Source organism: Sturnus vulgaris, chromosome Z, assembly GCF_052056855.1.
Source record: "Sturnus vulgaris isolate bStuVul1 chromosome Z, bStuVul1.hap1, whole genome shotgun sequence".
Classification (NCBI taxonomy): domain Eukaryota; kingdom Metazoa; phylum Chordata; class Aves; order Passeriformes; family Sturnidae; genus Sturnus; species Sturnus vulgaris.
The window spans coordinates 70,523,467-70,576,492 of NC_142283.1; the positions used below are offsets into that span (position 1 = coordinate 70,523,467).

A 53,026-nucleotide genomic window follows, 5' to 3' on the forward strand; every position below is an offset into this window, starting at 1 on the left:
ATGGAGACAAGTAAATTGCCAATTGTAACATTTTTTTGCTAGCAGCTTCCTTAGTCAAGCAAATCAAGTACCATTCTATCAGCACTAAAATCAGACAGCTCGAGACTCTGCTACCATTTTAAAACTTTCCCTTAGCAAAGACACTGTAGTGGAAAATCCCCAGCACAGAGGTGGGGATAGAGAAAATGTAATCATTTACTTGTCACTATGTGTGCCTGTAACCAAGACCAGCTTTCCAGGTATTCCAACCCCCAATTACAGGGCTCAAGTGTGGAGAAGGATCAGAAATACATTAAATAGATTAGAAATGAGACTGTTTTTCATAAAAGCACAGAGCCACAGCACATCTACACTGTAAGCCAGAACAAACAAGGTTTCTTAAGTTTTGTTCAAGCAGGGGAATGATGATGTTATTGCAGGTTCACCTTTCATTCCCCTCTCTGATGGAGAATTTGGGCTCTCTGAAATAGCTGAGACAGAAATGAAAGACTTTTGGACAAACATCACAGAGTAAGGTCAGGGCATGGCTGATCTCTGTGACAATGTAGCCTAAATACTTGAATAACCAATAAACCAGTATGTCATATAGCTACCTGTCCTCTGTTCCCAAGTATGAACTTTCCACTTGCTGATGGTCTGTTAGTCTCTATGTTCTACTAAAATAATGATAACAGCAAACAAAAGGGGATCCTGGAGAGAAATCTTTTCATATCATGGTCTCCATTCTTCCCAGAAATAAATCCCAGTATGTTTTCTCTTGAGTGACATTTTGCCTCACTCAGTTTATTTTTATAGCAGAGTTCATTTGACTCATAATGTGAGTGTTTTTCCTGCTTTAAATCTATTCCCTTAGAAGCCCCAGCTCTTCTTTCAGCTCAGGCTGGCTGTTTACTCAGGAGAGAGCTCGTCTATGGCTCAAACCAGCACAATCCACCAGCAGCTAACACAGCTTTTGTGACAAAAAGCTACTCCTTCAATTTAACACTGCTAGGCCTTCATCAGTAAAGACACCAGAGATCTTCTATGGCTCTCTAGGCAGAATTGTGGTGGGTGATTTTTTAACTATTGACAAAATTGACAACAACTTGGGGGTTAGTTTCTAGGAGGATAAGTCCCCTATAGCATGGTAGTACCAGCACAGACAGAGTAACTCAAGGTTTTTCTGACAACGGTCACAGCCAAACCTCAAATCTGGCAACTCAAGTGATTGGAATTTTATTGCTCTGCTGGACCACCAGAAGTCACCTTTTCAGTAGCAGGAATTTTATTTGTTGCTGAATGAAAGTGTTTTATTTGTTCCTTATCTGAGCCAGTCCATGAGCCACTGCATTAAAACCAACTATCACTGACTCAGCTCCACATTAATATGAGATTTCTAGGCTGTAGTTGCCATATTCAAATACCAGTTGGTGGCTTCCTGCACAAGAACTGGATTGCTAGAAGGGGATGTTAAGCTGGAAAATCCCTCTGCAGCTGTCTGCAGCACACCTGAAGTAAACCCATGACTGATTTTAATTTGTTGTAGAGCACTGTACTGACATCAAGTCAGGCTGCTCCTGAAAGAGCTGTTCTGTGAACAGCTCAGCCAGCACTGTATGAGGAATGGGCCAAACTGAAGATGGAGATAAACACTGTCAGCTGTCTTTTTTCCATTGATTTGGGACCCAAGGTAGATGAGTTAAAATGAGAAGATTATCTCATTCTTTTAATCCCCTTCAATAAGACAGACATAGTAATTTTGTCTGTGATTGACTTTTCCTTTTAGCTGCACAAATTTGTGGACCTGATTGCAATGCTGGAGATGATGCAAGAGCTAAAAAACTGCTGGATTTCCCCTGGTGGCATTTCAATTTTTGCATACGTATGAATACAGTTAGCATAAAGCCATTGGAAAATCAAAGTCATTAAGTTGGTATTGAGCTTTCCAGCTGAACCCATCCCTATTACATGTTACACAGGTGCATTATGGAGAAAAAGAAGTAAGAAAAGAGAACCATCAGTAAGCCTGAGTTGTTCCTGATAAGATTTACAAAAACCATTTGTAAGTATTTCCTCAGCTTCCCAGAATCTCATTCAACACAGGCTTATAGATGGTTAGGATCATTTAATTAGTTAATGAAATAGTGTAATCAGGTGACCACAAGAGAAGTTTCTCACCTTTTGTTCTCTTTTCTTCTGCTACATATTATGCAGTAGGTCTATAATCTATCAGATAAGCCTGCCATTTTTTATCCAGCAAAAGTTTCCCAAGTTTCTCAGGCACAACCCACAGAGTGATCCTATCTAGGGGAAAAAAAACCCCCAAAACATATGGAAGTCATATAGAAAAAAGAGAAGCTTTAGAAATGTTTTCTCAGTTCAGCAGTACACAGTAGAATGACATGCAGTTGAACTATGCATGTCCCCTGGAAGCTCGGTTATTCACTAATAAAGACTGTTGGTATGGAAAGCATGTCTAAGGCAGGTTGAACTACAAAAGAACCATTGCACATAAGAAGCATGAAGACATAATAAAATTGTTAAGGAATTAATCATAGATTTTTAAAATTTCTTTTAGTCCAAACTGGGCACATTTCTATGCCTCTTATGTAGTTTAAGTAGATGTTTAAATTTTGGTTCAGAATTTGCAGGTGCCAGAATAATTTTTATGGCCATTATACAGCATGGCTGCTATATTATTACAATCATACTGTAAGCATTTTGATTCCAGGAAGCTAACAAAGACTTTCTGCCCTTTCTTAAAATGGCAGTTTGACTATGAAATTATGTAAAGGAGGTACATCAGCAAAGATGGTACTTTAAGCTACATACTGCTATTTCACAAACGTATGTTGTGATTTATGCTGCGTTTGCATCATACATACCCTCTCAGTTAATTTCCCCTTTGCAGAAAATTCCATGGAAGCATTGTTTCTAACTGCAAATAGCATTACAAAACTCTATTTTCCCTTAGTGCTGTCTCTTAGTCTGCAGACAGATTAAGACTTCAATGAAAGAAGTGCTGGAGAAGATCTAATTTTTCTAAAGAAACCAAATGACAAGAAGTCCACAAAAAGCAATATCCCATGGGACTGCCAAACCTACACAATCTACCATGATGTGTTCAGCATGGCATGCAGGTGACACAACCATAATTATAAAACAAAGGCATGAAATAGGTCAGGTCAGATAAAATAGGTGAAGTTAGTGAAACTTTAATAATTGATTTAGGAGTAATATTACCTAGATCAAATTCCTGATTTGCAATTGCAAATTCATTAGGTTGCTGTAGTAATATGTGCCAGCTATTAGGTACATATATGTGGATATATATGTATATATGCTGACTTCACCAACAAGCTTGAATAAGGTAATACTTGGATCTTTCTGGTCTCCATAGTCCGGAAAACAGGCAATCCACTCATTCACATATGTAAATTGCTTATTGCTTCTTTGATCTTCTTAGCAATTCTCAGTCAGGTATTCCTGTACACTTCTGAGTAGAGACTGCCTGTAAGACAATCACATGATCTATTACCAATATTTATTTGTGAGCTTTTTGTTAACAGATTAGATTTGTGAACGTTTTTGAACAAGGGCAGCTGTCAAAGGACTTTTACTTTGAATGAGTCGATACTGAATGTAATTTATGTGATGCCTTCTTATTTTTAATCACAAAAATCTGTATTTTTCAGTATCTGAGGCAGCACAAGTATCCATTTTTCCTAGTAATGTATATTCTGTCACAATATAGGTGTATCAAGAGTTGTCATGTTTCTTTCCTTTTTTGAGAACATGATTTATTAAAGGAAAACCTGGTGTTACAGATACCCAGGACTTTGGGCAGGACGCACACATTTGCAAGGACACAAATCAATACATTAAACCAGTAGAAGCTAAAAAGAGATCTTAGGCGCCCAAGCCCCAATTATTTGCAATAGAACAGTAGTAAAAAAACATTATCAAAATAGATGTTTTTTGACTTAAAAATATGGGGAGATCATGTATCTAAAGTTATGCAATAATATTATTGTGAAACAGTGGATCATCCTGAATTCAAACAAGACTTGCAAGAAGAAGAAGAAAGCAAATCTGGCATCAGTTTCTCTGTCACTCAAGCATTTATGTTTTAAAAATGAGCAGGACCCCAGAATAAAACATGAAAACATTGGAGAACTTGGCCTTCTTTATGACTGACATTTGCTGGAGATACAAAGAGATTGGAACCACTGATATGATTAAGATATATGTATTTAATATTCACATTTATTAAACACTCCAGAGCTGAAATCTGTTTAATTAGAAACATGCAATATTCTTGATAAATTTATGATTGAGAATGATAATTTATATTCAGCCTTTTAGTTAAACTTGAGCAATACTGACAGGTAACCTTGACTCCCCTTAGAAAGGAAGCATGAGAGAGAATGAGAATGTCTCCAAAGGTGATTGGGTATGTCTGTGACAGGTGATACTGAAGAACCTGAATGCACAGGTAACATTTATAACGTGAGTGTGTGAGCTGGCACTCAGGACTCAGAACAACCACAAAACCACAGGTGAAATGCAAAGAGTACATTTAATTTTGCTACCTCACCAGCCAGGGTATCCCTGATGCAGCTTTCAGGCAGAGGCACACAAGAGGAGACAGAGGAACCACAGGGCTTGATCCATGCAAAGGCTCAACTAAACTGCTATTTTCACCTGTACTTCAGGGATTCATGCAGGTGTAGTTTGCTACTCTGCTTGGGTCTTTCCCATAGCAGAATAGAAGGAGAGAAAGAAAGAAAGAGGGAGAAAGAGACATCACCACTCCTGATTCCAGCATCAGGTGAGCCACTGGGATGTCCAGGATCCTGGGGAATGCACTCTGGCTTTATGGAGATACCTTTGTATAGAAAGGTTTCCCTGCCCTGGAGATGAGTTTCTCTCTTTCTATGCAAATCAATTCTCTGTGCAGTTTATTCTTTCAGAGCTTTCTGGAAATGGGTCAGAGGCTCTGGGGGTCTTGGGTGGTCTTGATCCCCCATAGAGTCCATGCTCACTTCTGGCCTCATCCCTGCTGTGCTGTGTTGTGTTGTGCTTATTCCCAGGAGCCAGGACAAGCACATTTATCCCTAAATGTGCTGCTCTTGCTGTGTGTGTTCCCTTCTGCAGCCACATCCTGTTCTTTCTCACAGCACTTTCTTACCCGCAATTCTTTGTTTTTACCAACAGTCCTTGTCTGTTACCACATAACTCTGCTTGGCTCACAGCCATCTGGCTGTGGGTGTTTGAGACACACACAATATCCCATCCTGGGATTCTACAGCAATAATGCACTATTCTGGGTAGAGTAGGTTTGAGGTAGCACTTGGTTGAGGAGCAGAAGATGTTAACTTCACGCAAGCAAAACAGCATGAATGACTCAAAGTATGATTCTGTAGTTTTTTATTGTCTGGCAAGAAATCAACCAGCAAGCATTAAAGCTGTTCTGCTGTATTGTAAAATGATTGGGGTGTCTTTGGCTATGTTGAAACTAATGTATTAGATCACTTCCAAGGACTGTCCCAGAGGCATAAGGCTCTGCCGAGTACTTAAGTCTCATCCACTCAACACAGTGGCCTTGAATGCCCTTGGGTGATAAATTTTATTCAAGAGTAATTTCATTATCTCATCAAGGCCCTTAAATAACCATCTTGATCCAACTTCATACGTACATTTGAAAGGTGATCTATTTCATCATATATAAAGGATACTGTTTCGCTCCATTCATCTACCAGAGTGATTGCAGCAAGAAGCAGAATGACTGGCTTCTCTGAGAAATCAGATTTCTACATTCTGCCCCATCTCAATACCGTCTGTCATGACAGTAAGGTAGGGCACAACCTCATGAGAAAAAATCTCTATTGTGTAAGACCATACTCTTTATTGATGAGCTTAACGTTACAAAGGACAAAGGATCATTGCTTTCCTTCTAACAGTGCCTAAACTGGGAGCAGAACAGACTCCCAAAACATGTAAAACAGGGATCAAAGACGAGCATTCCCAATGCTCTTGCTTGAAGCTGGGCTCCAGAGAAGATAAAAGGCTGTCTGAAAGCAGTCCAGTTTGGGGAAAACAGTAAACAGTATCTAGGAGAAAAATTACAAAGTTAAAACGAAATCCTACTGGATGGGGGATTTCACTAGGCTTTCTCCCTTACCCAGAACTCATGGTCCATGAGACTGTCAAACTGGGTCTACAGAGAAGTTTTCAATCATTCATTTCAGTCATTCCCAAGTTTTCATATTTCAATTGACTTGGTTAGGAGAGACACAGCACCTAAATTCCTCATGGGAACACCACGATCTCCCAGCATAGATCATTCTGAATTCTTTTGTGTTGTGCTTTGGGAAGATACAGGACAGTAAGGCACAGGCAAGTGTCTCAGCCAAGACAGAGTAAGTAACAGAGTCCATGAATGTGTGGGCTGAAGTCACTGTTTAGGAACAGAAGAAAAGAGATAAGAAAGCCTCGCCATGGAGGTTTGCTCCATCTTGTAACCACCTGTGGAGAGAGGCATCTGCCATGAGTCCACAGACTGGGAAACCAGGGATGGCAAGGTGAAGTGTTACCTCTGAAAGCCCCCAGAGAGGAGCAGTGACCTGGCCTGCAGTACTCACAGGACCATCAAAGGGCTCTCACAGAGCATCTCCTGCCACAATTTATTATCCTTCCTCTGGCTCCACTGTCACAATGGACATGGCTATTCCCAGGCCAGCCTGGAGCCTGAGGGATGCTTTCACCTAAAGGTGTTTGAATAAACATGGGAGAGACTTAACATTCCTGCTCACAGTCTGCTTCTTAACTCATCCCTTTATTACTTTTATTCCCTTTATGTTTTCTTCTTTTACTTCTTCTTTATTTGTTTAAGCTGCTCTTCCTAATAATATTCCTTCATTCTATCTAATGTAGGTATAAACAGGCTTGGTCTATCAAATACAAATAATTGTCATTTATTATAATGCAAATTGATACATTTCATTAATAGAGATCCTGCTTTACTGTGAATGTGTATAGTTTTTCATATTTCAGGCTTCTTTATGGATACAGATAAATATTTCATGTTTATATAAATAATCAGAAAATCATCTGGACAGATTCTAATATCTGGATCAATCCTTGGAAGTGATCTAATACAAATCCAGTAGAGATATAAAACACATTCAGCTCAGTATCTTTGAGACTTTTTAAAAGTGTATTTCTACATAGTTAGCCTCACACTTGTTTTCTTGGGTTTTTGTTTTGTTCTGTTTTGTTTTGTTCTGTTTTTTAACTGTGTCCACAGTCTGTTGTGTAGGGAAACAAATTCTTTGCAAATCGATGAAGTTTCTGTTTTAATTTACCTTTTTTCTTCTCTGAGGTAAACTCACAAAACAAATCTGCTGGACTTTCACAGAAAATCATATGCTTTGATCAGATAATGAATTTTGATTTAACACTAAAGCTTCAGGAAATATATTTTCTAGATTTTATTTAACGAGATTTTATTTACATTTAAATGAACACAAGAAATACACACTATGAATTGCTTAAAAGACTTGAGAGGAAAGATGTCTTGTACTTGTATATCCTTCACTGCCACAAGCATAATCTCATTTCCAAATCCTAAAAGCGAAATACAAGCCAAGTTATTATGAATCAAGTAAGTGTATTTGCATTTAACACTAGGGAATACCTGACAAGAATAAAACTCATTAAGCTTAGGGGTTTAATGACCAATAAATACCTTTTCATCTTGAGTTTCCTTCAGCTTTTTGTATCAGCTCACCGTAAATTCCAAGGCTGGGCACTAGATGGTTAATTATTTCTGCAAAGAGAAGTTCCAGTCAGCCTTTCAGAATGTAAGGCTAGGATTTCAAAGGAGCCTAACCAAGTTAAGTACTCATCACCTAATGGATGTCAAAGGGGTTTAAATCCCTTAAAGATTCCTACAGGGAAAGGACAAACAGTAGGTCTTTTTGATACAATAGAAATAAGAAAAGTCTTATTCCAGGCAGATTTACAAGTGCAAAATATTTATTAGTCACCAGTGTTAAGTTTTGTAGCTGAAACTGCAATAATACTGAATTCTGATTCTTTTACTGTTTTTCTGAGGAACTCAGAAGTCCCTTGTAGACAAAAAGGAGCTCTCCTGGATACCATTAAAAACATCCATGTGAATAAAGTTTGAAATTTTTAATTCAATAAACAAATAAAGCAAAATGCACAATACTACACAAAATGAAAATAGGTCTTTCTTGACCTTTCAGAGACAAGGACAGATGCCTGCTGGAAGGCTACAATACACTCTCATCACATCATCAATCAAGACCTTTCCACTCTTTCCGTTTTGATCTACACAGGTCTGCAAATTTCTTTAAAACTGAAACCAGAAAAAACTGAGAGAGGAAGGATCCTGAACACAGTTTTAAAACCCTGAGTATTGAAGAGTCCCTTTTGTTCTTGGCAGTGAGATTTGACAATTTGAATTCACTGCCTCACATGACTCAGAAAAAAGAAACAGGCTATCCTACTTTTACTGTTTGTCTGTGAAGTTGCCATTTCCTTTTACATTTTCTTGTGTTCTTGACTGTTCAGTTATTTGTGTCAGGATGAAAACAGTGTAATTTCTATTTATAGGCAATTCATTTTCAATGGAAAGAAGACAGTGGTTAATGAAATCACAGCACAAAAGGAGGCAATTTTGAATGAAAATGCATTTGAAATGAAATGCTTCTCTAGCTATGGAAAGGTTTTTTAGTATTAACAGTGGTGAGAAAGAAACATAGCTAGAGATATAGGTTCCATCTGAATGAACTGACAGTATAGATACACAACAAATTCTGAGAGCACATCTGTGTAGTAAAAACACTTCAGCTATATCATAGATCTTTGCTGGTTTTGCCATCTCCCTGAAATATGCTGGCAATGTACTCCAACATTCCATGTAGACACTCTCACAGAAACTTCACAAAGCCAAGACGTTGAATTTTGCACTGACTGTCAGAAGGTAATGAAGATTCCTGAAACAGTAACAGCAGTTGCCTTTTCTTTTTTTTTTTTCCTCTATTCCAGAAATCCTAAACACAAATTCTGGTGTTAAAAATGTAGTCAATAATGGTGCGTAAAGAACAGTGAAAAAGATACTTCTGGAATACAGTTAACTGGAATGTAAATAGAATTAGGGTCTTTAATACCCTAAAGAAGGTGGCTGGAAGGATTCCATGCCTGTAAGTACTATAAGCCATTGTACTTTCCCTCATAGAGCTGGCCCTGCTTCAATACCTGTGACTTTGCACAAGTTGTCTTTGGTCAGCATTCCCTTCAGGGGTTGGCCAGCTTTTGACTAATACTATGACAGACTGGAAGATACCAAATCACTGTTTTTCTTAGAATTCATTACACTGACGACTTTAGTCTGCTGCAGATGAATATTTTCATGAGCTCACTCTTGCACCCCTGACTGCTGCAGAGTGTATGTGGCATTGGATCTGAACAGTCTTCCAGACTGAGAGCTGTGGCTTTTCCATAGTGTATCTGTGAACAGATATTTAGAACAGGTGCAATAGTACAGAACAAGTTCTTTACATAACTTGAGTTTACAATCTAGTGTCCAGATGTGACAGTGATAGTCAAGATAACTTTCTTTGAAGCAGTAAGCTTTTGAGTTCTGAGTACAGGTCTACTTCTGCCTCAGAGAAGAGGTAAAAAATTCAGAGGACACAGGCAAGAAGAAGTTCATATTCTAACCCCAGTGAGGAACCAGAGTTGCAGCCTCAAAAGAAGAAGAAGATGCACATCTAAAGAGAAATATTAAAAGGGTATGGTATATTTGAACTGGGGAGGTGAAGAAAGCTCTTGCCTGTGTCCTTATTAGGATTTTCTGTTTTTCAAAGGGCTAGATTACCAGATAAACTTTTGGAAATCATAAAGCTCCATTTATTTCTATGGAAGCCTTGCCAGTTGACAGAGTACTGATTCATGATTTTACATCATGGAGCACTGTTCTACAATGTAGCAAAGTGGAAGTGGTCCCTAGAAGCTGGATTTCTATCCCTGCCCTTGACCTGGATACTTTGCCTTGTAAGCCTCTAATTTTCATTAACTTGTTAGGTCTAAAATTGTTGGTTTTCTTCTTTCTCCAAATCCTTCATTTATTTCAGCACCTTCTTTTCCCATACTCTTATGTGTGAATCAATTTGAGGGGAATATTTGTGCAGATAATTTCCTCAATTGTTTGGCTTCCTCCTTCTCTTCCCAACCTACCTTGTTATTTATTATTTTACCTACCTATAATCAGAGTATGTTCAGTCTTTAGCAAAAGTCACCTGATAGATGAAGTCACAAAATATGTATTAACAAAATCACAGAATCAGAAAACTTGGGTTTTGATAGGAAGCAGAAACAGTTTCTTTGAGGAATAACACTGTGTGACTAATATATTACAATTCTTAACATGTAGGGAAGTGACACAGCTTTCCAAATCAAAAGAAGTCCAATGATTCACAAAAGATTTCACACAAATCTAAATGAAAGACTTAAAAAAAGTCAGATCCTGCATTAAGACTGATAGTTTTAGACACATATGAGACAAATGGTCTGTTATTCTGTCCATGAAAGTAGCTTGAGTGAACTTCACAGGAATGCAATTCCATCATACCTCAGTTGGGTATTTTTAATTCCCACCTCCTGCAAATATATTGGTGGTTTATGCACTGGGTCATAAGAATTCATTCCTTACTCATTTATGACTGTATATAATTGCTATTCCTATGTATAGTATTTGTACACATTTACTGCTGTCTTGTTGAAACTTTGTCTGGTGGCAGTGTTCCAAGTTCTCTTTGTCTATTGTGTTAATAATATTTTTCTCAGTTTTAGGGGTTTTATTGGGCAGTTTCAGGATAAGCAGCTGTTATCTGAGCTGGGACTCGGTGCAGAAGCACTCAGCTATTATAGACAGGTGTAGTTATTCTCAGGACATACGTTGAACAGCAAAATGGTCTGTTGAATTGCTTAACAGAGTTGTGCTATAACATATAACACTATCTAGCTCTAATTTCTCCTAGTTTTGCACACATAAAGTATTTCAAACTTCATTTTCAATGAAGTTAAGTACAGTTATGGAGAAACAAATAAGTAGTTCTTTATATTTTAAGACCATGGAAACATTTTATTTTATAGGAATGACACAAAGAGAGATATCTGTCATCATATTTTCTTGGGAAAAACCCACAATAATGTATTTTACAATACTGCCTTTTAACTTTTATTATTTAATCTCAGTAGCTGTGGGTTTTATAATTTTCTTTTCCCTGGCAATTTATGTCCACTCATACTGAGGAAGTCTGTGAACACTATTAAAGAATGAAAGCTTTCTGGATTATAGTGAAATCTGTCATTATCCACTATTCTTGTTATGATAATCTCCATGTAATTAAAGAGGAAACTGACAAAGCATCTGTGATTAGGAGAGACAAAACTACTTGAGTTTACCTCCTGATTTGCTCCAGTTTTCTCTTAAAAGAATGTAAGTACTTCTCTTTCTCCTTGATTTTCTTTTCACTTCCTGATCTCTTACACAAAAGCCAAGTCTCTCAATCCCAACATTTGCTATAGTCTCAGTCACTCAAATCAGGCTTTTGACTCTAACATTGAGCAGCAGCTTTTGATTGCAGCCCTAGCTTTGTGTATTAGCCTGCTTGGTGCTCTGTTTTTATTGGAATAAACGATAATAAAAATACAGCTTGAGTAGCTTTGTTCCTGTTTGTGTTTGTCTAATGACGAAAAATTCATTTGATAGTAAGGTAATAGTTTCCACAGTAGTAACATTAATTACAGTAATTTTAGTGTACTGTATCACAGCTATCACATAAAAACCTATTCTTTCGGAAATGCTTCCTTCAGTTCTTGTTTACTGTAAAATACCATGAGCTGGCAGCTGTGAGTAGTTAGTTACTTGATCCATAATGTACATGCACAAAAAAAGGTAAAGTAATATAAAGATATTGACACTGAAAGCAAAACCAAAGCAAATCATTCACTTATAGAGAGATTATATAAGCACAGTGGCTTTCATGAGGCTTGAAGAAGTTTCTCTGCCCAGTAAGTTGGTTTACTAAGAGGAAATTCAGGGCAGCCAAATGCCATGTCTGTATCAGCAATGCCCAACAGCCACTTTAGGATGTTGGAGTGACCTTCTTTCTATGTTTTGTGCCAAACACGAGAAAATCATTCACAAACAGGCAGAGGAGCTGCACCTAAAGAGTGGCAGTCCTGCAGTGCCCTGGCAGCTGCACGGCAGGGTCTGCCAAGGGAAGAAGCTTCGGGCACCACAGTGTGGTATGGCAGTGCCTGAAATTCCCTTTCCTTCCATTGGGACCTGCCCATTTGGTCACGGCACAAACTACACTACCAAACTGTCAAAACTGAGCCCAAACATGAGGCAAACCAGGGAGATTTCACCGTTTATCAGAGATGTGCAAAATATGATGCTTGCATTCTTTTTTCATATTTTTTATAATTTCACTTAGTGTAGGCTTAAACAACCCAAGGTTTGCTTTGAGTGTCAGCTCCAAGTGAACTCGAAAGGGTTTGGAATCCAAAAAAAATAAAATATGAATTATAGATGAGAAAATCTAGTCCACAGGATAAGCCGAGGTAATTTAATGACACAGGAAGTAATACAAAAAAACAATGACTGAATTGTGTATGTGTGTTTTATACAAAAAGGACTAGCCAGTCTCTATTTAAGCAAGGTGAAAGAGTGACACAAATAATACTTCATGTTTCATATCACAAATCTGTCTGGTTGCCTGCTTCAAGGAATTAGAGCTTAGTAAGTTTAATAGGATTTATTAAGGGTTTGAACAGTCTCTTGTTGAAATCAAAAGTATTTTCCAGACTTTAATAAAGTTTATATGATTCTAGCCTTTAGATGCCTCAGGTTCTAGTAAAAAATATCATGAAACATGTTGACCGCAGCTAGCTAACTGATTTCATGTGCTGTGCTACTGACAGACAATTCTTGTGCTTTAAAAAATTACAAATTAATCACCTTTGAAGCAGGGAGATGTTTTGCCAACACTCTTAGAGAAATACTGTTTCATTTAGTTGGCCATTTTGTTGCATTGTAGAATGAAGGCTTTGCTTTTTACCCAGGCTTTGTAACATAACATCAGATTTGGCAAAGGGCACTATCTGTTTTTTGGTTTGATCATATCCTAGTTTGACTTAATCACAGCAGTAGAAAGGGACTGTATGGTTTTATTCCTCTCCCAAATGAGAATTGAGTTGAAGAATGTGACTTCCTTCCCCACCAGGGGAAAAAAACCACTACTTTTAGCAATTTGAATAGTTATAGTGATACAACTTTTGCACTCAAAAAATGATTAAGGAATTTCCTCTGCATGTCTCTAGAAGCAAAAGAAGTGAGAAAGGATTGTTCTGCATGTGCTAAAACACTAATGAGTCCTAACAGCTGAAGCAGCTTTTGCTATTCATTGATTTACAGATTAATAGAGATTATTGTTAAAAGGAGTAATTCTGAACATTTCATGACCTCCTGCATAGTGCAGCAAAGAATTTCAGTTATTCTTGCCCTGTGTTCCACTTTGTACTTGCAAAGAACCAAAGGAAAATACATAAAAATGTAGTACTATGGGACCACAAGGAACTGAATTGATTCTTACAATTCAGTCATCTAATTTGTAAATGTTTGAAAGATAACCCAATGGATAATAAAACCTAATTTTGCCTGAAGTCTGAAGTAGTCATCAAAAGTGTCTGTTCTACTGCACAATAATCTGCTGAAGGTTTTTGGTAACTGAGCTGCCAAATGGAAACCCTTCCAGGAGCACAAAGGACTCCAGCCTTTTTTATTTTCAACAAATATGAACAGTGTAATTGTCTTCCATCTGATGGGTGGGAATCCTTTGGGAAATTGCTCCTCTGACATAATGAAATAGTGAAATAGAAAACAATTTTTCTATCGCCTTCATCCATTTGCTCTTGTCCTGACAGATAACAGAAGTGATCCTTTTCTGTACATTCTTGTCCTTAAAATGTATGCACTTTCAAGGTATAATTGTATTAATAGCATAACTTTATCCATTATTTAGCGGCATCATTTTTTGTGATGCTAAACAACTCTTCTTGCCATTTAGCATTTACTCAAAAGCTACTGTACCCTAGGACAGCTACACACAGCTTGATGTCTTCAGAAAACTTGCAGAGGGTGCCCTCAACACCACTGTTCATGCTGCTAACAAAGATATTAAACAGTGCTGGTAGATGAAGGCAAAACACAAAACACTGCTAAAGAAGATGCAAACCTACTGCAAAGAGTGTAGTGGTTTCAATTTAAGACACATTCTTCACCATATGCATCATTAAACATAAGTGGCCTGTTAATCAGTGAATTTTCTGCTACTCGAATGCAGCTTTGCACTACAATCAAAGCTTTACAGATATTTGAAATATTATACATATATAAATCACAGCATACAAAAGAGATTTATAGGTAAAGCTTGTAGCTCATTGTGCTTCTGTATTTGATGGTAATGAGTCCATTTCCTATCCCAGGAGGAATCCCAGTTCAATGTCAACAGAGAAGAGAATGGAAACTCAGTGAAAAAGGGGTGTACTAAAACTCAGACACCAAAAGAGAATACTGTACTTGTCAACAGCAAGGCAAAACCCCCAATTATTCCTGAGTAAAAGCAGGTTTTCATTATAACTTTCAAGGCATGTGTGCACCACTAGACCTAGTGGCATACTCATTTAGCTGTTGTTTTAATCAGTGTTACCTTGCTTTCCTAGATGTCTCTTCTTCATTCGTTTTCATCATTTCAGTTCCATCTCTGGACCAGCTCCTAGAGAAATCTTTGAGGTGTCTGTTAACATGACTTGAGGTCAGCTGGTAGAGCAGACAGAGAACCTTTTCCAGTCCTCTCCTCGAGAAGAGCAAACAAGACAGTTCATGCTCTGATCCTGTCCTGCTGAGCACAGCAGGAGTTTCATGCCCTAGTTCTCCTTCAGTTGTCTTTCAATAATTACTGGAGGTAGGTTAATTAAAACCAAGCCTTTTGTACATTGTATTAAGTAATGCCAATGTTGTCCTGGCATATCTATTACAGAATCACTGGAAAGTTGCCAGGATGTTGAACGTAGCTAATTTAATGTGTCACTTACAGCAGAACATGCAGTATTGTCATAGCAACAATGCAGCACAGAATCAGACTTTGCATTTTGCAATGCCATGCTGCTAATAACACCCTGTGAAATACATCTGATGGATGATAAAGATAGACAAAGAATAACAACGAAATATTCTTTATACCCTTATATTTGAACACAAAGATATTCCAAATAACTATCATTTAAAAAAAAAAAAAAGCCTAAGAAGAAGGCCTGTCTATTGTGTTTTATAGTAAGTGGCAGTAAGCATTCTAATGCATACAAAAAGTAGATATGATTCTAAAAATACTTCAAGCTTTTGGCTTTTAAAGTATTTATTTTTATGCACAAGCTATCATAAATTATTCCACAGGGTTCAGAGTTCAGTTGCCTCAGTGTGGACTATACAGGAAATTATTCATCTCTCTCACCTGGCAGTTGTCTGAAGGGAATCCTTGTGAGTCCATGCTCCTTCCACAGTCAGTAAAGGGACAGTGTCTGTCCAGAGGCAGCTCAGATCAGTGGAATAAATCACTATAGCAAAACAGTTGCACCTTCCAGGTGAGTTTTACCTTAAATAAGCTGGTTTTGAACTAAAAGACAAGCTGCTGTTAAGCAATAGGTTCTGCAGAGGCAGGGTAGAGGTTTTTTCTCTGCTGGTCTCTTTCCCACACCACAATCCATCACTTTGACAAAGCACAACTCTGGAAGATTACTCAACAGATACACAGACAGTCACACTGTCACCCTCTCCTCTCGATGCCACCACACTTCCAGAATCTTCCAGAAATCAGACTGTCCATGGACAGAACTCCTGGTGAAGGTTCTGGGGCATTTATGGGGAAAACCAGGATTATAAAACTCCAATTCGGGTCCTCACCCACAGTAGACCAGGGCTCCATATCACAACCACAGACCACAATCACCCACATGTGGCTGGAGCCATGGGTGGTGATACCTTTCTATCTCTTATCTTCTCTCTCTTTCCCCATTTTTATCTTTCCAATTTTCCTCTCTTAGGGTAATCACATCCTCCAGACCAGTTGTATACTCCTTTACATTTTTTTTTCAATGCAGTTGTTCATTTGTTCATAAAGCACCATTTTGCTTTAATCCACCCCAAAGGATGTGTTAACAAGGAACCTGGTTGTCCTGCCTCCGAGGCAGATCTCAGCAACCGCCCTCTCTGAGGTACAGAGTAGAAGAAGAGCAATGGGCTCTTAATTTAGATGCCTTACTTGAGTGCCTAAAATTAGACAGGTGCAATTGAAGAAAACAGGAATTTGATTACAGAAAACAGGAATGTGTTTTCCTGGGCACCTTAACATATCTTACAGTACTTGTTGACAATTCCTTCCTTGATTTCCCTCTGAAATCCAGAAATGTCAGAAGTATTTTACTAGATTTTTACTGTGTTGAATGACTTGCTTAATACTCACTCATTATGTACTCCAAAGTGTTGGATCAAATTAAATATAATTGTCTTGCAAAATAAATACCATGAGTGATTTAAAAGAATGGTCCAAATATTTCAAATTTAATCATAAAATTAGGCTCTGGAGTAAAAGTTATTTTGTACATGTGTGTTTGGATTATTTTCAGATAAAGTTTTGCAAGTCTTTTGATTTAGTACTGCATCATGTCCTGATGAAAAATTCATATACTCTACAATATGGAGCTCATATAGAATGACTCAAAAATTGGCTGGTGTCACTAAAAAAGTAGCTGTCTTTGGGGAAATCACCCGTGAATATGTGTGGGTTTTCTAGACATTGGAAGCCTGCAGCTGTTCTACGTTTACATCAACAGTGTATGGATGGCACAACGATTTTGGAGTGGGTTGTCTAGCTGGATTGGTGACTTCATATTTTTGTGACTTTATTTAAAGAATAAACGCTTTAATAAGGAAAAATTCAACATTAAAAATCTAGCAGTGGGAGTGTGTGCTTCTGCTGAGAGTGGAGAAATGCATTGGGAACAGCCCTGGCCCTGGGAGGACTGCACAAGTGTGCACTTGTGTGCAGTGTTACAGCAGCCCTGCTCCCCTGCCCTGCACATTCAGAGGATATGCTGGGGAGAAATACAGCTTGTGTCTACTTAGATGTTTGTGCCAGGAAAAAAGAACCTACAAGGGGTGAAGAAAGGCGTTTAAAGAACAATATAACCATCAGGCACAGGAAACATGAGTTCACAGAGGGAAATTTATGTTCATCTAATCGGGTATCTTTCTACAAGAAGCTCACCTGTGAAGTGGGTGAAGGGAAGGCAGTGGATGTGGTTTTCCTGGGTTTTAGTGAGTACTTTTGATACTTCTGTCCTTCATAGCATCCTCCTGGGCACGTTGTCCAGCAGTGGGATGAGCAGGCTCACAGTGTGCTGGGTGAAGAAGGGGTTGGATGGCAGGGCTCAAATGGGACTAGGCTGACTGGTGACCATTTAGCACTGGTGTTCCTCGGAGCTCAAGTCTGGGTCAGCCCTGCTCGATGTATTAACAATGTTCTGGATGCAGGAGGTGAATGCACTGGTTTCACCTGGGATACAGCTAATTTTCTTCAAAGTGGCTGTGTTTTGGGTTTGTGCTGAACACAGGGTTGATACTACAGAGATGTCTTTGTTATTGCTGAGCAGAGCTTACAGAGACCCAAAGCCTTTTCTGCTTTTGAACTGCGATGCTGGCAGGGAAGCTGGGAGTGCCTGGGAGGAGACACAGTCAGGACAGGTGACTGAAACTGACCAAAGGGATATTCCAAACCATGTGACATCAAGCTCAGCATCTAGATTAGAGGGAAGAAAGGGGAACATTTGGAGTGACGGTGTTTGTCTTCCCAAGTAATTTCACATTTGATGGAACCTTGCTCTTCTGAAGATGGCTGAACACCTGCCTGCCCATGGGAAGAGATGACTTAACTCCTTGTTTTCCTTTGCTTTTGCTTTTCCTATTATACTCTATCTCAAAATAAAATAAGTTTTCCAGCTTTTACCCTTCCCATTCTCTCCCTGATCCTGGGGAATGGGGGACAGAGCAAGTGGCTGCTTGGGGCTTGGCTGCTGGCTGGGGTGAAACCTCAACAGCACTTTTACCAAATTCGATATTAATTATATTCCCTCCTAAAATTTTAATAAGTGGAGAATGCTCAGATCAATGGTTTGGTTGAGCGATTAATGTATCTGTAAATTTAAATGAATGTATTGTGCTTACTTTATTCATGTTAAATAAGGAATTTTTAAATGTTATCTTTGGATGAGTAGGAGGAATGTGAGTGCATCATGCTGCCATTCCCAAAATCTGTGCAGTCCTTGGAGGTTCTGTTGATAGAAACTGGTCTGCAGACAAGAGTGCCAGAGATGTCAGTGACAACAGGGCATATGCAGGCATTTTCAGGATTTTGTCTGAACACTAGTTGCAAACCCTTGGTTTTGTTTATTATAACTTTGTGTTCACAAAAGTGTTAGACTCATGATTAAATTATAATGACTTTGATCTAGGATTCATAGTCACTTTGCTTATCAAAGAACCTTGCACCACTTGGAGCTTGAACTAATAAGGAATTTATCTTGTGACCAAGCCAAGAGTAGACCCAGATAACTACTCTGCTTTTTACTTTGCTCTCTCTCTTAATACAAAACTAATTTCATCACAATGTGATGAAAAACTACTTATGGAGAAGCTAACTTCCTTGCTTAATTTCTATATTCATAGTTGAAATGTCAAAAATTATTTCCAAAGACTTCATGATTTCCAAATTATTTTGCCTTTCTTTTTACTTTTAGTTGCCCATTTCAGATGATGTTGTGAACTCACTTGGCTATCACAGTGTATTAAAGATTTTATTATTTAAAGGAGTTTGACAGGGAAAATGAATATAGTATTAAGAAAGGATATAAGAATGGTGATGATGAGTGGCACCAAAGAATCCTTTCCTGAGCAGTGGCTAGCAATGGATGGATGCTGAATCTGAGAACAGGACAGTATAATGTGATGTTTCCACAGAATACTTCCTCCTTCTCCAGCAGTTGTCTTTATCTATTGATCTCACATAACTCTATAAGGACTATCATAAGGAGTTAAAGGTGTTAATTTCAAATATCTGTATCTGTTGTCAGACGGTACAGCTGGTTTCACTGAAAAATTAGACATAGCTCTGCATCATTACCTTTTCTGCAATTGCCTATGGGCCATGTCTCTCTGGAGCAGGGTGTTTGTGAATTCAAAAGAAATAATGATGGAAAAAATTAAAACAGTGTATCTAAGAAAATAACTAGAATATATCACAAAAGCATAAAACAATGAAATGTTGTTCAGAAGCTAGAATGGGAACTGTTGCACATAACAGTAACAAGGTAGTATTCAACTTAAACAAAACTTGCAAAACAAAAATTACAAGCATCATGCAATTCTGTGACTGGAGTATGATGACAAAGTGCACACCAGAAGTCAAGGACTTATTAAGGTTTATACAGAGGTGGCATATATAATCAGAGGTCACAAAAATACCAAGTTCTAACAGTTAAGGCTCAGGTTTCTGCACCTCAAGTACCATGTTCAGTTTTGGGACTCTCACTACAAGACAATGAGGTGCTGGAGCATGTCCAGAGAAGGAGGTTATAGCCAGGTGGAGCTCAGCCTCTTCCAAACAACAAGCAACAGGACAAGAAGAAATGGCCTCAAGTCGCTCCAGGAGAGATTTAGATTGTATAGTAGGAAAATTTCCTTCACCAAAAAGGGTTGTCAGGCACTGGAACAGGCTGCCAAAGGAAATGGTGGAGTCACCATCCCTGAAGGTATTTAAAAGATGTGTAGATGTGGTACTGGGGGACATGGTTTAGTGGGGAACTTGGCAGTGCTGGGCTAAGGGTTGGAATTCGATTTTAGAGGACTTCTCCAGTCTATAAGTGCCCCTGCTTCTATTGCAGAAGGGTTAAATTGTACATTTTAGAAGTTATGCCAACGCACACTGAGTCTCTAATGAAGGAAAATCACTGAGCATCTGTGTGCTCTTGGACTTCTGGCATCTTTTTTTCTGTAAAACATCTGATATTGTCTGTGTGAAGACACTAGATTAGACTAGACATACGGTTCTGGAGAACTTATAGTGAATTCCTGCCTTTTTGTCTTGAACTGTTATGATTACAGGCAGCTTGACACCAGACCCGCAATATATAATGGCCTAAATCGCTCCCACTTGAAGAATTTGGGTCTGCTGCCATTGAAGAGAGCAGCAGGAGGCTGGGGCGAGGCTTCAGAGCCCGCAGCCCAGTCTGGCAGGAGGCACCGCGACACCTCCTTGCGCTGACGCCGCGCTTGGCTCACCTCAGCCTGCAACAACCGCGGGGCCCGGCCACCTCGCTTGGAATTTCATCCTCTTTCGGAAAAAACAAAAGGGCCAAGAGCCGCCGCGGCCGGCAGGCACGGCGCTGACGGGAGCGCGCCCGTGCCCGAGCGCCCGCGGCCGCCGCCGCTCCCAGCCCGCCCTCTCTCCCTCCATGCCTCCATCCCTCCCCTCCCTCGGGTTCATTCCCCAGCCCGGCTTTCCATGTCCCCTCCCATGGCCCGCCCCGCGGGCGAGGAGCCGCCCCGGGCCGCATCCCCGGGCTGGCCCCATCCCCGCCGGCCGCTCCATCCTTGCCTGGCTCCGGGAAGCGCGTCCCGGGCGCTCGCTGGCTGGCTCCAAGGCGGGGCAGGTTACCAGACCCAGCTGCGGCCAATATAACATTTATCAGTACATAGACAGAGAGAGATGTCTAAGAAAGGGTACTTAGGCTGAGCTCATAATGAGAAACGAGCCGATTCCTGTTTGCAGAGGGAATATTTCCTGTGCAGGCACGCGATGCTCCTGTGCTGGCTGTGACAGACCCCGGCGGGGAGCGAAGGTGCCCGACCTCCCCAAAAGAAGAGACTGGCCCGGTGGTCCCTGGGCTCTGGACCAAGCTGCTCACCTGCGAGAACAGACCATGCCCAGGCCCTGCCGAGGCTCCCGTGGCAGCGTGGTGGATCCCAAGGAGGAATGCTTCACAGGTAGGATTTGTTAGCTATTATCCTTTCCACGTCTCTTATGTTTCCCCGGGTTTTTCTGGGAGAATGGGATAAACACAAAGAATGTGCCTGGTTGGTAACAGTGCTGTGTGTAATGCAAAACAAGAGCTTGGCTGCCTGTGCTTTTTTATTGCATTGTTTTTGCTGGTAATCTGTCGGAAATCTCTAATTCGTATTTTACTTGACGAAAAGACACTACCAGATGTGTGTATGTGGCCTCTCTATGTTTCTGACAGTGTTAACTCCCCTGCCTTTTGAGCTTTCTGCAGCTTTCCTAAATGCTGACAATGGCCTGACAATGGGTGAGAATAGCAATTGCATTCTTGGCCGTACCTGGAAGCAGAACTCATTTTCCTGGACGTTCATGCCCTGACGTGCCCTTCACCTTGAGAGCAAAACTGTCCTGCTCTAGCTCCTCAGATTGATGCCTGACTACAGAGGTGGACAGCAAAATCCCTTTCCTAGGTAGTGAGGAGAGCCATGAATTACGAGAGATTTATCAGTATCATTAAAAACTGTTGGGGATGCATAACGAAAACAACTGCTAATATTAAGGACTTTTTGCAGATGATGCCACCAATCATTTTTAGCCCCGGGGTTGATGAATGAACCTAAATTCCCAAGAGGACTTTCAAGGGCTAAGCCTGATGTTATGACTGATACATTTTAGAGAGGTTGGGCTGATGTATCAGTTGACCAGCCTTTCAGTTTGTGCCTAATATCTCATACAGTTTGCTCACTCAAATTTAAGGACATGTCAATGTTGTTGGATCATGACATTAGTACCTGTATAGTTCAGTTTCTGCACAAAGCCCCTGAGAGTTACTTCTCCACTACCTCATAGGGATTTATGAAATTTAAATTTGGTACAGTGCCATGAGAGGGGTAACACATTTTATGCCTATGAATTTTATTGCCCTTGCATTGGGTATTTTACTGGCTTTTGGAATAGATTAAAAATTCTGAGCAGGGGGATGTTTCAGTGTTTCTAAAGTAACTTTTTTGGTTATGCTTTTTGGCACAGTCCTGCTAGTCATGTGAGACAGTTACTTCTGGTCTTGTCTCACTGTTAGAATTACACTCCAGTGATGTGACTCTCAGAAATATTTTCTTCTCTCTAATGTTTGAAATAAAGCCAACTGGGCTACATTTCTCTCAGAAATTATGTTACAATATTTCTGAGATAGGGTAATTTTTATTGCTACTTTAATGCCCATTTATGTGATACCCATATAAACATGAGAACTGTGCTCTACAGAGGTGACTAGGTGTGACATGTTCTGTATTTATAAACACTTCCACAGGCTGTCAGCTGAGTTTCCATGACTGAAGAGAAGTATTTTAAATTTTAAATCTCATCTCTCAAATGGCATGCTATAAACCACAGTGGGAGTATTAGATGGAATTTTTTGGATAGAAGAACCCTTTCCACCCTAATCCCTATCTCTGTTTAGAATCTGTAGCATTGAGAAGAGTGACTGAGGAGAGGATGAACATGTCTTCAAATGTTAAGAGTCTGATTATGCAGGACTGTGCCCTTGCTCTCATAACTGATGTCACTGATGACAGGGAAATTATTTATGTGTGTTATGAATTATTTGTATAACAAAGAGTGTGCAATATTGGAGTCCCAGCAATCTAGTAAAGGAATGTAAAGGAAATGTCCTAGGAAAAATTCCTTCAGAAGTTTTATTTCACAATTGTCAATTAGATGAACTTTTTTCTTCCTGAGTGCAATGAAACAGAAACTTCCTTCTTTGATGATCTACTCTCTCCTGATCCAGACAGGGAGGTGTGAAGCTATTTATCGGTTCCCCAAACTGTATTTACAGGATGCTGTCTGAAGATAAGCAGTGTGCACTTCATATTTAGTACAGGGTGTTTAAACAGAGCACAGTGCTGTGTCCAGCAGTCTCTTCATGGGCCAGTGAATTACAGTTGCTTCTGCAGCAAGTGCAGCCAGTGGCCAAATATCAGTGATATATATTTAAGGTCTCTAGAAATAAAATTCACAGCGGTGGGTGGTCCCTTTTTTTCAAATAATAAAAAACTTTGTAAAAGATTTAATCTCAGTAGGTTCGAAGGACTTTATTCTAATAATTCTTAAAATATTTTTTCACGTGAAACACTTTAGCCTGGTTTTGGACCAGCTACTTATAACGATTTCTATTGAACATATTTGGAAAATCAGGATTCATGAGGAACTGTTGCAAATTTATTGCTTCACTGATATTCAGAAGAGTATTATAAAAGAAAAACTCCATTGGTATACAGATCTGGAGCTATGATTACGATACTGAACCTGCCTGTTGCTGTATAGTAACATGCATCTCTGATACCTTTCTGTATGGAAAACTCTTCTGATTATCATTGGAGATTTTACCAGGTTAGAACTTCTTTTGAATTTACGACCTTATTTTATTTTGTGCTGAGCAGCTTTGTGTGTGAATTCCATCAGAACACTCAGCTGCCCAGCACTTCTGGGAATACACCTGTTGCTCAGGGTCAGCAGTAGGAAATGTCATAAACCCTTTCCTAGTCTGGGAAATTTCATAAACTCTTTCTTATACTTTTAAGTTGATCCATTTCATTAAGTTGTTTGCATGAAGTACTGTTCTAGGGCACCCCCATTTTGCCTCATGCCATCTGCTGTATTTAAGTTTTGGCAGAGGAAAGCCTGGCTCATGTAGTGAGGCCACCGAGGGACCCAAGATGTTCACTGGCAGCATTGTGGCACTTTCTTCTCTTGGCTGTGAACTGACTCTATTTTATGTTGCAAACTTCCATGAGTATTTTTAAACCAGAAAGTGTGGTTCTATTGCAGGTTTGGCAAATCCTGTTCTTGATTTCTTCTTGACAGAAGCCAGAAGTTTTTTTGTTATTTTCCACCTCATTTTAGATGAAAATGGTCCATCACTGGAAATAGTGACAGATGTCTTTTTATCAAAAGTCAGAAACAATACTTAGACATGAGCCCAAGCTTAGAGAGCAAAATATGTTGCAGTCACTAATGTACAGATCATCATCTAGCATACTGAAAATAATTTCTTTTATTAATTTCTTTTATTAATTTTATTTATCAATGTGAATTTCTCGATCCATGTTTCCCACTTAAATGCCAGTTCATTGTTGCTTTCTTTTCCTTCATGTGTATTGCCATAAAACTTGGTCTTAGTGTTTTTTCAAGTAATAGCTGTACATGGCACATGTTCATTATTGACAGAGTCAAAGTTTTTCTGTGTGTTTTTCTTTTTCTTACTATTTTAGTGATATAAAACTACTTCTGGGGATGTAGCAACCGAAGTGACATTAAATCTACTTTTCTTCTCAACATCTTCCCAAGTTACATGTCCTCATTGAGTTAATTTAAATGTGAAACAATAAAAATGTGAGTCTTAGGTGCAAGAATTTATTATTGTTAACTTCGTTTAGTTAGAGTTCTGTGGGAACCAGCAATCTAAGCTGTAACATCAAAATATAGCAGTGTCTCTGCTTCTGTTTTTGCAAATTATAGCTATAACGTGCAAAGCTTCCAAAGTATTCTATAGTGTATCAGAGCACAGAACTTGATAATTCAATGTCCTAGCCCTATCATTTGACAGGATAAAATTAAAAACTTTTTATAAATTTTCATGTAGTCCTTATGTGTTGTGCAGTGTTTACTAGGATGTTGTAAAGGAAAGTTGGATGCAGTTAAAGGTTTTGTAAGTTTTAAAGTATCATATTCTATCTGAGATTTTTTTTTTCCTGATTAAGAAGGGGGTTTCTGTTTGGTTTTGGTTTATGCCATCTTTTTTTCTTTTTTTTGTTTCTTTTATTTATTTAATGTTGTGGTATGTTGACCCTGGCTGCATGCTGGGTGCCTACCAAAACCATTCTTTCTCTTCCCTCCTCAGCTGGACTGGGGAGGGACAATTATGGAAGGCTCGTGGGTTGAGATAAGGACAGGGAGAGAACATTCAGCAATTACCATCACTGGCAAAAGAGACTTGACTTGGGGAAATCAATTCAGTTTAATACCAGCCAAATTAGGATTAGAGTATGGTAGAGAGAACTAAACCCAGTTTTTAAAAAACCCTCTTTACAGCCTTAACTCCACTCCCTTCTTTCTCTGCCTCCTCTCATTGAGCAGAGCAGGGCCATGGGGAATGGGAAATGGGGATTGTCCTCAGTTCCACCACACCTTGTCTCTGCCACTCCTTCCTCCTCATGGGAACGATTCCTCACACTCTTCCCCTGCTCCACCACAGAGTCATTCCCACAGGAGAATGGAGTCATCCATGAACTTCTACAACTTGAGTCCCTTCCACGAGCTGTTGTTCTCCATTATTCATCCACTGTGGGTGCCCATGGGGTCACAAGTGCTGCCAGCAAACCTGCTCCAGCATGGGCTGCTCTACACGGGCCACAGCTCCTGCCAGGAGGGTTTCCCATGGGCTCACAGCCTCCTTCAGGCACCCACCTGCTCTGGTGTGGGCTCCTCCAGGGCTGCAGGTGGATCTCTGCTCCCCCCAGACCTCCCTGGGCTGTGGGGGCACAGCTCCTCACTGTTCACCCTCTCTCTCCTCCTTCACCGACCTGGTGTCTGCAGAGCTTCTCCTCTCTCACACTCTCACTCCTCTCTCACAGCTGCAATTGCCCTTGTGCAGTACTTTCTTGCCCTTCTTAAATCCATTATCCCAGAGGTGCTACCACTGTTGCTCGTGGGCTCAGCCTTGCCCAGAAACTGGTCCATCTTTACTTAAAAAAAAATTGAAAGTTTTTGCTATGGGTATGAATTAAAGCATTTTCAGTCTTCTGGCCCGTTTGGTGACGGTGAAGATTCAGCACATTTAAATTTTTAAAGTGAAAATGCAAATATTAACTGTTTCAACATCAAAAATAAAAAAAATTCATTGAGATCGCAATTCCTATCTTACCTTCTGAAAGATTTGAGGGGTTTTTTTTTTGCATCTCTTTAAGAGGAATAGAGAAAGTACTGTCACTACTTTTGGCATGATTTCAGGCATAGGACTGCCTGAAAATAAGATAGGTGCATATATTCTCTCCACTGTGTCCTTAGCCCTCAAAAGTTAAGGATCATTTATCTGTGTTTAGGTCAGGATGGAACAATAGTAATAACAATTCTAAAATTTTAAAAATCATCGGTGTCCCCTTTATTTTTTAATGTATATATTTTGTGAAGTCTCAATAACTTTAGAAAAGGTAATAGCATCGGAAGTGAAGAGTGGAATGTCACAGCAAAGACAGAGGGACCCTTACATCTCATGGACAATGCTGCCTTTTAGGTTACAAGCAAATCTGGTAAAAGCAATTTTACATTATTTCTGGTACATCATTCCTGCTAGTGCTCCTAAGGCATCAGCCAGCATTTTCTTTTCCCTTTGAAATATGCACTTCCAAAGGGAATGCAGTTTTCATCCTGTAACCTGGGCGCCTTCCATGTGGGGTAGGTCAGGTGTGAGCACGTTTGGTAGTGCTGCTGTGCAGGACAGGAGGCTGGAGCCAGAACACCACCCAGGTGAGATCTCAGACAAAGAAACTGGATATTTCTAATGCATCTTCCAGACAAGGGCCTGTTTTGAGCTTTGAATAGAGCAAACATTAGGCCAACACATTTCTGATTCAACAGCTTCAAGGGAACTGCAGCAAGGGAGAGAGAGCCCAATCTGTGGTGATTATTCATGTGCAGACAGACAGGTTCTGTGTCCGGGCTCTTGGCTGGGGCTGGTGGATTATTCCAGTCCTTGCAGACAGAGGCAGCTCATTTGGCATTATTTTCTGGTAACTTTTCCAACAGCCTCTTTTATCCACGAGTGCCAAGCTGCCGAGGACTGGAGTGGCCCGGTCTGAACCAGGCACTAGCCAGCCCACGTCTGCCTGTGTCCCGGTGGTGATGATGAGGGGGAATGGCTCCAGCCCTCTGTCTGCTTCTGCCTGCTCCTGGGACACAGTCTGGCATGCGTGGCTGGCTGCAGAGGGTGCAGAAGCACTTCTCTTTCCACCCAGCACACCCACCATGCCAGAGGTGCAGGGAATGAAGGGGAGAAGTGCAGAGGTACTGACCAGAGTTAAAATTATCACATCAACATGACTGTGGTAACTCCTTGATGACCTTGTGCTACACGCACAAGAAGTTCTGGGTGTCTTTTTCTGTGGAGTTCAGCTGCAGACAGGTTGTGCCTGAATATTTGAGAAGCTGAAAATGTAAATGTAAAATTATTCTTAGGATACATATGTAGCTAGCACAAATATATTTTTAAAACCCTGTTATGAACAGCCTGATTGAGGACTGAAGATCTTACTGATGAGCTTGTGGAGTATGCTCCGAGGAAAAAAGGTTTTCTTGATTTGAGTAGAAGCACTATGGAACTATAAAAACGATGAATAAATGTGGCAGCCTCAGCAGCCTCTGCCTAAATCTATGGGCAGCTCTTTGGCTCAAGAGCAGTAGGTGGGATATATTTTTTATATTTACTGCAATATTAAAAAATGCTTATCTATCTTTGAAGGGTACCATTATGCTGTAGCTTCACGTGTTTCTGTTGGTAATTAAGCAGTTACGATTTTTTTCTTCAGGAGCTTTTGAGTTTTAAAATATTTTTGGAATCTTGCTGTTTCAGATGTAGTGGGCTTTCTTAATTCCTTCAAGTCCCCTACAGCCTTTTAGCTCCAGGGAAAGTTAACTCTGTGACTGAAAGTCAGTTCCTTTTCACAGCACTTCAGTCTTTGCTAATTCCGTTTCTTTGGAGTAGAAAATGTACCTTTAAAAATAGTGCAAGCTTCTGAGCTTGAGGATTACTGAGAAGAATATGAAGGTTTCTACAGTTACTCTTCACTTTTTGTATTTCTCTTTCATTTAATAAGAATGCCAGTTTTGTTTGTTTGTTTTTAAGGGGACAGGAGAAAGCCTATTCTCTTCAAAAAATCATATTTAAGTGAAATACTATTGTTCATGTGTGCCACTCCCCTCTAGTGAATAGAAGTGGAATTGCTTCATGTCATGTCATGCCATTGACCCCCTAGCTGCAACCAGATTATCGAATTTTTCTTCAACTTTCAATGAGAGAGAGTTATCTTTCTTTCAGTGGAACAATGTGAACTTTTTTTCTGCTTTTTCTATTAAGGAAGAAATAGACTTTCATTGCAAAGCATGCCAAATTTGTTAAATCCTGTCCTTTCCACACAAATGCCCAAGTAAATATGAAATTAACAACTGTATTAGTTATGACTCCTCTGTCTGTATTTCGCTGGGTTTGAATAAAAGTTTCATGCTCCTTTCCCCGTTTACATAAATGAAGCATTTATTTTAACAATGTTTACTTTTTCCTTGATTGTTGAATACATTTTTGTGTAGTAATCTTAACTCCTCCATGATGGGTTGATGTTTGCTTTATTAAACCTTTGAATAATTTATACCAAAGCTCAAGTTGCTTGGTCACAGATAGGTGTGCAATTCTAGATAACAATATCTATCCACATATTTTCACTTGGGTGTTTTTGCTGAAGAGGTAACAGAAAAAAATAGTATTACAAAAATGTTGTGTATGTGATAAATATTCTGTCGAATGTCAGCTAACAAAGTACCAAGTGTGAGATTTCTCTGGCCACAGGCCAGTCAAATAGCTCAGCAGTCACCTTAGTCCATATTCTGTACTTATCAGCCATGGAGAGAAATACATGCATTTAGCTTTCCATTTATCATCTAAAGTACACAGCTAAAATATTCTCATAGTCAGAAGCTGATTGTTTCTATTTACTGCCCATGACAGATGTACCAAGCTAGCATGAGAGGAATCCTGTATGAGGTGGTCTTTAAAAAAAGATCTATTTGTGTCTGCTTTTTTGCTCATTAATTGTGCCCTTAATTCATCTAATATATGTGTAATTAATCAGTGGTGCTGGTGAAAACAGCTTTTTATTTTACACTGACAACCAAGTTTAATCCATTAGAGTTTCACAGGCTGTGAAGGTCACAAGCCTAATAAAGTAAACAGCCTGAAGAACTTGTATGAGATGTAGAAGTAGTGGACCCTAAATCAACACAAAATATGATGTGAGGCAAATATATGCAGAAAAATATTTCACAGAAAGAAAGAGCACAAATCTAAGTATTTTTTAGTTATGCTTAAGAGATGCAGAGGTATTCTGAGACTAGGATTTGCTCTATAGAGCTCCATATGTTTATTTATCATACACACACATTAAAATTGACCCTAGACATCCACCTACCTGAAGCTTAAAGAGCAGAATGTATGAATGTAGCTGAAAGGCCAAGTGTGACACATTCTCTTGTTTTCCTTCCTTTAGGGATATTTTACATTTCCCATCCTTGCTCTTTTCTGCTACCTGAAGATGCAGTTCACCCTTGTTCTTAAAGGATGGCAGATTTTTTTGTAAGGGCTAAAAGCAGGTTTTTTTGTTGTTATTTTTTACAGAAATATTAAAAATATGAAGCCAAACCCCATGGCATCTAATTAGGCAAAAATCACACTCAGATTTGGGGATTATAGCTTTTTTTTAAAATGTATTGTACAGTACATCACTGCATCTCTATATTTTCTTCCTTTGTAACAAAAGGATAAATTCATTGCACAGCATTTTCAAAACTCTGGTTGATAAATACCATTACAGAATTGTTATTAAAATCCCTCTTCTCTTTTTCAGACAAATCACTGCTTGCCCAGCCAACATTTGTTTTTGAAAAGAAGGACCATTCTTTGAAGGTAAAAAGCCTATTTTTTTCCCCTTTTTTATTATTGATAAAAATTGATAATAAAAATTGTTGAGAAATAGGGATTCTATAGACAATTATCCTAGCAGTAAGATTTTAGCCCTGGTTAACACTTGTAATAAATGGTCCAAAAATAGAACAAGGAAGAACAGAAAACAGAAACAAGACTTAATGCATATATGCTGGACTGTTATACTTTTTGTCTCTGTATAGAAAATGACTGTTCTATTTTCCTTGACTTTCCATGCTTATTTTTTTTTTTCCAGCGGCCTGCAGAAGACCCAGTTTGCAAAGCTGAAAATGGTAATGACCACCTCACTGAAACAGCCTACTATAACTGGGTTATTCACAGGTCTGCCTGTTCCCTGTGGAAACAGTGTTTGGACTCCTTCTATGAGCAGGGGCAAATCCCAGTTACCTGACTAAGATTTTGTGGGTTGTAGAGCCACCTGCTCTGTCCTAATATATATGTCTTCCCTCAAGACATATTCCATCTTACCTCCCATATTTACCAGAAAGACAAACTCCTGAAGCCCTGAAAATTGACCAAGCATATTGTTCATCTGTATGAACTCTTAACTGCCTTTTTCTATTCGCTTGGGTATGTTATAATGTAGCTCCTCATTCTTAGTGTTTTCTGAGCCCATGGGCTATGAACTGATTCTAAGTGCTTGCTTTAGGTTCCCTGAACTTAGTAGAAATAAAGAAGACTCCCCAGGGTTTTGTGACAGGTGTTGACTCTTGCTCTTACGTATTGCCTTAAAGCTGTTCTGTAAGTCCCTCCCAAGAATAAATAAAAATTTATTTTTGTTAAGGTTTTAATTCAACATCATAACATTATGCTGATGCCTCCTGCCAATTACATTATATTTTATTTTGTCTAGATTTCATTAATTGTTCCAGAAAACGTGCAAGATCATCATCTTTGACTTTCCAGAAGTCTGACTCTCAGTCTAACACTGGTATGACATTTACAGTCATGTTTTAATTAGAGTTGTGTATTCTCATCTGGTAAAGAAAAGAGCGAATTCCCCCATCTAAGAAATGTTTCTGCATTGTAGGCATGCTGCAAGTCTTGAAAACTAAAACATCGATACTTGCTGGTAATTTACAATAAATATATTTTAAATTAAAAATACATTATTTCTCCATACTTACATAATACTACATAAAATAGTGGAAAATCTATAAATTTTGTATAATTTTCTTGAATTGCTCACACAGTCAAGGGAGGACAAGGTCAGGAAAAGAATTATATCCCTGGCTTCTGGAAGAGACCAGTATTCCTTGGGCAATCCTTTAAAATGTAAAGCAGTTTCCAGAAGGGCTCCTTCTGTCCTGCCAAGAGCTGGCTGGGAAGGCCTTTAAGGATTGTGTATTGTTTCCATGGGAAATGAACACGAATCACTGAGGCTACTGTGCAGAAGGACTGATCTGTTTTTTACAGTCTTTATTTAACGTATGGATGGTACCAGAAAGGTATTTCCGATTTCAGGCATTAATATATGTACAGTGCATTTTTTTTAAATCACATCTGAATGTACCTAAGAAGACTTAAGCTGAGTTTGGTTTACTCTGAAAGTTAAACTGGGATAGATATGCTAGAAATTTTAGGGCATGCCTATGCCAAAAAACAAAGCAGAGTGCAGGAGGAAAGTGGAGTGTTTTCCCTTTTGATTGCCCACATTGTTTAAGTGCTATGTCCCTGTCTGAACCTCTCCACCTGGCAGTCTCCAGGACAGAGCTGTTACAGGGAGGATTAGCTGTGTGCCTGAGCCAGGCTGTGCTGCATGGCCTCAGAAACCTCCTGGGATCAGCAGCATAGACATAACCTAACAGTCTGCTTCAGAAAGATGGTAGGTAGCAGTTAATAATTCATTCTGGTGCCAATGAAAGCATTACATCAGTCTGGCTAACCCTAAAACTGGTCTTTTTTTGTTCTCCAAACAAGTGATAATTTCAGTCTCTTATTCTTTTAGATTCAGCTCTCACACAGAAAAGAGGGAGATCATCTTCATTTAACATCCTTCCTACTTTCCCTCCCTCCCAGACAGGTAAATAAAAGTAAATACTTATGTAGAAAAGCAAGTATTAGCTAAAATAAAGATGCGTGCAGAAATGCTTTTTCTGCAAGACAGAGCTGAAGTGTGTTGGACTAGTCTGATATTTAGGTAGTAGAAAGGAGTGTTTTTTAAGGAAGATTGGCAGTTCAATAGAAGATAAGGTTTTTCTTATATTTGAGGAGTCCTCTGGGACAGGGGTGGAATTGTTGAATAATTTAAAAACATGCATTTACAAAGTGTGATACAAATTATACTTAAAAAACTAAAATGAAATTACAGTAATTACATGAATAGTTTGCTTGCAATATAACATAGATGGTTCCTACAGGAATATAATTTTCTGTCCTGGGAGCCTGGGAACCAGGGACCCAGGGAATATCCTCACTCTAGCACTAACAGGAATGATGGAGTGATCTCAAATCCTAGCCCATGTCTCTTACCACAGAAAGGTTCTTAATAGACACTGGAGTAGAGGATTTCTAAATAATGTTAAGCACTCACAGCATTTTAATAGCAGCAAAACACACTCTTGAAATGAAAAAGTAGTGATGGTATGTAGTGTATCAGTTGTGGCATTTTACAGGACATGGTACATGTGTGACATCCCACCCTTAAGAGGAGGGTAGCACCCAAGATTTGTAGGTGGTGATGGTGGAAAGGAATGACCAGAGGTTCTGCAAAAGCTTAAAAGGTTTTACTAGTAAATGATACACTTGGCATGAAAATTGGTGTAAGCCCTGATCTCCTATTATAAGAACATGGAGGCAGGTTTGAGATGAAGGGGGAAGGTGAAAGGGAAGAGAGAGAATTAAAGAGGAGATGAGGAAAGCAAGAAAGAGAGGAAAAGACATCACCAGTCCTGGTTCCAGCATCAGCATTGGTCTGGCTGAAGGCATGTCCAGGGTCCTGGGGCACACACCTGGGCTTCATGGGGGTACCTTTGCATGGTGGCTTCCTCACCCTGGAGATGAGTTTCTCTTTTTTTATGCAAATCAGTTCTCATGTGCAGTTTGTCCTTTCTGGAAATGGGTCAGAGGCTCTGGGGGTCTTGGGTGGTCTTGATGCCCCTACAGTCCATGCCCACTTCTTGGCCTCATCCCTGCTGTGCTGTGCTTATGGTTGTCCTGGAAAAGTGCTGCCCTACCTCTGTATGGCCCCTTCTCTGGCCACATCCTGCACTTTCAAACAGTGAGTTACTACCTTGGTCCTTGGTTGGCTCCACAGCTGTGTGGATATCAGTGATGTACACATTACCCCTCCCAGCCTTCTACAACGTGGTTGCCATCACCTTCTCACTGGTGTTTGACATCTTTATTAAAACAGTGAAAGCATCAATAGTACACTACCATTGTTCTAGTAAATTACAAACGCCTTTTTAGCAGAACAGGGCAGGGTACTTTTATTTATTTATTCCGATGTATTTGGGACTCACTTAATCATCTTAAAAATGCCTAAAACTCGACCAGATAGCATTGGCATTTCAATATTTCTACAAAACAGGAACACCTAGTTTTAAAAGATGAAGAAAGATTTTGCATTTAAAACATTCATTAATATCCAAAAGACTGCGACATAACCAGAAAAGCTCTGGTGCTTTCTGGTGCCAAAGTCTGCCCATCTGTAAAAACTGAGACAGTAACAGTTATCTTTGAGATCTTTTTCAGATGGATATGTTGGAATATTGCTCAGGTACTACCAAAAGAGGGAGGGGTTACAGAAATATTTAATGGTTAAAATTTGGGTTTATTCATTATTCAATTTTAAATTCCTTTTCTGTAGTAAAGAGTAACATTTTCATGACCTCAGCTCTTCTTCAAAGAAATCCTGACATCATCAAAAGTGCAAGAGAAGGTAACTGTCATTGTAATATTTATTTACTGTAGTTCCACAAAGACATCCTTTAGAGATATGGAAGACAAAAAGAGAACAGTTATTTTCCATACTGAATGATAGGCTAGGTATCTTTATGCAGTCCATAACTTAATTGTTTGACAGCGTAAATTTCCTAGGTACTCTGATCTGAGCATCTGCTCTGACTGCTTATTTCCTGAGTGGACTGAATATAACCTTCCATAGTGAAATTTCACCTTTCTAACTAAATACCTCTGCTTCTGGAGAAGGCAGTGATGAAAACTCTTGGCATCTGAAGATGCAGGATTAAATCTGAAATGGCAGAAGACATATCTAAAACAAAGCAATAAATATTAGCATGAAGACATGCCTAAATATATAAATACAAATATATTTTAGAAGTACAAATAATAATGTTTATGTATGTAACACATTACTTTTTTATCCTGATAGGATAGCATACTTTTTTATCCTGATAGGATAACACATTGATTTCACTTCAGAGTTGTGTATTCTAGAAACCATTACAATTTTTCAGAATATGAAGCAAGTAAACAACAGTAAATATTATTTAAAAATGGTTTGAAACTCTCAGTTTAGAGGCAAGACATATAGGTATGACTTAGATGTGAAGAAAAAGTATATGTTTAAATATTTTGTCTTTGTATTTTGCAAGGATCCCTGTCACCAAGTCAATTGTGGAATGTCATTAGACCTGCCACTTTACAGCCCCCACAAGCCCTGACCTGTCCTGAAATTCCTGTAGTATCTCTAGTGACTAAGAAAGAAGCATGTGTTCAGGTAAAAAGAAAAATAATTTTACTGGAGCTCAAATTAAGGAAAAAAAGCCAACCAAACAAAAACATCCAAAACAACCAAAACCAAACACCAAACAAAACAGTGGTGTTTTAAAACAATTAATTATTCCACTGTGTGATTTTCAAGAAAGTTCCCATGTAAGTTTCAGTGGAATTGATATCACTGACATGATGTGAAATGTTAAACTCATGCTAACTGTGTTTGGAAAATCATCTCTTCTCTGCAGGCTCTCTTACCTTTCTGATGTCAAGGTTCTGTGCGAAAATCAGCTTTGGGTGTTTTGGATTTTGTTTATTTAGAAAGTGAGATTTTAATTGAGGGCACTGGCTTAGTACACAGCTGGAGGAAGCTCTGCCAACTTCCACATCTATTATCTCTATGTGTATCTGTCTGTCTATATATATACCTTAGTGACTCTGGATTCTAGCAGATCTGTTAATAGCAGAAAATACACTAGCTCTGATTAATCCCTTTGATTTTATCATTCTAGCTATCTGAAGACTACTCTTCTTCATCAGCTGAGAATTCAGTAAATTCCAAAGCAGCAGTGGGGTCATCTATTACCATGAGTCTTTCCAGCTCTCAAAAATCACAGTAAGATTTTTTTTTTTGTTATATTTCTACATTATTTTGTCACTTGGCTGATGGCATGCCCTTTCATCATCTGAGTGTAACGTGGTACTAAGCCCATGCTGTCTGCACCCACACAGGGCTCAGTGGTGTTTGTGTGTGGTGCCAAGATTTGTGTCTACTGACATAAGCTTCGTATGACATAAGAAATGGACTCCTAACTGCAATTAATCTCTGTGAACTAGCAACCAAGCTGGAAACTATTTTGGTGTCATCTCTCTTCTGACTGCATGTCTGCTACATCTCATAGAAAAGGGGCAGAGAAACTCAGGAAATTTCATTCTTTTGAAGAATTGCCAATATATGTCAGTGTATTGGGCACAAGAGACATAAAGAAAAAAAATACACGATTGATTTGGAAGACTAGGTGAATGCTGCAATTGGTGCTCTACTTTCATTCACAAAGCAGCATTTCTGGCACTAAAAGCTCTCTGTGGTGACTGTGATCGGCTTGTGATAGGTTTGTGCAGCACAGAATTCAGAATTTCTGTGAGGAAGCTGACGTCCTTGAACTGGGATGTTTCCCCATCCTCTTGACACTGTATGTAATGGAAAGAGCCCCAATCTTGGAGATTAATCAGACTCGGACTAAAAGCTTGGAAAGCTTGTGCTGTAAGTGACAGGAATACAATGCTAGGAAAACACTGTTTTCTGGTCATGTATTCGACTTCACACAAGGTTTTCTTGGGACACAGAAAGGGTTCAAGGCCAGCAGTGAGAAGAAGTCATACTGGTGCAAAACTAGGCTATTAACTCTCTCTCTGGGAACTGACTCATGAGAACCCTAGGTCTATGGTTGTCTTGTGATATTTATATGACTTGCTGATGTTGATGAGGGTTATTTACCTGGAAGTTGTGAGCATCAGGAATACACCTCGTATCACTTTTAATAAGAGACTTTTCAAAATCGCTAGGGCCACAGATAATAGATTTCTAGTGTTGCCTAACTCCCCCTCCTACTCAAGGAGGGCATAGAATATATTAACTGCAAAGGAGTCTGTGCCAGTCTTCTACAGGGCTAGATGGACCACAGATAAAGATTGGGATGCACAGTGCCAGGGTTCTGAGGAGGCAGGGGATTTTTAGATGCACAAACAACTTAGGTTCTTAATACTTATCAACAAAAATAACATAATTAGAGGGCAGATGCTCACTGTGATTTTGGAAGAACCAACCTTTTCTATTACATTTAATGCTGTTGTGATGCCCTCTGAGGACACATAGCCACACAGCACACTGGGTTTTTAGCAGAATCTGAATGATGGTAATGCATGTATTAGAAAAGCTAAATCAGTTGCTGTTTCTACTTTAAATTTATTTACCTTCTGTCAGCTGTACAATATCTCGGAAAACATTGGTTAGTGACTTTCTCCCGTGAGGTAGAGAAATGCAACATAGTGACTCAGTAACAACAAGTTAAAGGTACTTACAGCATTTCTTTCCCTTCTTTTCCTCCACACCCTGCTTGGTGTGTTTGTGGCTCACGAATTCTGTCTATCACAATACTAGTTCTGTCACAATCATGATAAATGTTGATTCCTTTGACAGTTGAAAACTAATTTAAATCAACCAGCTGCTTACAGCTCTTAGGAGATTGCAGGAGGATGTAAATGCCATTCTTCTGATCCATATTAAGTGACTGATGCTGCAAAATACTTAGGTAAAATCTTTCTGAGATAGCTATTTTCTCATCAATAATAAAAAAAAGACTTTATTAAACTGTGCATGCATGCTGAACAGTAAGTGAACATTGCAGCCAGACCTCCTCATTGCTAAGAAAACAACTTTTTAGGTTTGCTTTTAATTTTCAATCAAGGCATAACTGTTGACACTTACTTATAAAATAAAATGCAGAGAGATGCAACAGCAGGGATTGCTTTGCCTGCAGACATTTCTTTCGCTTTTGCTCCTCTTCCACTTCTTCATCTCTCCATTATATGATTCCGTGGAGAGATGAGTGAAAATACCTTTTTATCCCTCTGCAGTTGCTGCAGCTGTCCATGTTCCATGAAATCACTAATTTTCAGTTCCTGGGCTGACTATAATAACGGGCTGAAAAGGAAAAAATTCCAGTTTCTTGATTCTGATTAAAAGCTTGGAAAGCTTGTGTCATAAGTGACAGAAATACAGCAGTGGGAAAACACAGGCTTGCAGTCAAAACAAGTCAGCTTTGCTGAAGCATTTGCTTGGAAAACAAAGGGTTAGAGGCCAGCACGGGAACTGGCAGCTACTCAGACCTTTTTGGACACTCTGAGAAGGCCAATACCTGAATCTATTCCCTCTCATAATCCTATGCGAGTACCTTATCCATGTTTCTCCTCCCACTGTTCCTTGTTAGTGATCATTCCCTGATATCAGTGACTGTGTTTTGTATCTCTGTGATAATGCCATCCCCGGGGCAAGAACATTTTGCATCCTTGACAGTGCATCCCTGGCAAGAACACTTTGTTCTTGCCATGCAGCAACATAAGGCTATTGAGGTTTTAATAACATTTTAATGCTGGCACTTACAGTTAACTTTCCCTTAAAAGAAAGATCTTGTACTGACTGATTTTTTTCTTGTACTTCTGAATATAATCAATATAACTTACCACACTTTTTCTTAGAAATAAGCCTCTAATTCTTGGTTTTTTAACTCTTTTGGGGTGCTGTCCTTAAACTGCTATTGAAACAGTCTAGAAGTAGCAGTTGGAATGTCAGTATGAAAATTGGTCACATTTGAGTGAATTTTGAGAGGGGTGTGTTTAAGGATAAAAAGCTTTTTAACACACTTTAGATTCCCTGTTCATGGCCCAAAACATGAATAGAAGCTTTCAAGGCTAAAAAGACAAGTATTTTCTAATTTCTCTGTTTTGCTCCTAGTCTTAGCAACATATCAAATGTGAGAATGCTAAGGAATACTTTTCTCATTAAGTGTAAGATTGAAAGAGGTAGTACTCAGTAAGCCCTTCATCCTTGGAGAGCTTCATCCTTCAAGCATACTGTAGTTGTGAACAGAGAAACTGTTTTAGAGGCAATCATCAAAGTTCTGCCAACAAACCCACCTAATGAACAGGAATATCCTCTACATATGTTGTGTTAAGCCCTCCCAAGGGTGATAAATACTGTGAAACAGAAGTAAGTGGTGCTGAAGTAAGCAGTTTATGACACAATATCAGGCTGCCTTCCTGCCAAGTCATCCTTCCGGAACAGAAAGTGAAAAGAACTTGCATGGTTTTGCCTATGCCAGCAAGGCATGCAGGATTAAGTTCTGCAGAAAGCATAAACAACCTATAACCCCTTTGTGAAAAAACCAACCAAACAGACCAAAACCAAACCAGCAGCAGGAGCAACTTCCACATAACAGAGTTTACAAGAACTTCTCTAGTGACTTTTACAAAAAGAAATGAACCCTGTTAATTTAAAGTGGCTCTGGTAATTAGCAGGTCAAATAACAATTATACTTGCATAGAATATTCTTGAATGTAATCTCTAAAATATAGTTGGCCAGTACCAAAGGATTGCAAGTATTGAGTTCTTTTCTCATTTTAAGTCTATCTTTGGAACATGTAATTGAAAAATGGAAACACTTTTCTCTCCTGTTTTACTTATAATTCAGCTTAAGCCATCTGCTATTATAGCTATACATTTTTTCAGTATTTGTGTCTGTATATGAATACACTGCCTTCCTGCTCTTCCAAGATGTAAGGAGGATGACCTAGGAGTGCCTGTAAGTCCCGGGGGTGTACATTACTCTGCAGAGTACTGGAGCTTCACCAACTTGAAAGGATAGCTGCTAATTGTTGATATTCCTTTGGAGGAGCAAAAGGAAACAGGGAGACAAAAGTAACTCATTAAAATTTCTGGAGTAAGACATTTCCCTGAGGAGAGATGCCATGCTGTTTGGCTGCTTGTTCTTTGGTTTTGAGGAATATCCTCAGTAATCTTAATGAAACAGTGTGATACTCTGTTCCTTTTGTGAAATGTTCCACAGAGAATATTCTCAGATTCTCTTAAAGAATTTGCCTGATTATTTACATGCTTACTTTTTTATTTTTTTTTAATGTTATGCATGGTCAATCTTTAAAGTGCTTTAAATAGTTCTAAATCACATTCTTGTTATTTTGTTCCCACAGAAGTCAGTTGCTCAAGGAAAGAAGTGTACAAAACAGCAGCAATTCTGATTTTGTGTTTGGGGAAAACATGGTTGAAAGAGTTTTGGTCAGATCCGCACATGCTGGAAGACTTTTTATCAAGGTCAGGGTACTTTTTTTTTACTTTTTCAGATATTAATTCTTTTTAGGTCCTCCTTCTTTTAAATATGTGAGTAAATATGGTTCTAATGTCTCTTGAGGAGAAAATATCTAAGAATGTGCTGCTGGAGGGGTAGGAATTCTTATCTTCACCACCCTGCATGGGTTCTTTAATTACTAATACGTACCAATAGACACTTCTGGTTTGCTCTTTTTTTTACTTGAAAAAGAGTTTTTTATCTATTCCATGTGAAGTGGAACACCCACAACGAAAGATAAAAGAATGTGGTTCCTACTGCTCTAGTAACATCCACCATAACTCTAAAGAGATCAGACACCTGAAGGGAGCCTACAAGGAGGCTGAAGAGAGACTGTTTACAGGAGTGACAGGACAAGGGGAAATGGCTTCAAACTGAAGGACAGTAGGTTTAGGTTCGATATTAGGAAGAAATTCTTCTCTTTGAGGGTGGTGAGACCACGGGAAAACATTGCCTAGAAATACTGTGGATGTCCCATCCCTGGAGGTTATCCAAGGTGACCATTCAAGGCCAGGCTGGATGGGGCTCTGAGCAACCTGGTCTAATGAAAGGTGTCCCTTCCCATGGCAGAGAGGTGGGAACCAGATGACCTTTAAGGTCTCTTTCAACCCAAACCATTCTGTGATTCTGTGATAAATAAGTATGAGGGAAAAATTGGACACCCACCCTAGACAGTGTCCATGGTAAAGCATATTGTGCATACTTGTGAGGGAGCTTAAGTCTTGAAGGACTCTAGGACAAAAAACTGGTTCCCAAGCTGAGGACTGCACCATTGAAAATTGAATTGCAATTTAGTTTTCAATTGAAGTAGGATGTAAACTGTATACTTATCTGCCAGGTAAAAAGCTTGGCAACCATAGGTTTGGGCTATGACTTCTGACCAAGATTTATTTATAAGGTATGAGTTGACCTACTGAGCATTGTCAGGAGCCACAAGCATTTATTTATGCCTAAGAAAATTTATCTGCAAAACTGAAGGCGATAGAAATTTTTAAGTCCTCTGAGGTTTTGTGATGTCTCTGAGTTTTAAACTGCTCTTCTGGGAACTATGGGCTTGAACTGAAAATAAACCAGTAACTTAACATCTGAGTTCTTCAGTGTATTTAAATAGTAGTCCAGAATCCACACAAAGAGGTCACTCTTCTCGGAGGAAGAATGATGTGCTGATTTTATGATAATAATATTACTTCTTCTAGAGACTGAAATTGTATCATCTGGCCTAGTTTTTACTGTGAAGCTATTAAAATTGCTCATCTTCAGCCTAGTATGCATTGAATGATTTAATGTTCTGTTTGATGTAAAGTAACATAGCCATTTTTTAAAATAGGAATTCTTATTTCACCTGTATTATTTTAGAGTCCTGAGAGGCATCCCAAGCTGTGTAATGAAGCTGATTTATACAAAGGAGAAATAACATCCATGTCCACAGGATCTTCTCATTTCGGGCCACAAACAAGTAAGCGTACTCAGCAAGCAAGCACAATTAGCTTTATTATTATGTTTCACTGTATTTCAAAGGATGTCAGATGAGTGGTGGTCAGTAATTTTAATCTATTCTCAAACTATCCAGTCATGAGTATGCTTAGAGTATGTGCCAAAATCTATACTCACAAAGCAGCTACAGTTTGGTTATGATATGAACCGGACTAACTTCAGAAAGCATGATCTGAATTACTCAAGGAATATTACGGAATATTATTATTTAGTACAGATTACTATTTGAAAAAAACTGCAGCAACCTTTACGAATGCCTTGTGGATCACATTGTTGAATTACAATTTTAGGGTGTCTGCTGCTTGCATTTTTCAAATTCTCTATAAATTACTTTGTTATTTTGAATCATAATTGTGGGACTGAAACTTCTATACGGACAGATTTCAGGGCTCGTTTGTGACTCCCATGTGAGACTTCCTACTAAAAAAGCCACGTAAGCCTAGGGTGTGAGGGAGTCCCCAACAGGCCCCTATTGTGAACATTTTTGACAAATTTTGCACTCCTTTTTACTAACAGATATATTAGATCCTATGATTTGTGTAAGCATTCTTACAAGTAAAAAATTATAAAAAGAAAGCTTTCAGAACATGTGTATCGATTATGCAAAGATACAGAGCTTTTTAGCAATGTTGTTCCTATCAAATCTTGTCCTTATAAATTCCTGCTAAATATTAATTGTATATGTATTATTATTATAAATATTGGGATATGTGTACTTGGCATAACAATATAACAGATGAGTTTAATTTGGAAAATCCGCTCCTAAATTTTTAGGCCTTGTTTCTGCTTGTTTCTGTTTGTCCCTTGGGACAAACCTTTGCAACTATAAACAGCCCTCTTCAATTCTGTATCAGCCTTTTTGGTGAGGTATTTTATATTCCTGCCTTTTCCTCTTATGTCTCTTCCTTTGGCCAAAAACGTATTAATAACACTAAACAATGTCAGATATGACAGGTATTATGAGGTCATGTCCTGTGTACTAGCTTTGTTGTCCTAAAAATATTCCCAGCATATCCCCTGTACAGAAAGAATTTGTGATTTTTTTTTTTTTTCCCCTACAGAAAGACCTTTGTTGAGGAATGCAACACTAATTGAATCAGCAGCTGCTTGTATTTCAAAGCCAGTAGAGAAAATCCTGTTAGATAAAGTTGAAGTTATAACTGGAGAAGAAGCAGAACACAATGTATTGCAGGTATGCATTTCATAAACCTTGATGGTGAGTAGTTTCGTTGTTGAACATCTAGATATATTGCAAATGCAGCAATCTGAAAATAACTTCAAGTTATATTTTAAATTATCAGTTTTTTAAAGCTATGCCTCAGCTAACCCATTTCTCTGTAAGTTGGTTCTTTCTTTTTTGCATTATGTTTGTTCATTTTGTAGTCCCTTTCGGTAAGTGACTATTTCTGTGGTATTTTATAAGCATCTACACAAAACCTTAGACCTGGAACTGATTTGAGTAAAGATGGGGTTTATGAAAAAACTTTTTTGGGGAAAAAAAGAAATGTGTTGTTAATTTGTTTTATAGTTCAGCTAAAACAGCAATTATCTTTCCAACCTGGCAGGGCATATCTTGCTATTCTTTGTCTTCAAAATATTATTTTCTCAGAAAACAGCAATTACAATTTAAAAAATCTTAACATTATTTTGTCTTTGATTAATTCTTCTGTCTTGGCAGAACACAGAAGTTCTACTGTCTTTGGAGCAGTACTCTTCTAGTAGCAGTACTGGTGTTCTAGACTGCATTAACATTCGTAATGAGTGAAGAAATAAGGTTGTACAACTTTTGCAACAAATTTAGCTATGCTGGTGGATATCAGAAATGAAGAGTTAATAAAGATGAAATAATTGAAAAAGTAAACTGGGATTCAAGCTGAATGTTTTGTATGATGAGAAAAGAGTTTAGCATAGATCTAGGAGTCATGTCATTTTGAGTAATAATGGTGAACATGCATATGGATATATTAAAAGCCATATCAAAAGTTTTGCAACCATAAAGTTTTAGGGCCAATAAAACTAGCATTGGCTGGAAGTTTTCATCATGTATTTCTCTTTCAGATTAACTGCAAGCTCTTTGTATTTAATAAGCTTTCTTTAACCTGGACTGAAAGAGGCAGAGGATCCCTGAGGCTTAATGACACTTCTAGCAATAAGCATGGAATGTTGCAGTCAAGGCTAAGTACGAACTAAATAATGAAATACCCCATACAGAAAAGACCACATAACTTGTATTATTGTTGGCCAGAGTTGATTTCAGAACGTTTAAATCTGAGAAGATCTTTACATATAAGTCAAGTTGCTGAGAATCTTTTTACCTGATAATGTTCTCTGTGTTACAGACTGAGGAACTGGGCTCACATATTGTTACGTTCTGTGTACTTCTCTGCTGCACTGTGTCTTCAGCTCAGTCACCAGTCTAACAGTTTGCTCTTTGTTCTGCTTTTTCAGTAGCACTGTTTCAAGACTCTTTTGGAATGTTGTTCTTACTCTGCTGTCACTTTTTTTTACTGTATTGCAGTTTCAGCAATTTCAGTTCTCAGATTATTTCTTTGTGTGCCAGACATATTGAAAGAAACTAATATATTGGGATATTAAAAATATTAGAATCTCACTATATCAGGCTTTTAGACCAAGTGAAAAAGAAGAATTGTTGAAAATATTAGTTGTGTACAAGTGCTGGAGAAAACAGCTGCAGCATCTCTTATCATATTAACCTCCTTATTTCAGTTATGCGAAATCAAGGTAGCTTGAGACTGATTCTCAACACCCAACTCTGGGAACAAATGGTTATAAAAAGAGCAAACAGAAAGAGCCTGTGCTTCACTGCAACAGATCAGGAGGACCATTCTGTTCAAGTATTTCTAACTCAGGTGAGTAGGAGACAACAGCTCCACCCAAAACCCCACTTTATCTAGCAACTCGGAATGATTGCTGAAGGTTAGTTTTAGCAAATGACCTTCGTACTCTATCAGAATATGCTCAGCTTAGATGTCACATGGCTTTTATTATGGCATGTGTTAGAATGATATTTAAAAAAAACAAGTGTGATGATATGACCTGTCCTTAAGACAGACATTTCCTGACTGTGGTTACATACCTCCAAATAAATGGATATCATTCTAGTAACATGCAGAAATGGCTCTTTTCTGGAAGCAACACACTGACTATTTCTTCACAGGTAGCTACAATTTTGTGAGTTACTCTGGTAACTTTCTGCCATGGTTCTCAACACAGCACTTGCAACAAGTGCATCCAATGTAGGACCTCAGTTTCTCATTTGAGAAGAATAGAGTTTCAGTATTGCCTTCTGTAAAACGATAGTCCTGGGAACCCTGATTTTATGCAGCAAGGGCTAAATTGGAGATGGAAATGTGCTGATCTTTTTTGCAAATAAATAGCACATATGTCCTAAGTTGAAAATGAGAGCATACACATGGTTTTAAGGATGTTTACACTTTCCCCAGTAGATCTTTCTAGGAGCGATTCAGTTTGCTGGGAAAGAAAAATAAATCTTCATTTCCAGGAAGTGTCACATATAATACATAAGCAAAGCACCAGTCACTGTATATGCAAATACTGTAAGTCTGTCACTTCCTAACAGGGCTTGACTTAACTATGGCTGTGCTGGACTGCTGGTCTGTATGTGAGAATTATAAATGTCCTGATGTCCAGATGTGCTGCACTGTTTTCATAGAGTGTGTAATTTACATTCTGTAATTTTGTCTTGGCACTACTGGGAAGTAAAAATAGACATATGGGAGGAAATCACGATATATAAGAGCTGTATGGGTGTGGCAAGTGTTGCAGGAAGCTGCTTCCACAGTTGCTGAAGAGGCTGGTATCCATCCCTACAGCATCCACCTGGCGACTGTATATATTAATATGTCAGTGCTTTCTTACTTCTAGAATCAAACTCAGAATCATCCAAAATATCAAGTACACCATACAAACCAAGCTGTTCTTCAGGGAAAGTAATTTTTACGCTTATGTTTCTTGTAACTATGGAGAAAATAACCGACAGCTGCATATAAAGCTCAGACCACATAAATAAACTTCAAATTATTGTATTTTCATTAATATTTGGATATTAATTATTAAGTGTGAATCTTAAGCTGATTGTTTTCTATTAGAAAGAACAAAATACAACTCTTTCATTATTTCTAAATGAAATTTTAAAAACAGATTTTTCTCAGTTGTTTTGAACTGTCTGCATTTTATGTTCTGCAGGCAAGCTCAAAAGACACTGAACACCTGTATGCAGCAATACATCATCGCCTTGTAGCCCTGCGGAGCTTTGCTGAGCAAGAGCCAGATGCTCATCAAGCAGACACAGAGTCAGATACAGCTTTGCAGCCATTAAACTGTGATAGTGATGATGATGACGAAGAAGTAACTCAAGTGAGCAGTACTGGATCTGGTAAGCAGAAGTTTTGCTGGAAATTTGCTTGAAATAATGAAAATGAGACTTATTTTTCTTTTTTTTTCTTTTTTTTTTATGCTGACTATAACTTTTATCTGATACTGATACTCCTTTTTCAGGTAGAAATAGGGTAATTCCTTTTAGCATTTTGACTTACTGCTGTTAAAATATAAGGTTTTTCCAGCTCAATTATCTACACATACTTCTCGCCATAGAACACTCTTGACAAAAGGTTGAGGTTTAAGAAATTTTATATTATCAAGCATTACCTAAATGTTTTTTCAGTATATTTCAGTAGAAATGACTAGAGATGTTGAGATACTGAAGGATGAGTCCGTTCACATCAGTGACTAGCTTGTCACTAAAAGCCTGGAGCACAATGTATTTACTAAGATATTTATTATGTCACAGTTAACTTAATTCAAAACTTAATTCAAAATGATTCTTGATTGGCTGTAACAACTACCTCAACATTGCAGGACAATGTTTACCAGTTTTGCCTGATTTCTTCACCATAACAAAAATGTAGGTTCCACAGAGAGAAAAATGCTACTAAAGATACCAGATATCAATGCCTTAACGCTTCTGCTAATGCAGCTCACAACAGGGCTCCGGGCACATTTGCAGAAACCATGGCAGAAAGAGCTGTTAGACTTAAAAGCTCTTCTTAGCAAAAGACATTTTATATTTCAGGAGCAAATTCACTGCTTGTGTCAAACTGCTAGAGTGGATACAGCAGCTGCCAATTAGGTGTGATTTTTCAACAGTTGGATGACATCAGGCAACTCTGAGTTGTTGCTCACAGGATTACTTTCCCTCTTCAGCTAGGTAACACACTGTCCTTATATTATAAACATTCCTTTCAACAACTATTCATTAAGAATCAAGTAATTAACAGTAACAGCTATAAGTACTGTTTCCCTAAGGAAACAATTTTTTCCCCTTTATCATAGAATATCCTGAATTTGAAGGGACCCTTAAGGATCATCAAGTCCAACTCCTGGCACAGCACAGCACACACAAAGACTCACACCATGTGCCTGAGAGCATTTTCCAAATGCTTTTTGAACTCTGTCAGGCTGTGACCACTGCCCTGGGGAGCCTGTTCCAGCACCCAACCACCCTCTGGGGAAGAACCTTTTCCTGATATCCAGCCTAAACCTCCCCTGACACAACTCCGTTCCCTCGAGTCCTGTCACTGTCACCTCAGAGAAGAGATCAGTTCCTGCTCCTCCCCTTTCCCTCACGAGGAAGTTGAAGATCCCAATGAGGTGCTCCCTGTCTCCTCTTCCCCAGGGACAACAAGCCAGCCTCAGCTGCTCCTCATACATCTTCCCCTTAAGTCCCTTCACCATCTTGGTTATCCTCCTCCTGATAGACTCCAATACCTTTATATCCTTCTTATATTGAGGTGACCCAAAACTGCACAGAATTTCTGGTAACTTGGAAATTTTTGATGGACCTTGATTCCTTCCCAGAATACCTAATAAGAACTTCTTCTTTCAGAGGAAAAAAAAAAAAAACAGGGGAAAGGGAAAAGTAGTGTAGGAACACAGATACACAGATATACAAGTTAAATATTTATGACTTCTGATACAAATATTCAGATGGCAGCAGGCAAACAGATTCTGAAATGGGTGAGGTGTTTTTGTTTTTTTCCTTGTCCTTTCAGTTTAATCATCTGTGCCTCATTTATTCCAGTTTGTAACAACAGTTTTAACAATCACTTTCAAGTGCTTTTTTAATGGCTTCTAGCATTTCCTGCTTATCTTAATCTCTCCTCAAAGCCACAATGTTTTAATTTGCACCCATTTCAGTGACTGGTATCCAAGTCACTCTCCACCTTCAGACATTCAATCTCACTCATCATTGTCCCTGGAACTCCCTTTTACAAAAATGGAAGAATAATAGGCCTTAAGGGTTTTGAACAGGAAGAGGTCAGTTTTAAGTATCAGCATAGAAATGTCCATTTAGATACAAGAGAACAGATCTTGGTTATTTAAGAGCACTTGTTTTAATCTTAATTTTCATTCTTTCATTTTCATTGAAGGGTATATGTGAATAAATCATCTTTTTATTGATGTAACTCAGTTTTGGAGACTACCTCTCCTTAACAGTATATAAATGTTAAGAAGCATAAGTCCTCAGAGACTGTTTCTTTACAAGAAATAGAAGAATTTACAAATTATGTTTGCATTTTATTTAATTCCATTCTATTTGTTTTTTCTCACCCTCCCCAAAGAGGTTTTCTTTTCTTAATATAGGAATTTCCTCCTTCCTAAACTGAACTTACACAGTTGCCTAGATGATGCTATTTATTTCATGACACTGTAAAAGACATGAAAAATTAGACAGTTATCTTTATAGTATCCTTATAATAATTGTCTTTAGTCCTTGAGACAGAAGAAGAAAACAAATATGATATACATAATAAGTGAATTATGGACATTGAAGTAGTTCTGTATATTTGCAAGACTTTGTTGTAAGCATTCTTTACAGCAAATTCTTAATCTACAGTATGTTAATGCTATAATGGACAATGTATAAGGTAGTAGAGATATTTCTATGATTTTATGAGTTCAGTATAGACATTCCAATATTTTTAAAATTCCTAGTTGAATTGCTTTACTTTCAAGTAGAGATGTTAATTTCATAAAATCCATAAAGACAAATTTGCTGTGCCTGATATTTTTTTCAGATCATATTTCAGCAGTTACAGCCTGAATATTTTAACCAACAAATTCTGCTGTAAATCTGAGTGGAGAGAAAAAGAACAATTAATCTTTAAATAGATTTTAAGAGTGGATGGGATCAGTAATTCTTTGGAAAGTTATTTATCTTTTCCCCTCTGACTATAAAGAGAGCTGAGGAAGTGAATTTAGACTAAACAGTAAACTCCTTGGCTGACCAAATTAAAACAAGTAAAGTACATGGGAGGTACAAGTACAGCAGCGTCACTAGGCAAAGAAAAGTTTTATGCATTACACCTTATACTCCACCTCACCAACCTGAAATCTCCTTACTTCATCCTGATTGAGGGATCCTCTCTTTTGATTGAGGTGTCCTCTCTGGAATTAATCTCAGAAGCTATTAGAATGAATTCAAAGATTCTGGAATCTAGGACTAGGTAAGTCCCAAGAAGTGTCTTCAAACCTAGCCACAGGCCTATGAGAACAATCATAATGTGCAAACACATAAGAGTGTATCCCATATGGATCCACAAAGAATTACATGGATTTTGGAGACTACTGGTATTGAGAGCCAGTAGTCTCCAAACACCAGTAGTGTGCTGGTCTGAGAACCAGAGAGTATCGTAACACAGAAATGCAAAAGCAAATGCATTTGCAGAAAAGAAAAATTATTTATTTTAGGGACATTTTCTGGTCCACTATACATGTACTTCCCTCATCTCAGCTACAACAGGACTCTCTCTTATGCTGGAGTTTATCAAGATTTAAAATGTTACAAGAACTTTCTTTCTATTTTGAAGGAAAGTACTTCTAAAGATTTTAAAGGAACTATTCTTCAGCAACTCCACAATAACTACTGAAAAACTGCTATCTTTCTTTGGCACTTCTTGTCAATTTAATTTAAATTCTTAACAATTGTTAGGGATTCCAAACTATAAGCTAACACACACAGACCTGATCGTGATTAAAACTGAAGAAAAAGGAAAAGTTAAGAATTAACTTCTTTGTTGGAGTTTCTGTATTCACTGTGATAGTGGTATTATGTGTCTGATATTATTAGTCAGTTCTACCTACTTTCTGCAGATGAGTCAAAGTCACAAAGAATTATGTACCAAAACCACTTTCTCATAACCAATGAGCTATTCGAAGGGATGTTGGATTACTCACAGCTTTTTGAGCATCTGCAATGAAGTCTTAAGACAGTGTACCCTCTATAGGGTGAGACAATTTGCATCCCGGGCACATTGTCCTACCTAGACATCAGATTCCTTAGTGGCTTTTGTGCTTGTCTTTATTGACGTGGAGGGTCATAGGCTTCATTCATGATTCACATGCTCAAATATTTGTGAATAATCCTGTGTTATCTAGTTACCTATTTACCTAAACCAGGAACTGATCATATCCAAACTTTAACCTACTGCTTTGGTATTATGAAATGCTGGATTGTTTCAAAACATGAATATGCTCTAATAAGCAAGATTTTTTTCAATAAATTCTTTTTCAGATCATTCTAGATGGAACCGCAGGCGATCTGTTGTCTGCTCATGATATCTGCCAGAGATTACAACAGCTCAGTTGGGAACTCATCTTCCCAAAATGTCTAAGCTGACTCATCAGCCCCTGGAGGGAGGAAATCAGATGCATATTGCTTTATGACTTTTAAGTAGAGATTAATTTTAGAGACAGCTTAAGTTTAATTTGTTGAGAAAGAACTTCAGATGCACTATTGAGGATTCCACGCAGCCTGCTTTGCACTGAGCTGTGAGTAACACCATGGCTTCCAATAGTCAAGAACTGTTACAAAGACTTTCAATTTTAGAATTAAATATATTTAGATACATTATTAGAGTAAGGAATTTTATAGGGAATATGTACTTGTTCATCATATTGATGGATAATGCCACATAAGCATGAACTAATATATGTGAACAGATATTTGTTACTTTTAATCTGTTATTTAAAAGGTACATTTGGAAAGCTTTAAACTAGGCTTCACTGAAAACATTTATTTAAAATTGTGTGGTAACATTCAGCATCATATTTTTAAGCACATACAAGCAAAACCTGGGGTGGCAGTTTAGCATGACCAAGGCCTATAGAAACAAACCTTAATACAAGGGATTTTATTTAATGTTTCTTTTGAAAATATCTGGAGTGATATCCTGGCTGCAGAATTTTGTTTAAGGGAAAAGAATCATGATCTGCATCTTTTAGCTGTATGCATCAAAAAAATCCACCATGAAGAAATTCTAAGGGCCATATGAACTTTAAAATTTTAGGTGTATCTGCTTGCTCATGAACACCTTTTTAGCTGAACAAAACAAGCACTTGCACTTCTGTTTATTAATTGTCTATTCGATATACACAAATAAATGCATGCACAGTACAACAGGATATCTACATTTAAAAAAAAATCCCTTAAATGTGTGAGATTATCTGAGATTACTTCTGCCCTAGCTGTAGCTATTCCTAACAGCATCATTCATATGAGTATGTTACACACTCACATGTGCACAATAATCCCAATAGTGGCCAAGATAAGTTGCTCTGTAAAAGTCATTGCACAAACTACTGCCTTCTACCTAAACATTTTTGTGAGAAAAAAAAAACTTGTAAATCAAGACTTGCAGGGTCATTCATAAGCCCATGTATATTAAGACAAACCACTTATGTTCCATGTTTTCATTCTGCCAAAGATAGAATTCGTCTGCAATCTCTTCACTGTCACTTCCCTGATGTCTTGCATATTGTCATTTTCAGAGCTGAAACAATGTTCTGAAATATCTCAAGTCCTTTACAATTAAGATAATTGTAATGATTTCTCAATTAAAAAAGCTGCAGTACACCTGAACAGTCAGGTTACAATTTAGTTTTCCCATTTGAACATGGGTACGAAGTTGGAACTATACTAGTTTATTCCTGAATTCTCACTGCACTGCCAAGATTAGCATCCAGATTAAGCTCAAATAGTTGCCTGAATTACACTGAATCCTAAATGGCCCACCAAAATAAGCACTTGTCTGACATTGATTTAACATGTGGATGACAGTAAATTTAAGTGGAACTTGATTTTTGCCTTCAGGAAAAAGGGAGTGCTTCCCAAAAGAGCACCAGTGTCAAACAGTGAAGCATGGGGATTCTCTTTGACTCCAGTCTGCCAATAACAAAGATATTCTTTCCATAACAAGCTGTACATTGTGTCCTTTGTTATCAGCCTCACTCCTGACCACAACAATATTTACATCACTGACCTTCATATTTCATTGCTGCAACTCATCCTCAGGGACAAAGCTCCATGCTATAAAAACTCAGGCAGTTGTAAAACACAGCAGCCCTATGTATTTAGCAACAGGTCATGGTGATAAGTTTGCCCTGGAGTTCAGCTGGCTGGGCACTCACTGAATGCAGAGTTTGATTTCAAAGTCTGTCCTGATAATCAAAGCTTTCCTGTGAAACAGGATTTAAGCACCTGAGTGTTACGATACCCCTCTAAATTCTACTACAGCTGTAAAATCCTTGGCAAATGAGAGAGGTTTCTAGGGCAGGGACAACAGAACTTTTTCAGACACAGGACTTACACTCTGTAATTTGTTCCCACAGTGTACAGAGCAAAGTTTATAAATAAACGCTCTTTTGATCTGTCTCTTCCCAAGATCCTTACATATACACGAGTATATGTATAAACACACAGTCATGTGCACACACTCTCACAAAGCTTCATCTCCTAAAAGTTGAGGAGGAAAAGACATGTTTATTTTAAAGACATTCAATAGTCTGGTAATAGAGGAAAAGTTTTTGCTCTTAAGAACCTAATTATGTGTTCTCTTTATTCTGATTGCACTAAAATTCACTTTTCCTCAAGCCTGAAGGTAAACCATTATGTAATGTATTACCTTGGTTTTAAAAATGTAATTTGTCATTCTATGACACCTGGAGAGCAATTTCCATGCCTCAACAATAAACAATTTTCTTACCACTTAAATTTCTGTGTAACGAGTAGTCTTATTTTGTGTCCCAGTTAGAGCTTCTACAGTTCCATGCTGCAGAATCTCAAGCCTCCTTTCTTAAGGAAATCATGTATAAGTGGTTGTGAACTCCATCCACCTATCTGTCACACCCACACTGAATCCACTGTTCAGTTTTCAAAATCTGGACAGGAACTAGAATGCTCCAAGGCAATTTAATTTCTTCATGAAAATTGGCAGTTGCTGAGTGACAGAAATCAAGAGAAAGGCGCCCTTTGAGGAAGAAGTTTCAGGGTAAGCTTGGTATTTTCTGTGATGCTAGTACGGCTGAGTGGTGTTATTTCTGCCTCTGTACAAGCTGCAGCACTTTTTGGGAGGGAGGCGAAACAGCCAATGGAAGGATGGGTCCCTGTAGCCTCAAAAGAGGTGTAAAGACATGACCCAAACCCAAATATGAAACTGGACAGCATTAATTTTTTTTTCAGATGAATTTTTATTTATGTATGACTAACTCCAGTGACATTTATATACATTATAATGTATATAATTTATATATATTTACATTATACATTTCTATACATTATAATGTAGAGCTGCAAGATCTTAATGTATTCATGCAGTAGTAATTTTTCCAATGAGGGAAAACTAACAATTTCTAATAATGATATATTCTACTAAGATTATGAACTTCTAGCAAAAATCTACTTGTAGGGGATAGACTGAATGTCCTACTTTACATTCTGGAGGCATTTGTATCTCTTCATAAATCTTGTCCCTCAGATTTTTTATGTCATGCTCTTTAGTGACCTCTGAAATAGTTTTGGCAGACTGTATGAAGTTAAGAGTTAGGTAATGTCTCTATTGAATGAATTCAGAAAAATCTAGCACATTTGCTTT

At 38.4% G+C, this 53,026-nt stretch overlaps 1 protein-coding gene and 1 long non-coding RNA gene across 5 annotated transcripts; one reads left to right on the top strand and one right to left on the bottom strand.

The window, feature by feature from the left end:
• Window positions 1–6,283: 6,283 nt before the first annotated feature.
• Window positions 6,284–21,229, bottom strand: LOC148219910 (uncharacterized). Of its 2 annotated transcripts, XR_015799606.1 has the most exons (4): window positions 15,591–16,342; window positions 14,790–14,936; window positions 7,730–7,810; window positions 6,284–7,608 (listed from the first exon to the last, which is right to left on the bottom strand). It is a non-coding gene; the product is annotated as an uncharacterized LOC148219910 (long non-coding RNA). The 2 variants fall into 2 exon arrangements; XR_015799605.1 differs by lacking the exons at window positions 14,790–14,936; window positions 15,591–16,342 and adding an exon at window positions 21,097–21,229.
• RANBP3L (RAN binding protein 3 like) lies at window positions 20,747–52,146 on the top strand. 3 transcript variants are annotated; one of them, XM_088156930.1, is made up of 16 exons: window positions 20,766–21,175; window positions 29,861–29,919; window positions 30,194–30,230; window positions 30,812–30,889; window positions 31,907–31,981; window positions 33,770–33,841; window positions 34,518–34,642; window positions 35,151–35,254; window positions 39,406–39,526; window positions 40,917–41,016; window positions 42,116–42,246; window positions 43,113–43,233; window positions 43,782–43,924; window positions 45,282–45,471; window positions 48,534–48,601; window positions 49,669–52,146. In XM_088156930.1, exons 1-15 carry the CDS (start codon window positions 20,932–20,934, stop codon window positions 48,566–48,568), a joined length of 1,635 nt encoding a protein of 544 aa, XP_088013056.1. In that variant the 5' UTR covers window positions 20,766–20,931; the 3' UTR covers window positions 48,569–48,601; window positions 49,669–52,146. The 3 variants fall into 3 exon arrangements, with proteins under 3 accessions (XP_014730938.2, XP_088013056.1, XP_088013057.1); XM_014875452.2 differs by lacking the exon at window positions 48,534–48,601 and having other exon boundaries at window positions 20,747–21,175; XM_088156931.1 differs by lacking the exon at window positions 48,534–48,601 and having other exon boundaries at window positions 20,771–21,175; window positions 33,797–33,841.
• Window positions 52,147–53,026: the final 880 nt, after the last annotated feature.

Excerpts from the sequence above, each read along its gene's own strand:
- RANBP3L (XM_014875452.2), top strand. The coding sequence starts at position 20,932 with ATGAGAAACGAGCCGATTCCTGTTTGCAGAGGGAATATTTCCTGTGCA. Across the intron at positions 21,176-29,860 it reads CAAGGAGGAATGCTTCACAG|ACAAATCACTGCTTGCCCAG; the intron begins GTAGGATTTGTT and ends TCTCTTTTTCAG. Across the intron at positions 33,842-34,517 it reads CATCAAAAGTGCAAGAGAAG|GATCCCTGTCACCAAGTCAA; the intron begins GTAACTGTCATT and ends GTATTTTGCAAG.